The sequence below is a fragment of the Camellia sinensis genome, chromosome 4 (genome assembly GCF_055761805.1).
Source record: "Camellia sinensis isolate YWXY chromosome 4, ASM5576180v1, whole genome shotgun sequence".
Taxonomy (NCBI): domain Eukaryota; kingdom Viridiplantae; phylum Streptophyta; class Magnoliopsida; order Ericales; family Theaceae; genus Camellia; species Camellia sinensis.
Genome location: NC_138964.1, coordinates 12891869 through 12963957, shown reverse-complemented (window position 1 = coordinate 12963957; position 72089 = coordinate 12891869). Strand labels below are relative to the sequence as shown.

Sequence of the window (72089 nt, the reverse complement as noted above, 5' to 3'; positions counted from 1 at the left end):
TCCATGTTTGGCACTTCTTTACAAAAATCTATTTTCAAAAACGATTTGCCGGATTTGGACTCTTTGGTTCAAATTAAGAACAGTGACAATTTGAGTCCGAACTGTAGCACTGAGGCCCTCACACGGGGCGCGTCTACAGTTTCTGGCGACTCTGCTGGGGATTTTAGAGAGCTTGACTTGAACTCATGATATCTTGTTTTGACTACACTTATGTGTTTCTTTGCATTGCATGTGCATTGGTGCGCCTAGGACACCATGTTGGCCATCTGCTATTCTTGAGCGGTTTGCCGGAGGCTTGACTTTGTCAAAGCATGCCATAAGGCTGACCGGTTGCGGGCTCTGCCAGTATGGGAACACAAACCCCGATTTTTACCGGGGCACTCTTTTGACCATTCGACCTAGTGCATATTCGGAATCCGTAGTGACCATTCCAAACTAGGACAGGTTGCTTACCCGATTATAGGTTGTTTGAAACCGCTGCATGCGTAGTGAAAGCCTAGCTCCTAACTAAATAGGACAGGGAAACCCTATCCCAGCATAGGGGTGTTTTGGTTCTTATTTACTTGCTATGTACTTTTAGAGTGTATCTCTACAGGAACGCACATGTCAGTTTGCAAGTTTAGTACCAGGCCTGAGGGCATCAGTATCAGTATTTTAGGAAATTAGTTATATCTGCAGGTATCAGACTCAGTTTTGGGGTAGTGATTTTGGGGAACAGTGATCAGTAGTAGAGTACAGTTTTTCAGCTATGCCTATGTCTGTTCCGTCTGGGCTGAAGTGCTGCTTGTTTTCCCTTTCAGTTCAGAGATTTGGGTTCAGGAATTTGGTGTTCTCCTTCGCTGAGGCAAGGCAGACGTCTGATTCGTCAATCGCTGGTTGCATCATCACCATTCAATTCAACAGACTTATGATGACGCAGAGCTTGGAAGAAATCGTGGTTATGACAGCCGCATTAGACTAAGAAATCACCCTGCAAAGTGAGACCTATGTCGAAATACCACATCCGCCCAGGTCGCCCGCCGCGCGCCCAATCTGGGAGCCCCAGTTGTTTCAAGTCCATGAACCCACCACGTTTGAGTTAATGGGAATGATCGGCGACCTCCAGAGATCCGTGGCCGATCTGGCCTATGGAATGTCGGCTTCGCCACCAGCCACATCATATGCCGGGAATTTTGTACCACAGGAGCCCCCTCAACTGGGGCGGATTGTGATCGAGCTCAGCTAACCAGAGGTTGCCTCCAGCTACAGCAACGACGTGTCAACAACAACCGGGTTCCACTCTGATATAGCAACCCAAACCCTCGATCAGGCTGAGGCTAGAGGTAAGAATGAAGTGGGAACAGATGCTGATCCCGTTAGACAACTGCTATGGGCAGTCGAGGCTTTGAAAGCCAGGGGGATGAATAAGCAACAAGTACTCGCAGTCATGACTAAAACTGTGGATGATGCTTTCCCCACTCCAACCAAAGGCAGTTTAAGCCAGGCAGAAAATCGGGATAGGCCCTGTCATGCTAAGACAGTTCCTTTCACTCCCAACCCTGCACCTGGGAAAGATCAGAAAGTCAAGGCAGTACCTGCCGACCCTTTCGCTAGTGCGTCTAGCAAGAATTCTCAGACTTCAAAGTACCTACCCCGAGGGCGCAGGGTCTTTCATACTCTCTACATGCCGTTGTCTAAGGCACTCCAGATCCTGGCCGAAAGAGGGCATCTTAAACCCCTCGAGCCTCGGCCTCTCCCGAAGAATCTCCCTCTTACACATGATGTTGCCTTGTACTGCGCGTACCACCAGCAAACCGGTCACAGCACCGACGGTTGTTTCCGCCTTCGCCACGAAGTGCAAGATTTGATCGACAATGAGGTCATCCTCCCACCCACCTCAGCAAAGTCTGTCACCACTGAATTGTTGGATTTCGAGGATACTGCAAGCATATGATCGGGGGTTGGACCACCTGTGGGCGGCGCTCGGTGTATTTCAAATGTGGCGTTTGGCACGCACTATGTTGAGCATTTACGAATGCAGTTTTTGTAATTTCTGGCTTGGGTGTCGAGTCAGTTCTTCGATTTTGTTTTGAGTCTATCACTTTGTCCCGAGTCAGTCTTTTTTGCTTAAGGGTCTGTCTTGTTGTAGCGAGTCAGTCCCCTTGTATAGAATGTCGAGTGATTCCGGGGTTGTTGCCTCGAACACCGTTTTTGCTTTCTTTTGAGTCTGTCTCTGCTGTGGAGCCAGTTGCAACCAGAAAATCTGAATGAAACAGCTGCGGCTATCATGTTCTCGTGCTTATAGCTACTTTGAGCTAGTTGTGCCAGAGTATTTGAATGAAACGGCAGAGCATCTCACTCACTCTTCTGCACCCCAAACACATTGCATTGACCTAAGTTTTTTTCAAAACTTTTTGAACACTGTGGTGATGAAAATGAAGAGGAAAGAATTCCTCGAGTTTTACAAAACTTTGATCAATATTGAGAGAAAGTGAGGCATGCTAAGCCTTTAATGAATGAAATCATGCTTGTTAGCGTGAGTACTGAGAAGGACCCTGGCTTGATCCAAATTGTTTCCACACTATCTTCAGTGCGAGCGATTTGTTGCTTTCGTAAAAACTTTCAAAAACAAAATGTTTTGCGCGGTCCTGTGAAGACCTGTGTGGAATCGCTCTTGAGATTGTGCAGCCTAGGATTGCTCTCAGCCTCAAGATTCAATCCATTTGTTTTCAAATCTTGAACCCATTCAGAACGTTCAACGATCAATCATCAAGAGAGGCCTGTGTGGCCAGATTTGAAGCAGCCTTCGAATAAGAGGCATCAAAGTCAAATCAAGAAGATCGGGTCTTGCCGGAAGAAGCTTGTGAAGCTAGAACAGAAGCACCCCTTAAACTAGGGGCAAAATATCCGATGTACTCGAAGAGCCGAAGCTGAATCCTTTTGCAAATCAATAACAACAGCCACTCTCCTGGATACGGATGGCTTCAAAACCCTAAAATCATTTGGCATGGACTTGTTACACTTTTACCCTTTGAGAGGCTCGCTGGGCCGAAAACCCGGAAGGGCGACCCAGGCAAAAGTTGGAGCAAAAATATATATATATATATATATATACAAAAAGAAAAAAAGAGAAAAAAGAAAAGAAAAGAAAAGAATTGAAAAAGGAAAGAAGAACAAAGCTCGCAAGGTCGAAAACTCGCAACGGGCACCTTGGCAAAAGTTAGAGCCTAAAAAGTGAAGGTTAATACCCGAGTGTACCTTAACCGGAACTACGTAAGGCTTGATTCCCATGTTTGGGATACGTAGGCAACTTCATCCTGAAGCCTAGCCCCCAACGCTTTCATAGCGACTAAGTCCATGTAATGGTTTTAATCATCCTTGATTCCCATGTTTGGGATACGTAGGCAGCTTCATCCTGAAGTCCAGCCCCCAACGCTTTCAAAGCGACTATGTCCATCTATTGGTTTTGACCATCTTCGTCTTCTCTGTATCGAGAGTTCAGTTGTGATCATCACTAAGGAGGACTGTTTACAATATGCTGCGGCGTCATCCAGACAAGGGGCAACTTTCCATTGCCATGAGTCGCCATTCAAACCAGGGGCAACTTTCCGTTGCCATTCAAAGCGCTACGGTGCCATTCAAACAATGGGCAACTTTCCGTTGCCATGCAGTGTCCTTCAGAAAAGGGGCAGTTTTCCTCCCGATCTGAGGTTGTAAATCTCGAGAGTAAGTTCCGTGCTCGTTGGGCATTGACCGTTTGCAAAAATAGTTTTTGAGAATTTTTACTAAGGTTGACTATTTTCTCGAAAATTATTTCATCTTTTCCAAAACTGGACCATTTTCTTGGACCTAAAAAAGGAAAATTTTCAGTGCTCATAGCCTGACTTGCATGATTTTAAATTAGAAAATCGAACAAGTACGTTAATCTAACTCTCATATTGGTCAAAACTATTTTAGTAGAAAACCAAAACAAAAAATGGTCAAAGTGATGAACTAGGGGCACAATTAAGTCGGGCTTCCTGCTTTTTCTCCATCGCCAGCATACCTGCCAGAAGAGGGCACAACTGAAGTTAAAAACCTCCAAGCAACGAGGTATCGAGCCAAGTGCGAAGCACAAATTGGAATGGATCAAGATACTCCATCCGGAACATCGACTAGATGTCCCGGGAGGAAATAGCCGCGAGCTAATAGTGTTGGGCGTGAACCAACAACCTCTTGTTTATCCACCGACCGTATCTGGAGAGGGATGAAAAATGAGAGAGTAAAGAATAGAGAGATGTGCGCTGAGAGAAAAGCGAGCAAAAGGGTTTTGAGAGAAAAACTGAGCCTGAGTGCCGAGTGAGGTGAGAATCACACAAATGAGAAAGGGTGGGAAACAATACCCAGAGAAACTGGCTCCTTGTGGGCTTAGAAGTCTCTCGTTTTTGTAACACGTCTGTGTGTTGTGTCTTTTATGTTGTCTGTCTCAACTCTTGTTTTGAGTCTGTTCCGAGCATGTCTCGATTTGTTTAGGTTGAGTGCCCTTTTGCGTTCTCTGTTGAGTCCTTTTCACTGTGTTCAGTTGTAGGCTCAGTTCCCGGTTGAAAACTTTCTCCTCAAATCGCTTTGTACTCAAAGTGCTGTGCCACTTTCCACATTCGTGCAAGGCAAGTTTGGTTCTGCCAACAACTGCAGGGCCCACCCCCGATAAGTGTGAACAAAAAAACCTGGACCTATCTGAAGCTATGGGTTCCTGATTGCGAAGCAAGGAATTTTGGAGCACCTGAGTGAGTTTCAACTTCTGCAAGTTCAGAATGGGCAGAGTTCAGAATGAACCGTGTATTCAGAATGAGCAATATGCTGTTATGGGCAGAGTTCAGAATGAACGGTGTTCAGAATCAGTTGTGAGCTGAATGGGCTGTGTGCCGAGTAAACCAAGCGCTGTGTTATGGGCCGTGTGTTCAGAGTGAGCAGTGGGTTGTGCGAGTTGTTTTGTGTTAACTAGTTCATTACCGGGTTATTACAATACGAGTGTTTGATTTTCAGACAAAAGACCAATCCCATTTATATTGAGGTGTAATATGATGCAATGCGAAGTATGAAATGTACAAATGTAACACTTTTTCAGATAAAAAGTTTGTGTTATTTCATCATCTTTTCAAGTACAAAGTTTTGGAGAAAACAAAAACCTACCCGCGACAGTACAAGGTACTCTAGCTACTAGCAAAAAGAAAAGCAAAACAAGAAGAAGAAAAACAGCAAAAGTCTGGATCAATGTCAAATGGTCTCAGGCCTAAAGGTCCGTCCTCGTCCTCTTCCTAGACGAAGGTCCAGGAGCATCATCATCAGCGCCGTCATCTGAGCCCGAGTCAGCGCCATCTCCGGTCTCCTCCTCAGATAACTCCGACTCTGCCTCCGCCTCCGCCTCCACCTCGGATTCATTATCGTCAGGAACTGGTGCCCGTGAGGTACTCCCAACATGAGTGTACCACGCCTTGGTGCGGGGGTATACTCTGCCCTCTCCATCTCCTCCTCGAATAGGAACGGATGGTCCAGCTGGAGCACCTCCTACAGTAGGAATCTGGAAGGGATGCTGAAAAGTACAAATGGCAAACGTATCAGTATGCCGCGCGGTGTAAAACAAGGTACGAATGCAGAATGCAGTATATGAATACAGTGTGTGAATACCGTGAGCAGTGTATCAATGCAGAATGCAGTGACTGAGTGCAGTGTATGAATGCCGTAAGTAGTGCTGTGAACAGTCTGTAGGCTACAGTGTGTCAGACGCCGTGAGGGCCATGTATCAAGTGTCGAGTTGTGCATCAGATTATGTGAAACAGTTTATGTATGGTTTGAGACCGTGGTCAGAAGAACATACCAGAATATTGTAAATCGCCAGAAGGTCGAGGCTCTACTGGAGCATCCCCATCACAGAGGCGGTCAACTCCAGGAACTGGCGAGTGTACTCGGAGAAAGCCTGCAAAAGTGTTAGAAGTCTCAGTAGTCTGCGGAATATCAAATGAATTGAAATGAAATGACTGTGCAGAATGCAAAATGCAGTAGTACATACCGGAGGCAAGCCATAGAACCCGACTAACTCATGATCAGCCGGAGAGGGAGCAATGGGGATCTGGTAAGTAGCCCCACCCCGCCCTCTGCACGTCATCGTCGTGGGCAGTGCTGGCCAACTAGCCCCCCACCCTCTCCAAGCTCCACTCCTGCCGCAGACCCGAGCCATCCTCGGTGCTCCTGCTCCCACCCCTGCTCCTGCTCTAGCTGCCGACGCTGCAGGCCTCTCTCTCTCAGCTCGACGGCCACTACTCAAAGGCCGCATGATATACGTTTGAACGTACTCTGAGTAGTCGCCTACGCCTCTAAAGCATATCGCATCCCAGCCGATCGTGTAGTCGGCCATCTGCTCAGGGGTGAACCTCTCGATATTCTTCATATGTTCAGGAGGGTGAACCGGGACTATCTGCTCTGGCAAACCCAGGGTCTGGCGTAGGAAATGCTCACCCAGGTACCAAGTCCGACAGACCAGCCCCTCCAGCAAGATCCTGAAGCGTGCAGTCTCCTCGGCACCAGCAAATCGCTCCCGCATCACGGCTGGCAATGGAGCCCAAGGCTGCCAGGTGATCTGTAAATGGCATGCAGTTTGTTATCTACTGTTATTGAAAATACAGTGTAAAGTGAAGTTTAAATAAACTCTAAAGTTGAACATACCTCCGCGGGGGTGATGGTGTCAAAGTAGCGGCGGAAGAATATGAACGTCTCCCGTGGTCTCCGCACACACCTCACATCAAAGCGTCGGGAGAATGGAACGACAAGAGGGGTCTCCTCGTCAGGCACTAGGGTGAGTCTCGGAAAGTAGGCGTAGACCTACAACTGCAGAGCAAATATCAGTATGCTTATCAGATAAAGCCGAATGCAGAATAAAGCTGAGATTGCAGAATCGTGTATTGTGCAGTGTATTGTGCAGAGTGTACAGTGTGTGCAGTGTACAGTCAGTGTAAAATAGAGTATATGTGTGCCGTGTGTGCAGTATACAGTCAGCGTGAAGCAGACCGCAGTGTGTACAGTGTACAGAGTACAGAAAATAGAAAGCAGAAATGTAAAGCAGAAAAGAAGATGTACCTCCCAAGCCCGCCAGTAGCCTCCGAGCAACTGCTCGCTGCAACGGGAGGCTGAGCTCATGTATCCGTACAGGGTGGCCAGGGCAGCGCCACCCTAGTCGTAGCGCAGAATCTACGTGACGTCCACTAGCGCACTCAACAAACAGAGAGGCACGGTGTGCGCCCGATAGGTGAAAATGGTCGTCCCCAGTAGAAACATGAGAAAGCCGCGGGCGTGCTGCTCCACCTCCTCCTGGGTCATCGGTGCCTTCTCAGCCAAGGCTGGCTGAACCTTGAACTGGACCTCAAACCATGAGTATCTGACGAAGCCGGGGCGTGCTAGAGGCGGCATCTCGCCCAGTAAGTAAATCTGAGCGGCCTCCCACTCGTCTATGTCGGTGTCGAAGAGGATCGGATCACCCCCTACCCCGATGCCGGTGAGCATCGAGAAGTCATAGGGAGTCATCGTCATGTCTCCCGCGGCGGAGGTGGAAGGAGTCAGTGGTATCCCACCACCTCCCCACCAGAGCGGCAAGAAGAGGCCTGCTCGCAGTAAGCCGGGAGAGTCCTCTGCAGAAGGCGCCGAAGCTGGCCTGGTCTACGATGTGGCGAACCGCATCGGGCAACTCCATGTACCAATCACAGGCAGCGACATTCCCATACCCCCGGAAGGCATGGGAATCTCCCTGTATTCAAAAACAAATAGTTGCAAAGCAATATGAAATACACAGTTTTGAAGAACAATCAAAATTGATGCAAATATAGCGTGTGTGCACGTTTTCAGATTCAAACAGATATCGGGTGCCAGTGTGCTCGAAGTGAACTACAATATCTGATGTATCAGTGTGTTTGTGTGGTTCAGTGAAGATACAGCGTATGTGTACGTTTTCGGATTCAAACGGGTATCAAGTACAAGTGTGTTCACAATGAAATACAGTGTGTAATGTATCGATGTATCCGGGCTAAGCAGTTAGAGAACAAAATCAACTATGGCAGTTATGTTCTACATTGCGGAAAATAAAGAGGGAAGACTGTACCTCAGAAGCGCCGAAAGACAGATAAGACTCTGGCTCGCGCAGAAACAGCTCTAGTGGCATGCCCCTATCGAAAGTCCTGAACTGGCGAAGTTCGTCAGGAGGAAGTATGTGAATCGCCGGCCGGTAGGACGCCGGGTCGAACGGGCGGACGCTCAAGGGCAAGAGCTCGACCTCGGGATCCATCTCCTAATTTGGGGGAGTCCCGCCCTGCGGAAGATCGTCTGCCATGTCAAAAGTGGTGTGAAAATGGCCGGAAGAGGGAAAATCGGGTGAGAATACGAAAGGTCAACTGAAAAGTCAACCCCGGGAGGGCGAAAAATGGCCAGAAAAGTCGAAGCGCGGAAAAGGCACGAAGATCAAGAGGAACTCGGGGGAAACAAACCCCAAGAGGTGAAAATCAAGAAAGGGACACCGAAACGAAGTTTCCTTCGGTTCAAAACATTCGAAACGCGAAGGTATTAGCGAATCAAACATTGAAATAAGGGCTAAAACCGAGGAAAACGGTGAATGGAAGAGAGAAAAATGCTCTAGAGAGAGAAAGAGAGGATTTTTGCACAAGAGGCAAGTGCCAAAATAGGGTTTGAAGCCCTATTTTAAAGGACCTGAGGCCAAAAGACCAAACTGCCCCGATTTAGGCATGTTTGGCCGGTTGGCTAAATATTTGGCCGGTAGACTTTTCTGATGGCCGGCGGACAGCCGGTGACCTCCCCTGATGGCCGGTGAGCCTCCTAAAACCTTGTTTGGGTCAGAGGTGTGGTTTGGGGCCTTCATTGCTCAAGACAGTGCAAGACAGTGCATTTCTGAAGCTCAACCGGTCTCCGTTTTGACCTCAGACTATGTTTTCTGTGCGCGGCACTTGAATATGTGCAAGGTGTATCCTTTTTGTATCCTTTTGTCCCTTTCAAAATTTGAAAGTTGCCCCACACGCGTCGCTTTACAACGCTTTGATGTGAACGCGCATTGAGTTGTACGTCATTATGCTTGCATTGTCATACACCTCCGCACGGTCTGGTGAGACCTTAAACACGCACGGTCTGGCGAGACCTTAAACACGCACGGTTTGGCGAGACCTTAAATACGCTCGGTCTAGGAGACCTTAAATCCGTCGGTCTGCATTGTCATGCATGATCCTTGTCACGCGTTGCCATACGCACCTTACATGTGTTGTTATGTATCTTCCTCATTTGCATTGTCATGCATTTCAAGCCGCGCGTTGTCGCGCATTTCAAATTCACATGCATTGCCATGCATTTCAAGCAACTTGCGTTGTCGCGCATTCAAAACAACATGCATTTCAGCCAAAAACAATATGCATCATTTGCATTTCAAAAAATAAAAAAAATATATGCATATGTCATGCACTGTAAATAGCATGCATTATCATGCATTTTCATGCATTTGTCATGCATCCACTATATATAGTGCATATGTCATGCATCATTGTAAATAATGCATATGTCATGCATTTTTATTGTAAATAATGCATATGTCATGCGTTCACTGTATATACATACATTCCATTGCATATTGTATATATTGCATTTTAGCTTGCATACATTCATTGCATCACCTCCATTTATGGCTTACGCCTTTCCATGATTGAGCTTGGTCTGGTATGTGCCCATATCTTTCACGTCAAAGCACAGTTACGATATTATGTGTACGCACCTATTCCACGTTGGTATGTTGGTTTGAGGGTGACGGCACCGTTTCTATGTTAGACATGGCTTGTATGTGTCCATGCCTTTCCTAGGCAAAATACGGTTTGGCCGCAGGCCTTATCCACTGCATCCATTGCATTCTCCTCGGCAAATCGCATTGTACATAGCATTCATTGTATATAATTCATTGTACATACATACATTCCATTGCATATTGTAAATATTGCATTGTAGTCTGCATGCATTCACTGCATCACCCCCTCCATCTATGGTTTGCGCCTTTCCATGTTGAGCTTGGTCTGGTATGTGCCCATATCTTTCACGTCGAAGCACAGTTATGATATTATGTGTACGCACCTATTCCACGCTGGTATGTTGGTTTGAGGGTAACAACACCGTATCTGTGTTAGACGCGGCTTGTATGTGTCCATGCCTTTCCTAGGCAAGATTTGGTTTGGCTGCATGCCATATCCATTGTATATGTTACATTGTAGTGTAATTTTTGCATCCAGCATTAGGATCATTGGTCTTTTCTCAGCGGGTCATTTCCCCACTTATGTCATTCCACCCAATTACTTGTTCTTGTGTCCGTCTACATCACTCATAGTTCTGCATGTGTACGCACCTATTCCCATTGGTATGTTGGTTTGAGGGTTGCGACACCTTTTCTATGGTAGACGGACTTTGCACCTCCATCATCCTTTTGACATTTGTGTGGTTTTGAACCGCTCATGATTCGATCATGATTCAATTGCATTGCATTTTCATTTGTATTATTATACATAGTTTTGTATATATCGCATATCATTTTGCATTCATTTTGCATGTTATGTATGTTTCTAACAATATCGTACCTGTTAAGTTGCTTTCTTTTGCAGGCACGATATTGTATGTACGGTTCATTTGATGCTGGTGCAACCACACGAACCGCACAGATATTGTATTCTCCGAGTCAGACATATTGAGAATTGCATAATTCTCTTACATCCTTTCTGCATTGTAGTGTAGTTGGATTTGTGTTTGCTAGCTTAAAACTGTCGCATGTTATGCTTCGTTACAGCTTTCTTTGCATGATCATAAGTTATGTTCGGCTTCTTGCATTGTCAGTTGCATTTTGCCCCTGCCTTCGGGCGCATATCTTTATTGTCTTGCATGCTTTGTCTAAGTCTTCGGCCTTGTCAAAAATGGGTCGTCTCTGGGCTTTGACACTCACTCCCGTCATTCTTATGACTTTCGAGTTCTGTCAAAGAGGGGCAACTGTAGACACCCCATTTTTGACCGTCCTCAAGACTTGGACGTCACCGCTTGAACAATCGGTGATCATCCTTGTTTGTGTTTGTCTTGAGTTCCCGGAGGTCTCGCCTACGCGCCTTGCCTCAGGATCTCTCGACTCGACTGCTTTGTGTTTGGGTTTGCACCAAAAACTTGTGTTTTTGCTTTGGAGGGCACGGAATGGCTTGTTGGCCATCCCCACACTCCACCGGCCATGGCTTGAGGCCACCGGCTGTGTTTTGTTGCCATCGGCCAAATGTTTGGCCGACCGGCACTCTGGGTGGTCGACCGGCCATCTATTTTGGTCAAATTGCATTTTTGGCTGGCCGACCACTGTTCATCTGCTTTTGCAGATATTTTTATGCCAGCTGTGCTAGCTGGCATACACTCTGCTCTCCTCCATACACGTGTATGGAGGGATTTCCCTCTTGACTAGCTTGTTTGGAAAGCTTTACAAGAGGGATTGTCTATAAGAAGGAGGCTCCTCTCCCTCTATTAGGGTTACAAAAATTTTCAGAAGAGCTCTGAGATTAGGGTTTGAGTTTGTATCTATTCCATCTCTATATCTCTCTCTCTTTTTACCTTGTGTGTGTGTTTAGTCTTACTATTGCACACAAACACCTAGTCATGCACCTTCTCTTGGTTGCTGAGGGACCAGAAGGCTGTTCTTGGTGTTTTCGGGTGGTTTTGAGCTTGAAGAAGCTGCTGGAGCATCATTCTTGAAGAGGGTCAACAAGGGTAAGAACTTACTCTTTTTTCTCCATTTTTGCATAGCTTTTTCACCTATCTTGCAACTATTTTTAGACTTTGTGTATAACATATAAAATTCTTGTTTTTGCCTGCTTTAAATAGTTGTTTAAGAGTGTTTTGAGCTTTGGGGTTGCTTGACCCCTCTTAGGCCTTGTTTGGCCCCCATTTTGTGCTATTTTGGTGAGCTCCGGGACCACCTTGTTTGGACCTCCTCACCACTGAAATCTTGAGGGATTTCAGTGGTGAGGATGGTGGTTTAAGGTCCTAAGAAAGAGAGGGCCACCCCCTCTCCTTGTTGTCTTCAATAATGGCCATTTAAGCCTCATTAGTGAGCACCTTGTTTAAGTGTATGTTGGCCATGCCTTAACTATTTTTTATGCTTATCTTGCCATGATATAGCATTGTTGTGAGTTGGTTTAGGTACACCATGCTTGCTTAGCATACATGTCCTGTAATGCCATGAATTGCCTTAACATGCCTTGTGCTTTGAGCCTTGTTTCTAGCATACTTTTGGCTTAGCTTTGTGAAGCTTTTATGCTTGTTTTAGCATGCTAAAGGTCTGTCTTTGGTCATTTGAGTTGTCCATGCTTTGCTTTGTATAGCTACCATGTAACCTCTCTTGTATGCCTTAAGCATTGACCCCTCTAGCATGCCATCCTTGCATCATTTCAGTGGTTTGAAACCACTTGTCATGTCATTTCAGTCCTCATGATATGCTCGTATGCTTGCATTTGATGCCCCTTTCATGCTTTAAAAGGTTGGTGTTTCTTGCTCCATGTTTGTGCCATTGTGTATGCCTCTAGGATTAGATCATTTAGATGCCATCTAAGTGGTTTTTGGGGCTTACTTTTGCATGATTTAGGACTGTTTTAGTTCGTTTTGGTCATTTGCTTCATATGTCATATGGCCATGGTTTAAGTCCTTGGGCTTGGTGGCATGCCTAGCTTGCATTGTAGATTGGTTTGGCACCTTCTCTAACATGATTTTCAAAGCTTATAATGCATGCCATTTGTCCATGTTTGCATCCTCTTAAGTGTGCTTGAGAGTTGTTTCTATATGCCTAAGTGTTGGTCCTTGTGTGCATGCATGTTTGCATGTCATTTTGTCTTCATTCTTGAGCATGTTGGCTACTGTTTTGGGCTTAGTATAGAGCTGCCCAAATTAGTTTAAGTCCATAGTTCGCATGTTGCTGCATGCTCACCTTGTGTGTTGTTGCATACTTGTGTGTTGTCACATGTTTAGGTTGTTTAACATGTTTACTCCATGTGTTGTGGCATGATTGAATGAAGTCACATGCTTGATTGCATGCTTGAACATCCCCATTGTATTAGCATGATTGTCATGTGCCTTGTATGCTTGTTCGCATTGCTCATGTTGCATACTAGCTCATATGTCTAGGTTGCATTGCATTGACATGCATGCTTAGCCTCTTGAACTGAATATGATAGAGGTTGAGCTCCTTGCTTGTTTATGTGCATTTCATTTGAAATCAAAGTGCATAACTTGATTTCTTGGGCCATCACGCATCGAAATGCGCGATTGGTGGTCTGAGAACCGAGAACCATGTCCCTTTGAGTCATAAACATGATAAGGGATGTGCTGGTGCACACATTTGCTTGGAATGCATTGCCATGCCTTGTTTTGCCCTCTACTGCTGTCAAAACAGGATTCTGCAGGAAGATTTGGTCGGCCGGCCATCTTTAGTGCCGACCGACCAACAATTGGTGGCCGATAGCTTAACCAGTGGCCGATGGTCATTTCCTTTGGCCGGTGACCATTTTCCTTGGCCGGTGGTATCCCACAGGGTTCATAGAGTGCACCTTGGGAATTTTGCAATGATCAGAGAAGGAAAACAGTGTGGACAGAGGTAACTTGTGCATGGCAGTGGACTTCCGAGCGGAGCCAAGCACGCATTGCATTGGGCCCTCTTCCCGAGGCTGTTTACTGTTTTATTAGATTAGTTAATTTGCCTAACTAGTTTAATTGGTCTGTAATATTTAATTAGCTTGTAGGTTAGTTAAATCTGTATTATTCTTTCGGTCCCTCCGAGCAAGGGCAAATTTGTAATAAGTGTGGGTGCGTGTGTGCATGTCTTCCAACCTCCACTTCTTTCTCCCTTTTACTTACCTGCTTTTGATGGTTAGTATTAGGACATGTTTAATTTAGCATCCTTATGCTATGCATGCGTGCATCATTCATCAGTATTGCATGCACCGGGCTCGGCGCATCATGCTAACAGCATAGTATTCCAAATCTAACTTGAATACGTGCTACTTGTTGCATCCCACATGCCATCCTAGGATTGGCCGAGCCTATTCTAATGACATTCTATATGCGTTGCATTAGCCACTTAACATGAACTCGGATCATGCATGATTGCTAACATGTTCTTTGTTTTGGCTCGGAGTACGATGTAAGTATTCATGCTTTAGCATCTCGCACGAGTGTGAATGTTAACATGACAGCATGCTTACCATATGGCTAGATACTTATGTGATATGAACTGCCTGAATGTCTGTGGGTGAAGGTTGGATTGCTTGAGTTGGAACAACTCATCAAAATCCGTGTTTTAGCCTACTCGCGAGTAGCAAATTTCAAAACATTTTCCAAACAAACGGATATGCGATGTTTTGTTCCAAATTAGGCGATCTAGTATATACTTGTTTTGTTGTGCGCATCACATAGTAATTCTAGCTAATTAAACTGGAATAAGAACACATAACGTTTTCAAAATTGGATATCATGGTTAGTAGAGGCCGATCTTCGGATCGGGCGAGAGGGGGTGCTCATAGCTGACCTTCCCCAATCGTACCCAAGTTTCCGAGCCGAGGCAACTTTGGTGATGACAGACACGTGGCCTTAGGAAAACGAGGCAGGGTTTCCTAAATTTTTCCGAAATAAAATATTTAGGTGGCGACTCTGTATCTGGAAAAGCAGTCCATGTTTGGCACTTCTTTACAAAAATCTGTTTTCAAAAACAATTTGCCGGATTTGGACTCTTTGGTTTAGATTAAGAACCGTGACAATTTGAGTCCGAACTGCAGCACTGAGGCCCTCACACGGGGCGCGTCTACACCAATGCCCAAAACATCACTGTAAGAGTTGTTGCTTACATAGACCTTGCATTCACCACTCTTCTTTTTGGTGAAGTCTACAGACATTGCTTTGCATGTTCTTAAAACATGTGCTTTTGAGTTAGAGATGTAACAACATGATCTCAAGACAATATAAGACTATTTAAGTATGGTAGTTACTTGCATCCTGTCCAACAAAATATGATCAACATTGAAAAAATGCTTTAGCAATTAATTTCATTTGATCATGGTTACTAACACTGCCATTTTACTCATACAAGTGTAATAATATTTGTCCAAAAGTAATTGTATTTGAGTGATTAACTTAACTCCGTACTCATTTTTTAGTGCTTCCATTATTTCGCTAAATAGCGAAATAACATTATCTTTCATGTTATTTAACATAGTAGCGTTGACCATTGCATCACCCTCTTTCTTCTTGTTTTGAATCCAATATTATTTGGTCTATGAGTGGATATAGTTTTTGCATGTGCAAGAATATCCAAAAAATTATGCCTTTAAATTCCATTAAGTATCTTAATTCTCGAAACATCAATAGCACTTTTAATTGCAATTAAAAAAATGTTTCACTAAAAATAGAAGTACAAATGTGGGAACAATTACATAATTGTAAAATAAAATACAACAACAATTTTAATAGGCTTGAGCCTTGTAATTGTTAAGTCGACCCCGATGATAAGTAAAACGCCGATTCAGTGGAGCAACATGTTCTCCTTGCCTTGGGTAAAAATAGTGATGAAAACCCAATGACCAATTAATTCTCAGACTCAATTCCATGACCTTTTCCATTCTGAGTGGATTTGGTCCCCTAACACGATGACTATTAAATATCTTAGAGTGAAAACGGTCAGGAATTGTGAACCCAATCCTCTTTTTATGAGTCTTCTGAAACCAAGTATGAGCCCAAGGAACACGATTGCACCTATTAACATTTCTTCTTCTGGCGTTTCTTTAGGCAACACCCTTGGATAACCTCCTTGTTTGATTATATCTTTAGGAAATTCAATACAATGATCTATAAAAAAGTCCGCAATTGATTTTGGAAAATTTTGTGGGTCAGGTGTAGTGTTACGACCCAAACCTGCCCTACAGGCTTAGCGTCATAACTGACCAGTAATCTTGGGACTACTGAAGGCCTCTGAAACAGATTCATAAATTAAAAGGCTAGTGGAAGCAATTTACAAAATACAATATCCAATAGAGCTATGCAGACTTATATGAGATAGTGAATTGAAAACTTTATATATTTAAGTCAGTCATATACAGATAAAACATAAAGGAACTTAGCCCTAATACAGAGTAACCAAAGGTCGTTCAAACAAAACAGAAGAAATTAAACTTAAAACTTGATCACGAAACATTCACCACGAGTCTTGATCACAAAAGGTTTCTGGAACCTCCTCGGGAGGTGCATAAGTTGGCTGACAGATTAGATCCAGACTGGAAGTCTTAAGCCTAGTCACGTTCTTGATCACCTATATATATAATATAAATAATGAACTGGAGCCCAGTGAATAACATCAGAGTAAAGATTTTGATGAATGATGTTCATAACAGATTCATAAATCAGAATTCAGATCATAAATAGATTTTTATACATATTCAGATTTGGAAACTGTTATACGCGGTACATCTATTAGCTAATAGGCCAGATTGGTCATAAAGACCCACGTGCATAGTAACAAATCAGATTGGTCATAAAGACTCACGTACAGAGTAATTGGTCATAAAGACCCACGTGTAGATCAAATAATTAATTATGCATAATTAGTTCCATGAAAGGGACTCACATGAAACCTTGGTACCAGGTAACAGATAACAGATAACAGATATTAGATACAGATGCTAAGGATGTCACGAATATATTTCAGAAATTGGACAATCATTCTTTCTAATCCGAAAATAACACTTCAGAAAATAGAGTTTAACGTATCATCAAAAAGTACATATAAGCAAACATATCTTTACAAAGTTGTTACTCATAGATAGCTCTAAAGACAGATCAGACGGACGGTTGTGCATAACTTACATAGACACATAACAGATATACATTGAAACACACATTCTGTAGATACTTAACTTATTACATTTATTTCCTTAGTGTGTTTCTAATTTATAGCCTCATTATTATGGCCTAAACCATGGCTTAAGAATGCCTAAGATAGGATGATGATGTAATTATGCACTTTGAAACGCTTGCACAATTTTCAAAAAATATAGTAGCTCGCTTGAGCGATGATTTGGTTGCTCGAGCGGACCCATTGGTCTACAAAAGTACTGGATGCTCTCATTTTACACTCGAGCCAACTTCTTGGTCGCTCGAGCCAAGACTGAAAATAAAGGGTGGTCGCTCGAGCGGTCTTTTGGTCGCTCGAACCAACCATCAAACTCTGCAAAACTTCTGAGAGCTTGCAATGTGCGCTCGGTTGCTCGAGCGACGGTTTGGTTGCTCAAGTGATGCGACCAAATTCTAGAATTTCCAAAATTTGACTTCAAATTCAAAACACATGTTTAAAGCTTCAATCCTATTATTTTGGGCCACAATTTGTAGAAAACATTTAGACACTTGTATAAAACCATGAAATGAAGATCAATTCACAAAATCAAGGCCTAAAAGCATGCCAATTCTTCATAATCAAGTTGAAACTTTATGTATATAACATGCATGTGTTAATTTGGAGTTCTTTCTTCTCAAAACATGAATATATGAAGTGATATGCATGAAATCTTGTTGTGCTCTCATACTTTAACAAAAATAAACACTTGCATGTAAGAATTAAGTGAAAATTAAACTCAAAATCCATGAATTATGCATGCATGCATGGATTAATTTTCCATTCTACATTCTAAGCTCAATTATCATGCTTAATCTCATATTTCACTTGATTTCTCATAATTTGTGACTTAAACACAAAAGTTGGGAGTTGATTACCCACCTAAAGTCTTGATTTAGCAAGAATTCCAAGTTGTTCTTCCCAAATTTCCAAATCTTTAGCTAGATCCCAAGTCAATTCTTCAATCTCCAACAAAATTGTTGCTCTCACTCCAATTCTCTCTCTCTCTCTCTCTCTCTCTCTCTCTCTCTCATTTTTTTATGGTCAAGAATAATGAAGAAGTGAATTTTAGAAGGTATAAGAGCCTTATATAGATTCATTTAGCTTAGACCAATTAAGTGTAATTAGTTATAATCAATATTGTTTAATTTAATTTAGTTTATTCTAATTATTTGAATCCAAATCAGAAGTTAATTAAACTTGCTAGACATTTCTAAAAATCTCAAATAACACGTTGACCTAGTCAATTTCGTGGTCAGATGCCGATAAGGCTCTCAATTTCCATATTAAAATAGAATTCTAAACAGATAAGCCTACGAAAGACAGATATAAATTCAAATAGCGTGCAAAAACACAATAAACACATAATTTCACTTAACCCCTTAATTAATAATCTTAATTATAGTTTAACAACTAATTATGGATCACGGTTGTTACATGTCGAACGCGGGGCAGCACATGGGGCAGGGCTGCTTGGGCTTGAGTCTACGAGAGTGGACCGCATGCTTGTGGGCAGTGCACTGGTAGATTGTATGCTGAGTTGGGCTAAGGTCTAACTTGGCCCAACCTAATCTTTTTCTATTTTAATGCCTAATGCAATAGATTTTCTTGCTGTGTGTTTAACCCTTGGGTCTTTTCTATTGGGCTTTGGATCTGGGCCTAAAGTAAGAGAATATATGGATTCCTTAACTTTTGGACTAAATGGCTCAGTTACTTTATGTTTCAAATTGTCAAAACCAGCAGCAATGTTTTTACCATTGGAGTTGTCTACTTCGGCAACGAGCGTCGAAGACCAGAGACGAAAATTCAAATCATTTAGATTGATTCTTCATCGTTTTTCACAATGAAGCTGACCGTTGTGATCGAAATTCTGAGTAAAGCAAGATAGTGCTAATATAGAGACGTTAATGGAATCGAAAATTATTCTATAAAATTTCTTCCAACAATATAGTTCGGCTTCACTTTCAGCAAGGTTCGATATAATATCACCACCAACTGTTATTTTCTTTGGATATTTTTCTGGAAAGATAATACGCTAGTGATGATTGAATAAACGAATGGAATTAACCAATGCCTAAGCTTGTAGGTCAATTACTTTATGAATTTTCGATAAAAAGGTTTTGAAAAATTTTTGCTTTTCTAAATTATATTTCGACATCTGCGATTGTTACAAAAACTCGCTCTGATACCACTATAAGATGAACAAACAATAACGAGTGATCGATATTCCTGTGAGGGTGTTTATCATGCAAGATGGAAACAATAAGTTGGAAGCAATACTTGTGCTGTTAGTTTATTGGTTTTGAATAATCTTCAAGAACACATTCTGCCAAGCATTTATAAGCATAATGGCAACCATTGCCAAAGGTCACAACCTTTGGAATATCAAATACAAAACTAACAGCCACAATGTTATGAAACATTGTGTTTATTGTGTTCAAATTCAAACACTTGAATTTCCAGATTGTTCCATTTCCTTGCGGAAAGGTATGCACAATCCATTGGGTCATGGTCAAATATGGAGAGGTACGACACATTAGGGTGTGGTCACAATTATTCTAACATGAATAATTTATTACTTGGCTCAATAAGCATATATGCATTATAAAAAACCAAACTACTAAAGCTTTATTTGTGTTTAACTCATTAAAAACTAGTTTAAGATTGACTATTGTATAAATAAGTCAAATTTAAACACGTTTTGATACCATATTATTAATGGTTGCTTTGCTAATTTCGCTGGATAAATTTCTTGTTGGGGAATGGTTGGTTACCATAGACTGTAGTGTCATACAATGGTGACTTAGGATCATAAGCAATCAAATTTAATTATTCTAATTGAGGATTAAATTTAAATTAATGAGAAAACCAAAAAAGAAAAAAGAAAGAGAGAGAGAAAGATAAGGTAACTAAGAGGTAATAAAACGGGCATTTGATCTATAAATCCAAATTTAGATTTTCTTTGTCCAAAGGTTCACACTTTGAAATATTATGTCAATAAGCACAAACTCCCACAAAATGACCAAAATACCCCTTCACTACCTCCGCCTTCTCTCACCGTTTCATTTCTCTCTCTCTCTCTCTCTCTCTCTCTCTCTCTCTCTCATATTCCTCAAATTTCAAATCTCACTCTCTCCTTAGATCTCTTCATTCAAAACCCTAACCTTTCTCTCTCTCCTCAGATCTTCTTCATCTCTCTCTCTCTCTCTCTCTCTCTCACACACTTAGGCATCGAACACCATGCCCCTCCATCTATACCTCACCAATGACGTTAATCAACGTTTGGGCCTCCGATGACAACTTCGAAGACGACTGTAGACGTCCCTGAACGTCCCGGGAGAAATCTCGTTTTGTTCATTTGTGGGTTGACTACAGTTTGGACTCAAATTGTAACGGTTCTCAATCTGAACCAAAGAGTCCAAATCCGGCAAATCGTTTTTGAGAAAAATATATTTTTAGAAAAGAAGTGCCAAACATGGACTGCTTTTCCAGATACAGAGTCGCCACCTAAATATTTATTTTGGGAAAATTTAGGAAACCTTGACTCGTTGCCAAAGGCCACGTGTCCGTCATCACCAAAGTTGCCTCAGCTCGGGAACTTGGGTACGATTGGGGAAGGTCAGCTATGAGCACCCCCGCTCGCCCGATCAAAGATTGGCCTCTACTAACCATGATATCTTGTTTTTGAAAACACATGCGTTCTTATTCCGGTTAATTAGCCTAGAATTACTACGTGATGCGCACAGCAAAACAAGTATAGACTAGATCGCCTAATTTGGAACAAAGCATTGCATATCCATTTGTTTGAAAATGGTTAGAGATTTGCTACTCGCAAGTAGGCTAAAATACGGATTTCAATGAATTATTCCAATTCAAACAATCCAACCTTCACCCACAGGCATTCAGACAGTTATATCACATAAGCAATTAGCCTCATGGAAAGCATGCTGTCATGGCAAACACTCACACGCATGCAAGGATGCTAAAGCATAAAAGCTTACCTAGTACTCCGAGCCAAAACAGAAACTAGTTAGTAATCATATGCATGATCCTAGTTCATGTTAAGATGGCTAATGCAACACAGGCAAAATGCAGCTAGAATAGGCTCGGCTAATCTAAACATGGCATATGATGATGCTACAACTAACACGTATTCAACTTGGAATTGAAATACAATGCAGTTAGTATGATGCGCCGAGCCCGGTGCATGCAAGACAAATGTATGGATACACGCATGCATAGCATAAGGTATGCTAAATTAAATATGACCAAATACTAACCATCAAAAGCAGATAAGTAAAAGGAAGAAAGAAGTGGGGGTTGGAAGACATGCACACCCGCACCCACACTTATTACAAATTCGCCCTCGCTCGGAGGGACCAAAAAAATAATACCAATTAATTAACCTACAAGCTAATTAATTATTACAGACCACCTAATTAATTAAGCAAATTAACTAAGCTAAGAAAGCAGTAAAGGCCTCGGGAAGAGGATCCAATGTGCGCGTGCTCGGGTTTGCTCGGAAATCCAACGCCATGCACAAGTTTGCCTCTGTTTTCCTTGCTCTGCTCCTCTGAAAATTGCACAAGTCCCAGGGAGCACTCTATGGACACTGTGGAACACCACCGGCTAAGACAGAACACCACCGGCCATATCCGGATGGTCATCGACCATCTGTAAAGCCATCGGCCAATAATGGATGGCCGGTCGGCAGTATAGATGGCCGGCCGGCCAAAGCTTCCTGCAGAACCTGTTTTGACAGCAGTAGAGGGCAAAACATAGCCTGGCAATGCATTCCAAGGAAATGTGTACACCACCACATCCCTTATCATGTTTGTGACTCAAAGGGGTATGGTGCTCGATTCTCGGACCACCAATCGCGCATTTCAATGCGTGATGGCCCAAAAGCCAAGTGTGCAACTTCAATATCAAATGAAATGCACACACAAAACACATCAAAGGCCCCAACCTCTATCATGCTTAATCAAGAGGCAAGGGATGCATGCACAATGCAATGCAACCTAAGCATGCAAGCAAGGCTAATGCAACATGATTATGCAATGCATTTAATATGCAATAGGCACACAACCTAAACATGTAAACAAATATGGCATGCAACAACATGCGATGATGGACTTAAACTAACATAGATAGCTCGCAAGCATGCCAAAATCAGTGGCCATAATGATGCAAGTGAGGCAACAAAATACATGGAATGCATGCACAATGCATTAACCAAGCTTAAGGCACAAAAATGCAACTCTACCAAAGCATGGCAAGGAGGGAATATGACATACAATGGTGCATGTTCCAGATCTGAAATGGCATGCCAAATGACTCCAAAATGACTCAAAAGCATGCAAACACTCATGTAATGCATTGTTAAGGACTCAAGCACTAAAGCTAGTGAAATGCAACACACTATAAACATGCAAAGCGATGCTCGAATGATGAAACCAGCCCCAAACAGTCCCTATGCAGCCCAAAATAATGCTAAAACATGTATGAAATGTAGCCAAAATAAGCTAGCATGCTTGGCCAAAACAACATGCAACATAGGCTAGTAAGCATGGTTTACACTACACCTATATGAAGCATGTGAGAGCTCATCAAACCAGCTAAAAACAGTAACATGGTATGTCAAATAAGCCCCAAAAACCCATGGAAACAAGGTCCATGCATGCAAGAAAGATGTGTTCCTTTGAAAGGCCAATAAGAGGGTTACTCTACACATGCAACAAGGACACTTAACATGGCAAAACCAAATCTGGAAATGACTTATGGAGGTCCTAAAACCCACTAAAAAATGCTGGAAATAAAGCTTGGAAGCTTGCAAATAAGAGCTCCTTTGTAAGGCCAAAAATGCAAGTAATCAAGACAATAAGAAGAGGGGATGGCCTTCTCCTTCTTAGGACCTCAAACCACCATCCTCACCACTGAAATCCCTCAAGATTTCAGTGGTGAGGAGGCCCAAACAAGGTGGTCCCGAAGCTCACCAAAAACATACAAAAATGAGGCCAAACAAGGCTTAAGAGGGGGTAAACGACCCCAAACACAAAAATGACCTTAATGAAGTATCTTAAACACACAAAAAAAAAGAACTTTTTTATGTTATACACAAAGCTCAAAACAGCAAGCAAGATAGGCTAAAAGTGTGTGCAAAAATGGGGAATAAAGAGGGAAAAGGAGTTGCCTTTGTAGCCAAAAGGGGACAGCAACCTCTTGGTCCAAAAAAACAGTCCCGTAGCCTCTGAAAATGGCCTCCAAGCTCCTTAGGTTGATGATGGAGGTGTTAGGCCAAGAGTTGTAGTGTAAATGTGCAAGAACTAGATCCTTTTGAACCCTCTAACCCACACAAATGTAGAGAGAGAGGGAGATATAGAGAGGAAGTGATATATATATCCTATATATCAGATTTTTCTAACCCTTCAAATGGGAGGAGAGGCCCTCTTTTGATAGAGCAAGACAAGGTGCCAAGCTTCTAAGAGAAGCTAACTCAAAAGGGTCAAGGGGGTCAAGCTTCCAAGGGAAGCTAAGCGAAGGGGTGAAGCTTCTTGGAGAAGCTAGACAAAGGGGTCAAACTTCTTGGAGAAGCTAAAAAAAGGTTCAAGCTTCTTGGAGAAGCTAAAACCAAGGTTCAAAAGGTTCAAGCTTCTTGGATAAGCTAAAACCAAGGGTTCAAAAGGTTTCAGCTTCCTCAAGAAGCTAAAACTGAGGGTTTAAAAGGTTCAAGCTTCCTCAAGAAGCTAAAACCAAGGGTTTAAAAGGGTCAAGCCGCCCCAAGAAGAGGTCTTGGCTAGAAAAAGAGTCAATCGGCCAACAAAGATGGCTGACCGACCACAAAAGATGTCGACCGGCCACCAAAGATGCCGACCGACCACAAAAGGTGCCGACCGGCCATCACCAATGGCCGGTGGCAAGGAAACCAGGCTGGTGGCCTCGAGCCATGGCCGGTGAGGTGTGAGGATGGCCAACAAGCCATTCCCTGCCCTCCAAAGCAAAAAACACGAGTGTTTGGTCCATGACCAAGCACTAAACAATCGAGTTGAGAGATCCTGAGGCAAGGCGCGCAGCTGAGACCTCTGAGAACTCAAAACGAACACGAGTATGGATGATCACCGAGTGTTCAAACGGTGACGTCCAAGTCTTGAGGACGGTCAAAAATGGGGTGTCTACAACGACGTTGACCAGATCCTCCTCAAAATTTGAACATATAGCAGCTTAATGTATTTCAATAACAAAGGTTTGAACAAATAAACAAATAGAATTCATCAAAAAAAATTGAACAGATAATAAAATTTGAACAGATAGATTTAAATAGATAAGCGAAAAAATTAAACAGATAATAAAATTTAGATAGATATTTGAACAAATAAGAGGAACAAATAAGAGGAACAAATTGAATAGATAGTCAAAAAAATTAAATAAATAGATTAAGGGGTAAAATTAGAAATAAAATGTCCTTTAAAACAACAAAATGACTTATCACTCAACTAGTTTACAAAAAGTGGATATCTCACCAACAAAAAATATTTACTGGACCAAACGCTGTATACCCTCTTTAAATATACTAGGGTAAATTATAAATATACGCTTGAGGTTTGCTTAAATATAAATTACCTCTTTTGGTTTGAAAAATTAAAAATACCCCATTTTTAGAATTTTTTATTTAATAGAATTAGCAAAAAAATAAAATTTCTAACTGTTCTCCTATACAATAATAAAATTATCATAAATTATTAATTGAAATATATTTGTAATATCATTAAAAATTATTGATTAACTTGATAATTTATTAATAAAAATGAAAATTTGTTACGCGATAAAAACGTTTCTAATAGTTCATGAATGGGATTATCATAAAGGGTGATATGTAATTTTTTAAATCACAATAGATAATTCCTGTTTTAAACAAATCTTAAGAGATATATTTATAATTTATCCTAAATATTATTAGTAGCATTAATATTGTATTTTAATATAAAATAACATAGGTTTTTTTTTTGTTTTTTTTTTTTTTTCAACACAAATAAAGTTCTACCCAACCATACTATGGGTAAAGTAGATTTTGTCCAATTGTTTTTGGCAATGCACCATGTAGGAGGTCTTAATTGTTGATAAAAGAAAATAAATGATTGTGTACATTCATTACTATATTTAGATGAGTAAGGAAATAATTACTCATCAACTTGAGTGAGATTCCAATGAAATTGAGATTTATTTTGGCAATACAGTTAAAAGTTAGTATTTTAATTTCTTTTTATTTTTTTATCATATACTCCCTCTATTTTTATTTTTATTTTTATTTTTTTACATTTTTTTTTAAAATTGAAAAAACAAAAAATCTAACTTTTAATTTGAGTAATGAGATTACTGTTGTGATAGTATTAATTAGACAAGTGATATAATTTTTGTTATTTTGTATACCTGTATGATAATATTAGTCTATTAGAATTAAATTTTTTAATTCATGCAAAAAAAATCTTGACAAAATTATAAAAAAATCTCAAGATTTGATTAATATAAAAAAAATGAATTTTTAATTTTAACAATTTAAATTTTAATCTTTGATGTATTTTAAATTTAAACCATTTGTCCATTTTTCTTAAATAAAAATGATGAAATAAAAAGTATTTTAATCATCAGAGCTGCATAGACCTCAAATCACATTGGTGCGAATGGAATGAGGTCGTTTGTCCATTCTTCACGCGCAGCAAAACATGTGTGGATTTCACGCTCCTGCAAAACAATATTATGACCTAGAAAGACCACTTCTCGGGAGATAGAAAGACCACGAACTCGATGACGACGACCTAGGTGGCGACGACGATGACGACCTAGGTGGCCATCAACGACGAAGAAGACCACCGGTGACCATTGACCACCGTCTCCCACTCCCCAATTCCTCCGGTTTCTCTGAAAATTTTGGCTCCACCCACCAACAACGAACTGATTCGTGAGTCACTACTGGTATTGCTTCAAACATATTCTTTGCTTTATATTGGTTGAAATCTGCTTGGTCTATGATTTTGCTCCTATTTCTTTACATTGGTTGAAATCTTCTTGATCCATAATTTGTTTTAAACATGAGTTTGGTGTTTTTGTATTAATGCATTCTATGTGTTTGTTGAAAGTCCACATAGAAAGATTTTGTTAAGACAATTGTTATGTGTATGGTACCTTTATTTCATTGTTGAGAAATGTTGAAGTTCATTACAAAAACCAAATTGTAATGAAGAAATTAATGTAGAGCTGGATTCAATTTGGAGATGGAAACAAAACAGAAACAGATTGAACATTCATTGAACAAAATCTCTTATCCATTGAACAAAAATTAAACTGTTTGAACATTAAACAAAAACCAATGATTGTCCACCAATGATTTTGGAGTCATTTTACAACTCTTTCATGGCAGCGCTGCCCACAGCTGGGGCTTAATTGGTTGCGTGAGCTTAATTATAATTATAAAAAATAAAAATAAAAATAAAGGAAAAAAGAAAAAAAAGGGAGAGAGATTGGGGTAAGTTTGTAAATAAATAGTCAGGAATTTGTTTCATTTTAATTGGCTCTGTTCTATCTTACAAGTAAAATTACTTTTTACATCATGTAGTGTTTAGAGGTTTGATAAAGTATATTGATTTCAATTTCTTGATGTTGTTCTATATCACTTGATTTTGTATGTGATAATTTTTTATGGAATTTGATATGCCTATAACCTGAATTGTCTTTGTAGCTTTGCTTGTGATCCCTCATTGATGATTCTTATGTAGTAAATGGTTTTTGATTGGTTGTATTCTATTCTCCAAGTTGCTCCCAGCTTGCTTTTTCTCGATACTGTCCTTTCTCTTGAATGATTTCTCGATACTGTCCTTTCTTGATATGCCTATAACCTGAAGCCCGCCACCGCCGTCGATGGGTTGGCTGATTTTGCTCTTGTTTGCTAGACCGAAATAGTGTTTGGGTTTCAATAGAGTAGAGACACAGAGAGGGAGAGAGAGAGAGTCCCAGATTCGGGTTTGAATAGAGTAGAGAGTGAGATTGTTTTTGGGTTGAATAAGAGAGAGATGAAAGGAGAAAGAGGGCCACACGTGTCACAGAGTTCATTCGCGCCGAACGCTCTCGAGGCCTGAAGCATTTTTCTTTAATCATTAACTCAGTATTAGTGTACTGTTTAAAATATTATTTTTGATTGTGTTTGATGATTAAAATATTATTTTTTTATTTATTTAGTTAATAAAAATAAATAAATAATTTAAATTGAAAGTAAATTATAAAATTTAAATTTAAATTAACAAAATGAAAATTCACGATTTATTTTATTATAAAAATCAAATTTAAATTTTTTTTTTATTTAAAATCTCTGATGTATAAAAATAATTTTAATTTTATTTTATATTTATAAAATTGGAGTAAATTGATATTATTTTCGCTTCATCTCTCTAACAGTGTGTCTTCTCTCGCTTCCTCCCTTTTAGTCTTACTCTGTGTCGATCAAACATCTCCAGCTGTATGGCATTAGTAATTTAAAAAGACTTATTTACCCTCCGATGATCCGTGATTTTGGAGAAACAGATTTATCTCTCAGATCTCTCATATCTGCCATCTCTCTCATCTTCGGCTGTACCTGGACGCTTGTACAGCAGAGTGCACACCTCTCTCCGGCGCCTCACTCCGGCGGACCTGTTACGGGAAGACGAAGTTACCGATCGTCTAGGAGATACGAAGGTACGGTTGCGAAACACCATTTCTCTGCTTTTTCTTCATCGATCTGCTAAGATGATGATGTATTCCCCTTCAAATTTTTTTTCTTGGTTCTACTTCGGTGGTTCCGGCACCGATCTTCGTAGTTCGCTGCACCATCTTGTGTCCAACAAAAACTCGAGATTTAATAACTTCTTCCTGGTTTGCTCAGCAACGGAGTTGTGAAAATAATTGGGTCGTCCTTCATTTTGGGTTTTCTGCAGATTTGAGGACCAATTTTTCCTTTTTCCTTTCTTCCATCTAAATAAGAAACGACCCTTTAAGAAATTTTAATTATTTTAATATGAAAAACTAACAGCAAGTTACCAAATTAATTGATTTTTTAAATTTATTGCAAACAATTGTTTGCACCAAAAGTCGGACTGCATTGAATAGCGTGTATCAAAATTCGGCATGTGTGTAACCGGTCACAGCCGTCGTGGCCACGTGGACATTCGTTATATATTTGCAATTAAATATTATTAGGGACAATTTGGTCAATTTACATTTCACTATCATTTCAAACACATTTTCTAATACAATAATTTTTAAAAAATCAAATTCATCTTCCCAAACACCCTTAGGGATAATTTGGGAAGTGAGTTGATTTTTTAGTTTTTTGACTTTTTTTTTTTTTTTTTGATTATTTTAAACTTGGATTAAAAAGGTTAATTTGGGAAGGATTTTTTGACTTTTTTTATTTTTTTTTTGTGAGAGAAGAGTGTAATGATTATGAGTTAAATGTGATGTTTTGTTTGTTGTGGCTAAAATAACTTATTTTTATCTTTTGTAGCAATTTTAAGCACAAATCATCTTGCCAAACGGATCCTAAAATAGTCAAACCACATAAAATCTCAAAAAAAAACTCATTTCCTGAACATTCACAAGGTTTAATTAATAAATTTAATGAGAAAATGCCTGCTGATTTTAGGGAAAAAAAATGAGAACAAAATTCAACTGCTATTCTCTAGATTTGTAGCATAGGGCTCAAGTTTAGCAGCTCGTTTTGATTGGGTGAATTTGGGAAGAAAAGAATTTTTTTTGTTCATATTAATTGTTTGGATAAGTGAAAAGTAGAAAAATGAGTAGAAACGAAGAGAAACCTATTTCTATCATAACCCACATTTTGAATTTGGAGAGATTGGGAGTGAAAAAATAAATAAATAAATAAATAAAATAAAATAAAATCTCCAACAAATCACTAAATTTTATAATACCAAAAACTGCCCATTTAGATATAGATAAAATTAAAAAACTGACATCTTATATAAAAAGTTATTTTGATAATATAACATGAAATATCTTCTTTTTTTTTTCTTTTCTTTTATGTAGTTCAACCAAAAAAGAGTGGAGAAAAATCATTTTTCTATTCTTTTCTTTCATAACTTATGTAATGATTTCTTTTCTTTTCCTAAGCTACCAAACATATATATAGTATAAAAAATTTATTATAAAGAAAATGTTATTTTCTTGAAACACAATCAAAATCCGCCCCACTAAATTCTAATATTTTAGTAACGAAAACACATTCAAGTTATTTTCTTGAAACACTTTCAAAATCCACCGCACGTTAGCAATTTGAATATATTGGAGGGCATTGTATCATTGTCATTAATAATCCTTTGCTGGTTGGAAAACAGGATTTTTTTTAAACTAATTTTTAATTTTTGTCACAGGACCTTTGAGAAGCAGGGTTTGGCGCCATTTCTGTGATTGCGTCAAATGGCAGAGTCACCGGTTTTTGATCGAATGATGAGTCATCTTCGTGCAACATGCAAGTATGTATGTGTACATAATTTTTGATGCCTTTATATGCATATTGTGTTGCTCATATCCATAATCATGTTTCACTCCTGTTTTCTTTTTTTTTGTTTTTTTTATCATATATTTTGGGCAAGTGTTTTTTTTTTTTTACACACTGAATTCAAATATGATTGATTCTTTAAACGCTAGGATAAGCATATTCTAAAGTGGTTATCACATTTTGTGATGCATTCTTCTGGAATTGGTATCTTAAAGTTAGAAACACTTTCTTTTCTATTTTTTCTACTTTTATGTTGTGTAGCTGATATGGACCTCTCTTATTTGGTTTTTTTAGAGTTTGATGTGTTAGGGAAATAAACACCTCCGCAACCTTTTTTTACTGTTGAAAACGTGATATTTTTCTATCTTCTATTTCTAGAGCTGGCAGGCTTGAAAAATTTATTGAGTTTCTATTTTCTTTTTTTCTGATGCAATTATATGCTAACCATGTCCTGATATGGCTCCTTTGAAGAAAAGTAATCATTTTGAGGTGTTGGATGCTTTTAGGTTTGATTCTTTCCAGTGAGGAACTAGATGCGTGGTACTAGTGTTGGTGTGCAACAAACATGGACCATGGACATGATCCTCATTCCTCCCCATGAGTGTTTTTGTTTGTGATGAAGATGAATATTTATTTCTCATAACCACTAAATTCTAATAGAGTACGAATGTGATAGGGAAGGAGCTTCTTAATAGAAGTGTCACATGGATACGTACCCGCTTTTTAGACGTAGTCTTGGTGTGCACTATTTGATCACATTCTTGTTTTATTGAAAGACCTCTTCTCTCACCTGCTTTACTCATGTTGTAATGAACATTCAAAGGTATTACACCGGTTATCCAAAGGATCTTGGGCCATCGCGAGTTATTCATTTTACTTCCGAGCGTGAGTTTGTTCAGCTTCTACATAAAGGATACCCTGTGGTTGTTGCGTTTACAATCAGGTGATTTGGGACCAGTACTTTCCTCATTTTTGTTGTCCTATGTTCATTGAACTGACTCTCTGGTAAATCAACTTATTTGGGATGGTGCAGGGGTAATTACACTAAACATCTTGACAAAGTACTGGAGGAAGCAGCTGCTGAATTTTATCCACATGTTAAATTTATGCGTGTAAGAAGCAAGTCATCTTATCTCAACTTGCCTTAGTTAGCTACATGAATCCATCTTTTCCGATTAATTTTTTGCAATCCATATTCCCTTGCTAAACCAAGGTAGTTATCTCCTTTCTTCCATCCTTAACCAACATTCGTTTTGAGCTTCTTCTTGTCCTTGTGGCACCTTCCCTTAGATCAAATTACTCTTCCATTGGGGAACAGTGTATTCACTATTACTCTTCCATTGGGGTACTGTGCATTCACTGGTCTGACTTTCAAGTGGAGAAATCATCTTAGATGAATTTCTTGCATCTTATCTTTCAGATGCGCAGTTTCTAACTTTCCGTAGATGAGTTTGTCTCTTATTTTGTCATGTAATGCTACTATTTATCCCAACATGCTCATATCCAGTTTGATTTTGTGCTTTTGTAACCCCCCCCCCTCTCTCACAAAACAAAAACAAAAACAAAAAAATTGTGCTTTGCTACTAGTCTAACAAGCACAAACACTTCGAAGAAAATGTGTGTCCATGTCATGTCCAACAATGACACTCATTGGACACTTCCCAACATGTGTTGGACACACATCATAATGAATAATACTATTTTCCTTTTAAAAAAAAAAAAAATTTAGACCCAGATATGCTTCGAATAGGGAACGCGCATGGTAGACATGCTTGAAACACATCACAAGTTTGAACATGATACACTCACCAGACACTTCCCGACATGTGTTGGACACACATCATAATGATTAATACTATTTTTTTTATTTATTTTTTAAAAATTAGACCCATACATGCTTCGAACACTTAGGGAACACACATGTCCATTTGTTAGACACCTGAAACACATTATAAGTTTGGTCGGCTAGAGGGCCAAAAAGTAGCGGTGGTGTCTTTACTTCAATCTTTGGATGAGCTAGAGGTTCAAGATGGGCTGTCTATTGATGACGGTATCCGTAAGGAGGCGGCTAAACAAGATTTTGTTCATATATCCTGTATGGAGAGGAATGCTTTTGTCAAAAGTCTAGATATTTGTGATTGAAGGATGGAGATCGGAATACAAAATTCTTCCATCGAATGGCAAATGCTCATCGGAGGGTTAATCAGATTAGTAGGATGCGGGTGGATGGCCGAGAGCTGCACATAAATGAGGATATTAGGGAAGGGGGAGTGGGAGTGGGCTTCTATCAATATGTATTCCGTCCACAAGAAGGGGCATGGAGGCTGGGCTTGGAAGGTGTTCAGTTTGATATGATCTCGGGAGAGGATCGGGAGAGGTTGGAGCGAGCTTTTACAGAGGAGGAGGTGTTTGGGGCTTTGCGGGCTATGAGTGGAGATAAAGCCCCAGGCTTGGATGGTTTCACTATGGCTTTTTTCCAGCACTGTTGGAGCATGGTTAAGGGTGATGTGATGGCAACATTTGAGGCTTTCTTGGTGTCTGGGCAATTTGAGAAAAGTTTCAATGCAACTTTTTTGGCTTTGATTCCTAAAAAAGGGGAGACTGAAGATGTTCATGATTTTAGGCCTATTAGTTTGCTGGGAAGTGTGTATAAGTTATTGGCTTAAGTGTTGGCAAATAGACTGCAAGGAGTTTTATCGGCTGTGGTGTCCGAGTCTCAGAATGCGTTTGTTGGGGGAGGCAGATCCTAGATGCAGTTTTGGTTGCTAATGAGTGTGTGGATTCTCAGATTCGTTAAGGGCGCCCTAGTTTGATTTGCAAATTGAATATTGAGAAGGCGTACGACAATGTTAACTGGGAGTTCCTATTGTATGTATTGGATCGTATGGGCTTTGAAGAGACTTGGTGTTAGTGGATCAAGTTCTGTATCTCAACTGTGCGGATGTCGGTGTTGATTAATGGGACTCCAGCGGGTTTCTTTCAAACACATTGAGGTCTTCGGCAAGGGGACCCTTGTCACCACTGCTATTTCTCTTCGTGATGGAGGCGTTGAGTAGATTGTTGGATAGAGCCGTGCACAAAGGTCTATTGGAAGGTTTTGCTGTGGGCTCATTGGCTGGGACTCCTATTGGGGTTTTGCATTTGTTATATGCAGATAACGCTTTGATTTTCTGTGGTGCAGAAGCAGAGCAGGTTGGATATCTAAGATGTGCTTTGTTTTGTTTTGAGACAGTATCGGGCCTTCGGGTTAACTTGCGGAAGTCGGAGCTCATTCTAGATGAGGAGGTTGATAGGCTACCTTTCATAGCAGCAGTGTTAGGGTGTAAGGTCTCGGTTCTGCCAGTGTCCTATTTGGGTTTGCTATTAAGGGCTTCTTTTAAGGCGAAAGAGGTGTGGAAAGGAGTAGTGGAACAGGTCTAACGTCGATTGGTAGGTTGGAAGTGCCAATATCTTTCGAAAGGCGGGCGGTTGACATTGATTAAGAGTGTGTTGAGTAGTATCCTCACTTATTTCATGTTGGCCCATGTTATTCCAGTGTTGGTGGCGCAACGGTTAGAGAAGCTTCAGAGGGACTTTTTGTGGGGTAGTGGCGGTGATGATTTTAAGTATCATTTGGTTGATTGGGGACAGATCTGTCAACCCAAGCAAGCTGGAGGGTTGGGGGTGAGGAGGTTGGTGACTTTTAATTGAGCCCTGTTAGGGAACTGATTGTGGCGCTTTGATTTGGAGCCTCACAGATTGTGGCGGTAGGTGATGGCTTCTAAATATGGGGTGGGCAGTGGGGGTTGGGTTTCGGGGCTGTGTCCTATACTTACGGGTGTGGGTTATGGAAAGGGATTTGGCTGGGGAGGGTGGAGTTTTGAAAGTGTGTAGGATTTAAGGTATGGGATTAGGGTGAGGTTATGGAAAGACAGGTGGTGTGGAGAGTTTGTGTTGGAGACTCGTTTCCTCTGATTTTTAATATTGCGACGAATCAGAAGGCTTTGGTGGCTGCTTATTTGGGTGGTGGGGGTGTGGTGGTTTGGGATATTCAATTACGGCAGGAGGTCCAAGATTGGGAGGTTGATCAGTTGGTGGAATTGTGGGGTTTTTTATTTGGATTGGGGTCTGTTGGGGTGGGACAAGATGTCATGGTGTGGAATGCGGTGGGGGCAAAGGGACGGTTCACAGTAGCATCATTTTATTGGGGGTTGATGGGGGATGGTGGTAGGGTCTTTCCATGGACAAGTGTTTGTGTTCCGAGGGTTTCGACTAAGGTTGCCTTTTTCATGTAGACGGCAGGCTTAGGTCGGAATCTGATGTTGGATAATTTGATGCGACAGGGGCACATCCTAGTGAATCGGTGTTGTGTGTGCGGTGGAGATGCGGAAACAGTGGATTATTTGTTTCTTCATTGCTCGGTGGCATCGTATTTGTGGGGCTTCGTGTGCTCACTCTTTGGGGTTGCTTAGGTTCAACTGCAAGGGGTGTTGGGTTTCCTTTGGGCTTGGCGAGGCATTCGTCTCAAGCGGCGGCAGGCATGGTTATTGGCACTGTTCTGTTTGATATGGCTACTTTGCTTGGAGCGGAATAGACGTACCTTTTTAGAGGTTTCTCATGGTGTTTCTTGGTTACAGAATCGTCTTCTTGTAATTATGTATAGTTGGTTGGAGGGTAGGGTAGATCCAGATTTATTTGTGTTTCTAGATTTTTTAGATGAGGTGATTGGTTAGACCTTATTTTATTGGTTTCCCCAATCTAGGGTGGTCTTCTTATATTGGTTGCATCATCTTGATGCTTTCTTAATAATATTTGCTTATTTATCAAAAAAAAGAAACACATTATAAGTTTGAACAAGATAACTTAGAGGATAACAATGATAAAAGAAAAACTACATAGATTTATACCCAGTAATCCTCTTCCTTCAAACTTCAGAAATTAGTATTATGTTGCATGTTTTATGGTATTTGAATGAAATATTTATATAAATGACATATAATAAACACATAAAATCATATATTTTGTGCGTGTCTCCCACGTGTCATGTTCTGCATTTTTTTAAAAATTGATGTGGTAGCATGTCCTAGTCGTGTCGTGAGTCCATGTCATGCTTCTTGGCTCCTAGTATATGCAATATGAACCATACCATACATTTTGGAAGATTTTACTTCTAAGATGACACATGTTGTGAAAGCATTATTGCCTGAGCACTTTTCATTAAAAGGTTTGTGTTATATTATACCATCATAGTCCTTTTTGTTTTGTTTTATTTGTAAAAATGCATGCCTGCGTTCAATGAAGGTATACAATTCCAGATTTTTTAGTATGTATTTCTTCCTTCCTACCACTCTCCCTCCATGCAGACAACCCTGTGTGCGCACATCACATGTGTTTAAGTTAAGCAATTTACATCCATGACCACATTAAATTTTTAACTTATTGAACTTCCACTTTTTTTTTTCTTTTTTTTCTTTTTTTTTTTTGTATGGTGCTTTTTCAGGTTGAGTGTCCAAAGTATCCTGGATTTTGCATAACACGACAGAGGAAGGAGTATCCATTTGTTGAAATATTTCATAGCCCAGAGCAAGTAGGTTTGACTATATATTATTTTTATATTGTTTTTTCAGGTCTTGTTGCTGCTATACATGGTGAAATCTCCATGTCTGACTTCGCTTCAAATTATTGGAATTGGTGAAAGTGTTTCTTCTATATTGTATAGACTGCTAGAATTTGGTTGTCTTCCTGTCCCTGGCTTAACTGTAAATGGTTTTCTTTGTTATTGTGTTTTCTTGACAAAAAAATATTTACAATTCCTTACATTTGTAATTTTTCCCTCTTTTTATGCTGAAAGGATAAGGGGGACTGTGATCAATTGAGGAAGACAAACCTAGGATCTCTTATTCAGATGCAAACTATGCCACTGCTCCTTGTATTTATTTTAAAAGAATGAGAACCATTGAAATGAAGTCTCAGTACTTGTTTTACACGTCTTTAAAATGAATCATTTTTGTTATATATTTTTTCAAATTCTTTTAAATGAATGGTTTCTGTATTGCTTTATTAATTTCTCTCTTCTGAATGCAACAACACCCCTCTTTCCCCAGCAATGCAGTTGCAGGAGGTGTGGTTTGGTAGTATTATGAATGTATATGTATCATTGCAAGCATATAATAGTCCTATGTTCTTTTTATGTTTTTCTACCTCCGGCAGAGCTCCAATTTATGTAATAATTTCAGTTTAGATGATTGATTTGTGCCTTGTGGAAAACAAACTATAAAGGCTTCATTTCTCTTGAGGCCTACTAGACTTAATCTGAATATTGTGTTCTCTTCTTCTTTCAGACTTTTACTGCCAAAGTATTTATGCAACTGTGAATTATTTTTGTTCAGATCCATGTCAATTCTGTTTTCTTGCAGCTTTTAACCACCAATCATTGAATTTGCATTTTTTTTCTGGTGCAGGCACCTAGTCAAGGAAGGGTTGCTGATCCAAATATTACAAAATACGCTGTTAAAGTTTTACCTGTGAGTGTTTTTGAAGCTTAATTATAATTTGATTTTATCAACTTAATTAATGTGCTTGTACGTTTGCATCACAATTTTTTTTTTTTAAAAAAAAAAAAAAGAACTGACAAGGAAGTGAACATGGATATCCAATCAACAACCTACATGAAGAGAACCTACAATATGACAAAAGTATACACTGCAATACTAAATCTAGGGCTGAGGCAAAAATAATGTATAATATAATGGCTCTCAATAGTAAGCCCTAATAGGAATTTAATTTTTTGCACTTGCTGCTTTCATTGTAAGCCTGTATTCCTGACCCAGCTTTAATGTTCCACTTGAATCAGAGCCCTTTTATTTCTACAACGAACTAAAATGTGCAGTTCATAATTGTTGTCAGATAATATCATCAAAGCTTAAATCATCACCTAAATCTAACTCTCGAAATTTGCTCTATTTTACTGATGATTGGTAGCTGATGTGAAAGCCCTAAGTGCACTTGTTAACAAGTTTGAAATGGTTGTACATTCTTCATAAAAATGTGTGCAGTAAAGACTCTCAAACTATTTAACCTATGTTAACCAATGCCCTAAGGGCACTTGTTAGCAAGACTCTTTTTGTTTTAGAGAGAACAGAAAATTGACAGATACTTGTTAACACGTGATATTTTTATATGATCGCTTCCTTCAATTCTTATCACAAACTTTTCTTGCAGAGTATTGAATAGAAGGAAAAAGTTTTTTCAATTAAACATTATAGGAAATTTAAAGTTTTTATTAATTTTCTTGTTTCTTCCTATCTAGCTCTTCTTTTTAATCTCCTTGACATTGTTGGTCTGTATTTTACAATAATTGTGCTGTTGCTTATGAAAGAAAAGCATCGCCGTACTTTTTGTCCTTTTTTTCTCCTTCTCTCTCCACTTTGAAAGGAAAGGCCAGTAGGAAATTGTGATAATATCATAGAGATTCTGTCAAGATTATTTTTTCCCGTTTTGTTTCTTTTTGTTTTCATTGAGTGGAAGTGGTCTGACTTGTACTTTTTTTTTTTTTCACCCCCGGAAATTACCAGTTCAACTATGATCAGAGTGCATATGGATTTAGAGAATTTTTCAAGCGGCACGGTATTAGGTCATCTGATGATGCAAAGTGAAACTTTGTGAGGATGGTAGCTCAGTGGAAGGAAGATTTCTTTTCAAGAGTATTGTTGATTCTTTGGCCTGTTTTGCATTGTAATAGGTATGGAGGATGTGAGAAATAGCTGTAGAATTCTAAATTGTCTATTTACGTAAACTTATACAATGTTGGTGGCAAAATTTTTTGATCTTGATTTGTTTCACATCATATCTTCTTCCAATTATTAAAGCCTTGTTTATTTTCTTATTTTTATTTTTTTATGTGCCTTAAATAATTTGGCCCAGAAATCTAATCTAAGATTTCAAGAACAGTGTAAATGTTTATGTGATGATGATGTTCAACTGAAAAAAGAATTACTTTGTAAATCAAAACCAGCAGGAACCTACTTTACATGTGTTTGGGGTTTGGTTTTTTATTTTCTGATCAGTGAGTGGTTTAATTTATTTATTAAACACAACTTTTGATTCCCAATCAGGAGTGCTTTAATTTATATTTTCATATAGTGGTAAGTCGCGGACTCGTGTCATAGTGGTTACCCTTTATCATATAGTGGTAAGTCGCGGACTCAAGTCACCTAAGAGAGGCAAGGCCCCAAAAGTTACCTTTAATCATATAGTGGTAAGTCGCGGACTCACGCATAGGTGAAAATTTAAATTTACAATTCTGACATTGGGTATGGTTCATCCAAGTCTATAAGGCCCCTCCTACCAACCTTATGTGATGATTGGCCTCAAAAAGAATTGAACATAAGACTTTGGATATAATACCCATGATTATTACACTCAATCAAACCCCTTTGGGGTAACCACTAGAACTTCCACTTGATCAATCTCATTTTTTGTCTATGCATCAGTACATTGGTTCGTCTCCCTATAGATGTACTGGATGGAACTTGATTCAAAAACATTAGCCCAGTCATACCAAACTCTGGCAAAAGTATGATTTATCACACAAGGGGATAAAAAAATATCATTATAAGAAGGAAGAAAAGTCAAGAATACAATAGCAAGTAAAATGAAATGACAATCTCATTTTTTGTAGTCCTAATTGAAGCCTAATCTCCAGACTGAAAACATAATTTTCCTCCCAATTTTTACCCTGGTCTCTCAACAAATCGTATGGTTTTGAGCGGATGAGAGAATGACTTTTAGATTCCTTATATATACAAAGGCAAATTAATCTTTACACTCTTAACCGTTGACAGATTAAAGTGAGCATTCAAATGTGGGGAGTGAAGCGTACATGAGCAACACTAAAGGAGGGTAAAGTGAAATTTGTCCTAAAAATTTAGCTAAGCCACACACCAAATTGAGGCATAAGTATGATTTATCTTATAAGAAGGGGAAAAAATAATATCATTATATCACGAGGAAGAAGAGTCAAGAATACAATAGCAAAGTTAAATGAGATGAAACCCCATCTAGCCCTTTTTTCGCTACCCAAATGCCAAAACAATCCAACAACCAAAAGGCTATTTCATGCACTGTAAAGGGGAATGAATACAAAGGCATTCCACCACATTACAGACACCAACAAAACTCACCAAAAGTTACATGAGTGGAAGAAACTAGAAAGTCTCCCCTCCCTTTATACTTGCTAAGACGAGATATCTTCACAACAACTCCTCTATTCTATATATATATATATGAATTTTCATATCAATACCCTCTAGCTTTTTTCTTATATATCTTTCTTATTCCCACAGATTACAAAAGAATATCATCATCACCATGATCACAATAATATTCAATCATCTAGATTGCAACCAAAGTTACCAGTCATAACCCATAGCAACTACAGGGATTCTGACTTTGTGTCCTCTGCTTCCTTTCATCAAAACCTCCCCAAAACTGTATGCTCCGGTTACTGATCTTACCGTGAGAGTCACTGTGAATTTCCTTGATCCACCAGGTCTCAGAGTCATTGCTGGAGGGTTGGTTTCAATGGCAACTGCCGGTGCCATTCTTGCAGTGATGACGTAGGTTTCTTCTTCCAAAGCAACATTTGTTACAGTGCGTGTCACTGTTCGAGTTTTTGCAAGGTGGGAAATTGTGACTGAAGGGGTGTTGAAGTTTGATGGGTTGCCAAGGGTGTAGTTACATGGTGAATTTGTATAATTCTTTATCTCATGGGCATCGATTCCGGGCACGGTGCACAAGAACCCCAGATAATCCTCATAACCTACAAAACAGATTTAACAAAAACGGAAACTAAGTGATTTAGAATTACTCTCTTTTGATGATTACAGACATAACTATGGCATGGAACCATCTGATGCACCAGTACAATCAACATTCTCAATGTCCACACAAAAAATAAATGATAAAAAAAAAACTCAATTTAAATCTCAGTTAAAAAAGAACACTTTAAATCCCCAAAATAGACTTGGTTTCCTACATGTTTTCATTCAAAGATAATAAAAAAAGAAACATAATATTAATCCCTAAATTTTGAAGGAAGATGAATTAAAAGGTATAAATCTAAATTAATTTTCTTTTATCATTGTATCATCTAAGATATTTTATTCATACTTATAATGTGTTTTATACGTGTGCAAGTGATGTGACCCCAAGTGTCTTAAAGTGCATCTGGACTTTCAACTTTTTTAAAAATAATGACACATTTTGATACATGCCCGAGTGATGTGTCCCCCAGTCTATTCAATCCAACACGTTAAGCTCACTGGTCCTTATCTGTGGTCTTATCAACGCCACACACACACACACACAAAGAGAGAGAGAGAGAGAGAGAGAGAGAGAGAGAGAGAGAAAACCTGCATCAAAGATGAGTCCAGGATCAAGAGCGGCTCTGGGATTAACATGGCCACTCCCATAATCAAAAGGAGTTGCTGCGACCAGTGTAATGGTTTCAGATCCGGAATACTGTTGAGCTTGAAGGGGTCTCTCTGCTCTGTCCACTGTTGTTGATGTTGTCATCAAGGCTGATTTGATGGCAGCTGGGCTCCAATGAGGATGCTTCTGCTTGATAAGGGCAGCTATTCCTGCTATATGAGGTGCAGACATGCTGGTTCCAGATATCACAGCAAATCCTTCTCCTGTTTCAAGCAAAAAACAATTACGAAAAAAAAAAAAATCTCAATCTTGCACCTATTCCAATTACAAATGTCTAGTCTATTCATTTTGTATTCCATGTAGATGCTGTCTTCTTATCAACCGAAGCAGCATTCAAAAATAAATAAATTTGCTTTCCTCTAGAGTTCCTTAATTAAAGCTGAGGCAAGAGTTTAATACCATCATTATATATATCCGATATTATGAAATAAATTAGTTCAATTGAAAGATCTAAAACATTGATTCTATTTCAGGACTAATTGAAGCTTACTAGAGAATTTTAAAGCTTAAAATATCCGACAAAAGATCTAAAAAATGAGAGTTTAATTGTAGCGGTCAATTCTTTACCAATGTAATTAACCTCATCTGTTCCATTTGGAGCCCAGGCAGACCAAATTAGAGAACCAGGAGCTAGAATATCTGGCTTGAGAAGATCAGCATCTTGAAAACCATAATCTTTTATGTTGGGCCCACGAGAAGAGAACAGTGCTACTTGCGGTGCTGATTTGTGTAGTATGGGCACCAGACCATCCCCAATGCCGCCTGTTGCTTTGAAGCTCTTCACGCGTCCAGTCCAATCCCTTGATGTGGAGATGTTGTAATAATCTATCAACTCCTAAAACCAATGATACCCATAAAAACAAGAGTAGGAGGAGCAAGACAGAAAGAGAAATATACGAAAAACAAAAAACTTTGAAAACCAAAAAATGGCTTGCATGCACCAAATTTTAAGCACCAATCTAAAAACCAGTAAGACATGGTAATTATTACAGCGGTTCAAGCTAACATATAGTTCAGCCATGACAAAAGTGAATTTTGGGGATACTTGGAAAGCAATTTTCTTGTATCTTTTAAGTGTCCTGCTTAATCCAATTACACTTTCAACATGTTCAAGTGCCTAAACAGGAATTGGCCCTTCATAATTACCATTGGGAGTATTTATTTATTTATTTTTTAATCGCACAACCAAGATATACAACACAAAATGTAGACTCATTAGCAAATGTATCAGCCAGTAGGATCCAATTTCAGCAGATATGTGTCACGCACTAGAGCGTAGATGGGTTCAAAACTTCTAGAGATCATATACGAAAGGGGAATATCATGATATTTACCATTGAATGGCTAACATCTGTGATGACAATACCGGGAACTCCAACAGGAACAGGATCAAATTTTGTTCCCGGAGAAACATTTTCTACGGCAAGAACAAAGCCAATTGCACCGAGGCTCTTGGCTGTTTCTGAGACTTGCTTGATTGATGCAGTACCAACAACAAAATTAAAAGAATAGCCACAAACAAGAATGTTTCCTTTCACCAAGTTTTTGTTTAAAACTTCTGGCCTCTGGCAGTCTGCAGGGCTGTATTTCATAACTGAAGAATCCAGCAGAACATCATTAGCTGCAACCATGGTGAATGCTTGATTTGCATGTGTAGCAGCTGCATTAAACGATGAGACATGCTTCAGATTCATGAAGGCAGAGTAAAGTGACAGCAAACTAAAAGACAATTGCATTAACCAAGCTGGTAGATACTAAAGAACCAAGTGTGATCATGTAAAATAGTAAAAACTAAAATGGAACAGATAAAAAGAGTACAAGAATTTCATTATTGGCACTAGAAGTAATATTATGAGTGTGTGTGTGTGTGTGTGTGTGTGTGTGTGTGTATGTACTTACAGATAGATAAAAAATACAAAAGCCACAGACACTTCTTTCATGCAATGAGAAATTTTTCTCCCCTACAATTCTCACATCACAGCAACTGGACAACCAAAATGGACCCCAAACACTTAATTTGTAAAAACCCTAATCTACAGATTCAAACCCATGAATTTTCCTAATTTAAGATGCCAAATTTGTTCCTGCCCATTTTTTCAAAAATAAAAACTTTAATGCAGAGCATGGAAGGAAAAATGGGATCAAATTGGGAAATTCACTTCTTCTGGATCAGTTGTAATTTATTTTTTTACTTAATTTGATTCTTATTTTATGTTACTATAAGTTAGTTGGCAGCCAGTATACTCTCATTTATGTTTTATTCCAATTCGTCAAATGTAAAGTCTGGGCAGCAATATGATTGGATCCTCCATTCCTTGAGGACTCTACCTTCAAAGAGAGTTTTATTCAATTTCTATGCTTCAACCAATTTTCTAACTTGGCTGCTTGTTTCATTTTGTTGTTTCTTGCTCTTCTTATAGACTCTATCAATAGGTATCTCAAGACACTTTGGACTTTGATTTCAATAAAGTAGCCTGCTCTTTGATGACATGGGCTGGGAAAACTCATGCACACACGTGCACAAAAAACTTCCATTATCACCCGAACAATAAAGACTGAAACAGATGAAAGCTGAAGCAAACTCTACTAATGTCCTCTACATTCTTCAGAATTTAACAAAAATCATTGGGATTAAGAAGAAAAACTAGAAATGATTGGTTGAGAGTCCACCTTTGTACCTTGAAAAAAGAAAAAGAAAAAGAAGGAAAACAAACAAGAAAGAAAATAAAATAAAAAAAAGGTTTTGTCTGTTCCTGCAAACTTTAGACATACTCCAGAGAAAAACTTTCACAACCATGTCAGGCGGCATAGTAGCATCATAGACATTGCACGCGTTTACATCTCAAAACTTCTGACGGGTTTAAACTTTCAAGGTACAGTAATCATTTACTTCACATCTACTGCAATAAGAGATCAACAGACAGATAAAAAAGAATGAAGATATCCTGAATTAGTGATGATAATAGTGTTGCTTTAACCAAGTAAGAACTGACCGTGATCGCAATTGTTCTTTCGTAAGTAATGTACATTTACTTGTGAACATATTACCAAGATGTGTGATCTACAGATATGGTTTTCTGGATCAAATTCAGATAATAATGCAACAGTTTTCTGGAGATCCAGCAATGTTTCTTCCCAAAGATTACAAAGTTAAAGTGATTATAAGATAAACAAGTCACACAAAACTTACGTGACAACCCAACTCCTGGCAAAATTTTCCCATTTCCCAGGGTCAGATGGTTTTTGTATCTGCGATCGTCAATTGCAGCAGCTACAGATGTTATCCATGGACTATATGACAACAATGTTTTGGGAAAAGGACCCCCATTTCCAGCTGCCTGTGCAACAAACACTCCGGCTTTCACAGCTGAAAGAAGCGTAGCATCAAAAGGATTTAAAAATGTGGTCTTTGTGGCTGCAGGAGGAGTGTTTTGGCCCACCGAGAGATTGATAATGTCCACACCATCATGAACGGCCTGTCAACAGAAGTTTTCTTGAATTAAAAATATTTGAAATTGGAAAAAATACAAACAGATACCCCTAAGAGAATTTCAGACAGAAAGAAAAAGAATCTGAAGTAATAATTCAGATCACTTGCAGAAAATGCAGCCCCCCAACAAACACTTCAAATGATAGTTTTTCATTTGGCAGCATGACTAGAAGTCATGGTTGTGGCATTTTGAGTTCACATAAAAGAGCTGAACCATCAAGATGCATAGAGTCAACATAAAAACATTAACAAACATGCCTCACTAGATGACCAAGATTTCATAACAAATTTAGAACCGATCATAAAAACAAGCTGTTACTCAAATGTCAATACACCAACCATACAAGCCAAGTGGTAAGAATCAGTCCATCCTCAAAAGAGTTATGAACCAACTCCAAGGTTCTCCAAACAGGTAGCATGTAAACTTGCAATGAAACAAAACTTAGTGGTACTACTACCTTATCTGAAATTATTACGCATAACTTACTTGCTACTTAATTTAGAACATTAATTACATCTGGTCGCTCTAAAGATCAAGACAGATAATAGTTATAACTCCTAAATAAATCTACTATATTATATATTACTATACATGGTTATGTCTTAAAGCTTCAAAATCTCAATCCAAATTTCTTGTTTTTTGAATTTTCAAAATCTAAAAATACATGTTGCAAAACCCTACTTGGGGATCATTCCTAAAAGGATGGTCTCAAACTAGTAGATGAGATTCACACCACCAACCCTTCAAAAAAGGTATAAAGTAAGACCACGACAACCCATTTCAATAAAGTGCAATAGAAAAAACCATAACCCAAATGTGGTCCGAAAAATTAGAACTGAGAGGACCCAAAAAAAGAGGAAACAAAAAACCATTTTTTTTTTTTTTATAGGATTTGACTTAACAAAAATATCATTGATAGGACTTGAAAGTTTTGAAATATATAAAATCAATTATCAGATTGCATGAAAGGCCATGGGACAAAAGATGTTTGAGAGTGAAATGGTAAGTTTCCATTTCAACTACCCATTAAAGTTACAGATAAAATTTTACGACTATGTCAGTTGCATAATTGGTTGAAACAAGAAACAAATATAAATGAACCATGATATTTCAAAGCACAACAAAAACAAAAGCAGTACTAGCTGTCCTACATCTTAACACAGTATTGGCATCTGTTTACCTGTTCAATAGCAGCAACCACATCTGAAACAAACCCTCCAAAAAGCCTGTATAGTGCCTTGTACACAGCAATTCTGAGCACAGACAAACACAAGGATTGTTATTCGAATGACTAATATCGACAAAATGGATAAAGAAATAATATTACATCATATCTTTACTGGTGAAGGTTACCAATCCTCACCTAGCACGAGGAGCCATTCCACTTGCTTTCCCAAATTCATATCCATGGATTCTCACAGGAACACCATTATTACCAGCAGCAATAGCTGCTGTATGACTGTTAAGCAATGTTATCAAAGAAAAAAACAGATCAGAATACAGTAAAATAAAGAGGATGATAGTTGAAAAGAAAACTGAATAGTGGCTGTGTAATGTGCAGCACCAGAGATCATAACAATTTCATTCATATCATGCAGTACAGTTGTAACTTGTAAATAAAGCCATCAGGCAACAAAACAAAACTTAGAAAAAGAAGAAATAGAAGCATCACATTCCCATTAGACTCAAATGTCAAAAAATCATATGGGTTCTAACCTTCCATGTCCATCTCCATCCAGGGGAGAAGCAAAATCAATAGCAGGATTAAATACCCCAGCTGCAATTGCAGCTGCTGCAAAATGTTGGGCTCCAATAATCTTCCCATTACAGAAGCTCCTTTTGGTGTCAGGATCAACTTCACATTTTCCACTGTATTTTGGAAGAGGCCCATATGGTTCCGTATTGTAGGTTGAGAAGCTTGGATGGTGAGGATAAATCCCCGAGTCCACAAATCCTATTACAATGTTCTCTCCAGCCTTGTCAAATCCACCTCCTGTCGGCCATACTCCAGTTGGAAGGCCCAAAAATTGTGGGGTATGTGTTGTAAGTTTCTTCACCTTCCAATCCCTTTCCACAGATTTCACACCAGGGGCTCGTCTAAGAATTTCTGCCTACTAATATATTTAGATTGTGTAAGAAAATGAGAATGCAAGAGGACTGAAATCCAATCATCTCATGAATTGGTGCGAATAAAATTAATCCTTAAAAAATGAAATGTACGAATGCTCCAACTCGTCACCTGTTCAGGAGATATGTGAACTGAAAAGCCATTAATAAGATGCCGATAGCTATAGAGTTTCTCGTAGGTCCCACGGTCAAACAGCATCCCCAGAAGCATGTCATGTTTCTTTTCTAGGTGACGAGAGTAAGATGTCACCATTTCACTGAAAAAGAGCCAAAAGTGCAGGGGAAAAAAGAGAGTTAGCAAGCATAGTTCTCAAAAAGCATACATGTCGCATTTCTTGGTGGCAGAAATAGGATTTCACCAGTTCTCAGCAAGAGTTGAAAAAGAGTAAGCAAATAAGTATGTGAATGTCACAACTTATCCCAAAATGACCCTGCAGGGTTCACCAGCTGCAGCGAGGAAGGGGAACTACGAATCATGGATACAAATACAAGATAAAAATACGATACGATACAATACTAATACGGCAATGCGACCAATTCAAAAATATTGGATACAGTACGACCATGAGAAACCATCCTTTATGAATTAGGTATTAGTTCAAGAGCCAATAGCCAACTCACTTGACTTTTTTTTAGTAGGCCCTGTGAAAATTTAATTTCAATATCAAGTCTAAACTTTTTTTATTGCCATAGTACTTTTCATTTCATATTTTAATGCGTTATATGCAAAAGTGTTGTACACAAGTTTACTTGCTTGTTTAACAGTTGAAATATGATTTTATAGTATCAACATATTTTCTTTCTAAAAGTAGGTACTACTTTAATCTCACTATTTTATTTTTGCCTAAGAAATAAACAAGTATTGAAAAGTTATTCATGTAGTTATCCTAACAATTATACTCTAATGCTATGCAAGAATGATTACAATCTCCAGTTTATAATAGTTCGGTAAGTGACCTACAGAATTTGGAAAATATTAGATACTTCTTAAAATTAAAGAAAATTAATGTCAAGTATTGGATACATATCCATAAGTATCTAAGGAGTATCAATATCCGATACCAACAAAACTCCCTTCTAGAAGTATTTGTGCTTCATAGATAGGGAGTAAGGTAATAACATATCAATATTTTATGCAAACAACCAAGTAGTGAATAACCTTTTTCCCTCAAGACAAGGAGTGAACAATCAAAGTGCATCTCATAGAATGTGAGACTGACTGGTGGTAAAACACCCACTTCTCCAAAATCATACTAGAAGTACTAAGGGCTTGTTTGGGAATTGGCTCTTTTAGTGATGGAAACTCATTTATGACTTTGGTTCAACCCAACTCAATTAGGCCTTACCCCAGCGACTTGTCATCAACTACATGCACCCATAGGCCACATGCACATGCATAGTATGTATTACAAGCATTCAATGTTACATGCATATTTGAATGCTTGAGTAGACTAATTACATGTAATGCTATTTTTGGAACTTATGGAAACTAGAGTTTTTGGAGTTCTGTCTTCTCCGATGTCCTAGAAAATGAAACTTCAGGAATAAGCAATTTAGGAACCTAAGTTCTGAAAATTTAAGACTAATTGGTAGTTGAATTATTCACTTCCAACTCAAAGTTGACCCAGAAAAGTAATCTTTCTTACATCAGGCAGAGTTTAGTAGTTAAAAATATTGAACTCATCTTTCTCATAGAACCTAAATAAATGTGATATGCGAAATTTCGGCTTGTTGTGGGCAGATGGGATTTCTTAGTAACACATGTTTAATTTATTTCACAAGAAAATTACATGACTAAAATTTTGTGTTGACTTACTAGCCTAGAACAAAAATGAACTCTGTGAAGCCACTTCAAAGAAGAGCTTAAATGTGTGAAACGCTAACAGAGTGTATAACATATCATAGCCTGAAAACCCACTTGCAGGTCCAATATACACGCTTAGGCACAAGTCAATTAAAGGATCCAAACTATCAAATTGCAAACATAATTTAATACAAATATTTTTAAAATAGCCAATGGTTTAAAAAGACATTTTAGCAGTCATCATGACCTGAATCCAAAATGGTGACAAAATATCACATGTTAGCACTTCCTCAAATAAAAAAAATGCCCGGGAAAAATTGAGAGTACCTGTTTACATCAATCTTCTCATCAGACTCCACAGCAGTGGCTTCAAAACCATCGACACCACCTTTGTAACTTATCACTGGCTCTCCTTCAACCATTACTATGTAAATCTCTGCCTTCCCAATAGTCAAAAGGCTAAATAGCATTAGAATTTTACACCCAAAATGAAACGCCAAAGACCTCATTTTTGCTGATCCAATGCCAACTATATTCACCAAGAAAGCCTGTTTCAGTTTAGCCACAAACTGTAAATATACACACCATAACACAGAGATAGAGAGAATGAGCTAAAAAATGAATCAAAGCTTATTGTGCAATATTATATTACTACTAAACCAAAAAATAAAACTTTGAAAAAAAAAAAAAAAGAGAAAAGAAATGGGTACTCAACTTTCTTTGCTAAAAGAACATCAAATTGAGAGAAAAAGAAACTTCAATCAAAAGGAAAGGCAGTACAGAAGAATATTAAGATACTTACTTAAGCAATGTTGATTGACTCTCTTATTCACATTAGACACATTAGACCTAACCCAAATAAATAAAACTTTCCCAAAAAAAATAATAAATAAAAAAGAAATCGATAACTTTTTTTGCTAAAAGAAAATCAAATTGAGAGAAAGAGAAACTTCAATCAAAAGGAAAGACAGTGCAGAAGAATATATCAAGATACTTGAGCAATGTTGATAGACTCTCTTGTTCACATTAGACACATTATTAGACCTATAAGATTAACTGCATAACATAGATGATAAACCCATCAAAAGAAATGAATATATGCAAGAAAGGAATAACAAAATGTAGACTAAGCTCTCACATTTAAGGCATGTGAAAAAGAAAACCCAGATCAAATCAAATCAAATCAGAACAAAAGCTGAGATCTTTACCCAGATTGATCCACGAAAGGAATCAACAGAAAAGCATTTTGTCCCAAAATGCAAAAGAAATTGTGAATCAAAATCAGCTACATTACTCTCTGATTAGAGCCAGTAAAGGTGAAAATGAAGATTAAACTGAGTCGAAGAGCAGAGAGATCATCCACAGTAGTTGAATCCACAAGGCAGAAGATAGAGAAAGTGGGAAGCAAAACCAGTGAGTGATAGTGGGTAGTGAGAGAAAGAGGAGAGAGAGAGAGAGGGTAGTTAGGGTTAGCGCTTTATGGACGCGCCAGCCAGACAATAGACCGAAGATGGAGGAGTCACGTTGAAGTCATTATTAAAAGCATAATATTAATATATAGAGAAAAAATAGACCATTATACATTTAAAAAGAAAACAATTCAACGTTTCGACACTTGAAATAAAAATAAAATTTTAATTTTATTAATTGAAAATTTAATTTTTTAATTTATATTTAATATAAATTATTCATCTCTTTTATTAAGTAAAATCGACCAAAAAAAATATTCTAATCATTAAATTCAATATAAGTATATATAAAATATTTAAAATATTATTTTTTTATTTAATTTAATGATTAAAATATTATCTTTTTCGTCGATTTTACTTAATAAAAATAGATAAATAGTGTATATTAAAAATAAATAGATAGAATTTAAGATTTAATTTGACAAAATAAAAAATTCAGAATTTAATTTGTTATAAGGGTCAAACCCTAATTATTTTTTTTATAATTTTTCCAAGGAAAATTACTTTTTACCCCTTCAATGAATGTCTCATATCACTTTACACCCTTGAATTGAAAATTGTAACATTTAACCCCCTCATCTATTTTGTTTTGTTTTTTTTTTATTTTTAAATTTAAACTTTAATGACGAAAACACCCTTTCAACTATAGAGATAAATCATACTTTACCTCCGTAAGCTATCACTCAATATTATTCTACCCCTTAACTAAAAATATTTTTTGGTTTTAAGCTAAATTATTTTTCTTGCGGGTTTTTTTGCATTTTATTTTATTTTATTTTTTGTTTTTTGGTAGTTTTTTGGGGAAATTACAAAAAAAAAATTGACTCTAAAGACAAAATAAATCCTGAATTTTTAATTTTATCAATTTAAATCCTAAATTTTTAACTTTTCAATCTAAGGCCCCGTTTGGGGACTTACTTTTTTAGCCAATTAGCCAAAAAGCCAACAAGTCATACCAAAAAGTCAAAGATTTTCTTTTTTCTCTACTTTTTGCACATCTTTTCATAATTAGCCAAAAAGTCATCCCAAACATACAAATTTTTTTTATCTACTTTTTTAGCCAAATAGTTAAAAAGTTACTAAATTAGCCTATTCCCAAACGAGGCCTAAATCATTTGCATATCTTTGTTAAGTAAAATCAATAAAACAATAAGTATTTTAATCATTAAACTCAATGAAATGGTATTTTAGACATTTTACATATATTTATATTGAGTTTAATAACTGAAATATTTTTTTTCTATCAATTTTACTTGACAAAAATAAGTTAATAGTTTAGATTGAAAACAAATCAAAAGATTATATTTAAATTGACACAATTAAAAATTCAGGATTTATTTTTTAGAATGTTAAAACTCGAAGGTTCATATTGTAATTGTCCTTAGTTTTTTTTTTTTTAATATTTTAGTCAAAGTTTTAAAATTTTAGATGAAAAAATTTTTAACTAAAAAATGAAAGAAATTCACTAAAGACAAAAAATTATAAAAAATAAAAAACTCAAAATTAAAAAATAAATCAAATAGATTTATAATGTCATTTAAGCATTCCATTTGAGATTCATGTGTAAGTCACATGCAAATTTTTCATCTATTTAAGAGATAGATTCTTATCAAAATATTTACATTGATATAAATTTATAATTCAAAATGACAAACGTATTATGTTTTAGTTGAAAGGGTAAAGTAATACAATTCCGATTGTTAGCTCGAAAACAAGACGACTCAAATAGCCCGAGTCCAAAACGACATCATTTTGGATTTTTTTTTTTTTTTCTTCTCTTTTGTCTTTGAAGATGAAGAGCACAGAGAGAGAAGAGGAAACTGGGGAGCACATCATCTTCATCAACACATCATCATCATCATCAACAACATCTTTATCAACATCAACACATCATCATCATCAACAACAACATCTTCATCAACATCATCATCATCATCAAACACATCATCATAATCAACAACAGCATCTTCATCAACATCATCATCAACAACATCATCATCATCAACATCAATTGATTTTGTGAAATCCATATCCATCTATTTCGATGAAATCAATCGATTTCAAACCTGGAAAAAAGAAGAAGAAGAAGAAGAAGAAACTTAGTGGAGTCTCTGGTGGAGCTCTCTCTCTCTTTCTTCTCTCTTCTCTCTCTTTCTCTTTCTCTTCCTCTCTCTTCGTCTCTCTATTTGTCCCTCTGTCCTTTAGAGATCTAACAGGGGGGAAAAAAAACACTGCCCAAAACGACATCGCTTTGGGCAATCGGGCCATTCGAGTCAAAGGATTTTCGAGCTACGAATCATTTTTCAAAGTAATATTGGATGATAGTTCAAGGGGGTAAAGTATAGTTTATTCTATTGATGAAATGGTATCTTCCTTATAAAGGTTCAAATTTGGGGGAAAAAAAATAGTAGATAAGGGATTTAAGTGTTACAATTGTTAATGAGTGGGATAAAATGATATGGGATAATAGTTGAGGAATTAAAATGTAATTTATCCATAGATAAATGTAATTTTGACTAAAAGTAGTGTTGATAATTGAATTTTAATATTTAAAATTAAATGTATCAAGTGAAATTAATTAAATTTGTATGATAATTACATTTTATACTACTTAAAATTTTAAATAATTTTGAAAATGTAAGTTAAAAATTAGGATAAAATCTATTTTAACTCCTTATGGTTTGACCATAATGCACTTTACCTCTATCATTTAAAAATAGTCAAAAACCTCCCTTGTGTTTTGATAGTATTGCACTTTACCTCCCGTCATTAAAAACTTCATCCAAATTAATAGAAAATAAACTACCCACCCCTATTTAAGGGAAATTCTATTAACACACCATCGTTTGTCTCAGTACATACAATTTACTTAGTTCACACCACACACAAATTGAATATGGTGATTTTGTCTCAATACATAGGGAGCTTCTATTTGCACACACTCATTCCCCTCTTTACACATCTTTTTTAATAAATAATTGGATCGGAAGTAGAATTTCGAAAATAAACAATTGGTTCAGAAGTAGCATTCCAAAAATAAATAACTTGTTCGGAAGTAGAGTTCTGAATTTTTTTCATGTTTTCGACATTCAACTTCCGAATGTGTTTATTTAATGCCCATAATAGTAATTTTACTTGAAAATAAAATTATAATAAAAATAATTTTTATTAAGTGTGTGTAAAGAGGGGAATGAGGATGTGCAAATAGAAGCTCCCCAATACACACCACCAATTTTCATATAATACCATATTACCCTTATCTTCTCCAACAAACCCAAACGCTAATTCTAACCTTAACCACTGCCAACGCCGGCCACCACCCCCTCCAGTCGCCGCCCTAGCCTCTATTTGCTCCCATCTTAGCTCCCTCTTGTCATCGCCCCAACTATCTCCAGTCTTCTGCATCTTTCTTCTTCTAAACAAATTATGTTAAACCCTAGATCAAGGGTTTGAGGTGGTGATGATCGCGATTTGCCACGGCAGAGAAACGACTTGCGTGAGTTGCAATGGCAACGACAATGGGAGACAACTCGAGTTGCAACGGTAGCTAAGGGAGCGGCGCGAGTTGCAAACGAAAAAGAAGAGAAAGAGAAGAAAAAAAGAGAGAAAGAGAGATGCAACACAAAGAAGGAGAAGAAAAGATGCAGCGATCACCAAAGTCGCGGGTTGAGAAGTAACGGTTACTGAAGTCGAGGTCTGGGGAGGCTGCTATTGCCGAAGTCGAGGACTGGGAGGCTGCGTCACCGAAGTCGAAAAGGACAATAGGTGGTGTAGTGGCTAGTGCTGGTATGCTAAACAAATTAGGGTTAAGATTGTGTCTAAAAGGGTAATTTAATTAAGGAACAAAATTGTAATAAATTTTTTTTGAAAGATGGTGCGTATTAAGTAAATGAGTGGTGTGTAAATAAAATTATCCCCTATTTAGAGAGTTAACATAAAAGCACAAATCCAAATCCAAGGTAAATAGTCAAATATACCCTCAGCCTCATCTTCTTCTTTCAAACTAGTAGAAACCCTAAACCACCCTAATCCAACTTCATCCTCCCTTATAATTGAAGCCACCCTATTATATATGACTTTTGGGCTGCCAAGGAGCAATGTTAAAGATGCAAATTGATACCATTAATAATCAAATCGGAAGGCATAAAAAGTGTAATCACGACGTTCTTTCTCATTATAATCAAATAGCAATATCAAATCTGAAGTGTAAGACTCTCGAATCAAACCAGATATAAAGGAATGATAGAGTTTAAATGCCTAGGAATAACAAAGTTTAATGGTTGTCAACCTATAATCTCATTAAAATGACTTTTCTTTTACCAAAACTCATTAATTGACTTTTCTTTTATCAAAATTTTTTCCCTTCAAAAAGAATATATATATATATATATATGGTCCAAATCACAAGAGGAAAAGTATTATATTTCATTATAATATGTATACACAAGAGGAAAAGTATTATATTTCATTATAATATGTATATATATACATATTATAATGAAATATAATACTTTTCCTCTTGTGATTTGGACCATATGCAGTTTACCTCCCTAACGTTTGGAAATTACTACATAACCCCTTTTGTAGTTTGTGAATGAAGTGCATCGTTAAAACCGCTAACAATTTAATTAAAAAGACTAAAATACCCCTATATTTTCGTCATTTGTTTAAAAGGCAAAATGCACTTTAACCCCCTGTGTTTTATTTCACGTGCGATTTACCCCTTTAAAATTTGAAAATGAGTATATAATCCCTTTATGTTTTCTATGTGTTTCACGCTTGCTGTTAAGTTGGATGGAATACTTAATAGCGTTTAACGATACACTTTAATCCACAAACCATGTGGCGGTTATGTGATCATTTCTAGACGTTAGAAAGTAAACCGCACATGACCCAAATCATATGGGGGTAAAGCGAAGTTTGCCCTAATATCAAATTAGTAACGAAGTTAAAAAGTTAGAAATTAAGTTAGAAAAATAGAGAAATATATTTGATGTAATTAATATATGATTAAGTTAAAATTAATTGTATAACAATAGAGAAAGAGGCCAAAGGTAAAACAAGGAAAAGACTAAGACAGAGGGTTAATAAGGTCATTTTATATTTGTCATTAATGAGTTAGTATTTCACTTTGGTCATGTTTGTTTAGCTTTTTAGGAAAGGGATTAGACCAATAATTCATGGGACCCACTTAAATGTTTAAGTATAACACTTTAGTGCTTTAATCTTATTATATTAAAAAATAAATAAATTATTTATATGTTATATATATTTAATAAATATAATTAGGGCAAGAGCGAGATAAGAAAAATCCATCCTTACACCACTTCATCAGAAAAATCCACACAAGGCGGGACAAGGAATGTAGAGATGGAGTGAGGCAGGGTAAATTTTCCATCCCCAATCATCATCATTGCTACCACCATTATATAATCACCATTATCCATTATCACTATAACTGTCATCACCTTCACATCATTGCCAAACCACCACAGTCACTATCTTCACTACCATTGTCATTACCACAATCTCTAAACGACTACTATCACAACCATTCACGTCTACCTTCATAACCATCACCACTGCTGTCATAGCTATTACCACTATCATTACACCACTACCTTCCCGCCACAATATAAAATCTCAAAAAAATAATAAATTATTTTAATTATATTTTGTATCACTTACAATTAAAATTTTAAACACCTCCTAAAAGTAGCCTAAAATTTTAGGTCTCACTCTTCTGACTTCATTCAAAAAGTGTAATTTAAAAAGCGAAAATTTTAATCTATTTGGATTGCACCATCGTTGAAGTGTATTATCATAACTCTAAAAATGTCACCATTATTACTACTACTACTACACTATCACCCTCGCTCCACAACTTACCCTTCCACCTTTATTACGACTGCCACTAGAACTACCCCACCATATCACTACCAACATAATCACTACTATTGTTACACCACCATGTTAGGAATTGACCATTCCTAACCAAGATCGGTGTGACACGAAGGAAGAAAAAACGAATCAAACAAATCACAAACACAAGGATTTACGTAGTTTACCCCAGAATAGGGCTATGTCCATAGTTATTACAATTTTCACTATGATCAGAAAAATACAACTCTCTTTTAACCTAAAGATGTGCCCCCTCATCTATTTATAAGTATAGAATTAGGGTTACATAAAAGCAACATGGGAATTACGAAAGTACCTAAAAAATTTCGGCTAGGGGCGTTAAATCGCTTGGACCCCCCTCCTGCTTGAGTGAACAGTACTTATCAAGGTCCACCGATCTAACACACCACTAGTATACAACCATCATAGTTGTTGCCACAAGCATTATCACCATACCACTAATACTACTACCAGTCATCTACCTCCACCATCACGTTATCACTTTTATCAACACCATACTACAACATATAAGAGTTTTAGACGCCAGACATTTTAGTCCCTAAAAGTGAAAAATTTGTTACAAAAGGCATTTAGGGACCAATTTATATCGTTATGAGGATAGTCGCTAAAAAGTCGTCTCGAAAAGTCAAAAATAAGACTTTTAGCGACAAAATTTTGATAATGTCACTAATAAATAGACTTTTAGAGACAAAAAATTTGATCCTAAAAGAATAATAATTCATCACTTATATCTAATTTTTGTTACTAAAAATATAATGACGACACTTTTCGTAACAAAACCATTTGGTCCCTAAAAAATAATTATCCCTAATTTTGGTCTCTAAAATCTTAATTTTTTTGTAGTGCCATACCATTGCAATTTCATTACTACCGCTAATACCACTGTCATCATTTGGCTACCACTATATTCATTAACTTTATCCTACCTCACACAACCACGAAACCACTGCTACCTTACTACCATAAATTTCGTGTCATCACTACCACTATCATTATCACCATTATTTTATCACCACACAGTGACTGCCATTACCACCATTATTCACACTCCTCACCGCCACCATGACCACATAGTTGTTAGACCACCAACATAATATAAAGAATATAAGAGAAGAATTAAAAATCTCTCCTTTTCTTTTTTTATATCATACAACTTAATTTAAATTCAACAGTTAAATTTCAGTAGATACTAAATAGCTTTTTACATTAAAATTTTAGTATATAATGGTGGTTGGAGATTAATTAATACAACAAATGACTCGCATGTCCAATTAATCTAAGGTATCTAATATATCAAAAGGTAGGTGGCATTAATCTAAGGTATCTAATATATCAAAAGGTAGGTGGCACAGATCTGAAGGGTACTATCACCCATTTGTACCTGTCATGTGAGGGGTGAGCAATAGACTAACCCATCATAAATCTGTAGCTAAATGTATATATCGTTTTGAGGATATGCAAATGAGTCAAAGTGAGCAAAATACATCAATATACATATCAATGTTCATCATAGAATACACTATTTGGAGTTTCAAAATCATTTTCGTGAAAAGATGAGATCTGAAATCGAAAAGATGAGATTTGATTCAAAACCCTAGCTCATGCATATATACCAGTTTTCTTAGAGAAACGAGGAGAAATTGTGAGATCAAACATGAATCTTTCAAAAATAAACTCATAACATGGCATCTATACATTTAGGGTCCATTTGTTTTGGGAGATGGAGGAAGGGATAGGATTGCGATTGAGGTGAGACCTACCAATATTATGCTTGTTTGGAAATTTGGGAAGGCGATTCATAATATCTTTTGATTAGGATGGGCCTTCAGCGTTGGGGTTCATAGTCTGCCTAGAGACATGGTATTAGAAAATAGTCCATTCAGCTTAGAATGTTATCGATCGTCGGGGGAGACATATGGCCGGTCAATTGGGCAAGTGCAATTTTTTTTTTATGTTGGGTAGCACATTTTGAACATTAATATTTAATAAATTTTGTTTTTGTTTAAGTAAAAACCATGGTTTTTATTTGTTTTACAATTATCTTATACAAAAATAATTTAACAATCTCCACTTTAATAACTATCATAAAAACAAACACAATTTCACTTAATCCCTTCGTTAACAATTCTCTCACTATTAATCTCCACCATTCTACTTCTGAAAACAAATGAACCCGTAAAGTTGAGAAACCCCAGCTTCTTGAGGGTTTAATTAACAAAACAGAAAGATGAGATGAAGAAAGGAGAGATGAAGAAATGAGAGACCAAGCCAACCCAAGCTTCCTAGATCCAATATCTTTGAAGAGCACAGGATGTTTCTCACTAAACCCACTCTAATATCTCACTAATCACTCCCTAAAGACCCTCAATCAACAAGTAAAACCTTAGATCTTATCAAACAAGATTAAAACAAGCTTAAGGAAGCTAAAAAATAGAGAAATGAAGAAGAAAGGTAAAGGAGGGAGAGGAAGTGGGGTACACGACCAAGAGGGAGGGAAATGTGCACAAAAAAAAAAAAGAAAACTTAAAGTGCGCCCAACTCTAGTTTTAAAGACGTATAACCTTTAAACTTTTACTTAACCACTAATCGTAAGGACCTAAAATCAATCTCACAAAGGACAAAATGATCCTTAACGTCCATTATTTTTAGCCACAATTACATCTAGGTTATACACTCTTAAACACACTTAGCAGAAGCTTAACTTCCCTCTTTCATGTTTGTCTAAAAGTTAAGAGAAAAGATGTAAGAAAAATAAGACCTAAAGGGGAAATGTCAAGCCTAGAAAAAGAGGGGGGTGAATCTGATCAGAGCAATGAGGAAATAGGTTATTATCTTTTGAGGAAAGATCATCAAAGTTTCACATTTTAATAATACCATAGGTATTGTAGTATTAGAAGGATTAGGTCTCTATTGATTTCTTTTCCCCCATCATTTAACAGTCAAAAACAATTATATATTTTCATTTTGTCCTAATCAAATATAATACTCAACTTTTATCCAATCATTTGTCGCATGTATTTATCCATAATATATAACTTCTCTCCATAATCATATCATAAATTCAATACTTCATCGTATTATACGAAGAAAACTTATCCTCACAATAATTCGGCAATCAAATAAGTCCTTAGAGACTCTATTAGGACAAAACATTTAATTTAACTTTTCTCATTACAAAACATATAAGGTTTTGTTCATCACAAAAAGAAACAAAAATACTATAATTGTTAACATAACCATAAAGAGTTGCAATTAAGAATTTTCTTACGGTGCACCATTCCTAATTACACTAAAATATTTGTAACTAATAATATAAAAATTCATAACTTTCTTATGATAGCGAGGTATGCATAGTAACTTTCCCATTTTTATTCTTTATTTTTTAATATTTGAAATAAAACAATTAGTGCATGAGTTTTTGTTTTTATTTATTTTATATTAAAATGTTGTTAGAAATCATGTTTTTGTTAGAAAGCATTATTGCTAATTATGTTTTTTATTTGAATGTAAACACCTAACAAAATAATAATAATTCAAATAATATTTTGGATTGAGTAAAAAACTTGGTTAACCATTAAAAGAGAGTGATTTCTGACCATACTTTAACATAGGATGAAAAATAAATTTATTTGTATATTAATTCTTTAATTTTAAATTAAAAAAAAATTAAAAAAACACACACACACGCGCAATAAGTCAAAGACCCACATCTTGCCTAGATACAAGTGTCGTGTTTCAGAACAAAAGAGGCATTTTTTCGTGTAAATCTTTCGTACATTTTGGTTTTGATATTTTTGAGATTAGTCACTTTTTAATTTATAAATTGATAAAATAAAATGTAATATTTAAATCATAATTATTATTTTTTTTTTTTTACAAAAGTAAAAAAAAATCAAAAAAACAACCAAAATGAACTTTTTAACTTGGAGTAAAATAACCAAAAAGCTAACCCAACTTCCCACAGAGAGCCTTAGATGCACATGACTATAATCTGTATTAATCAATGTCGGATCATAACGACACATTATTTTAGATCAATGACAAATTATATTTTATACACCAATTTATCAACAAAAAATAAAAATAAAAATAAAAACTATTTCGTCACATATTCCTGATTGTTTGTTTGTGGTAGTGGGTTTTTGGATCAGACTAGAATTGAGTGTTGTTGAAACGGCTACTTCTGTGAGCACATGTGAGCGTTGTCCCCACAATACTTGTCCTTGTGCTTATACACTACATGTGACTTTGGTTATAATATCAACCATTTCTTTGGCAACAACTGGGAAAATTTGAGATCCCAAAACATTACAAAATAATACAAAAAATGAAATGTTTCTTTATTTTAAATTATAAAAAAAAAAATTAAAATTTGAGTCTTACAATAAAATAAAATTTTAATTTTTTAATTTTGTTGATTTACATTCTAATATTTTAATTTGTTTTTAATCTAAATCAACTGTCTATTTTTATAAAGTAAAACTAACACACAAAAAAAACTATTTCAGTCATTAAATTCAATAAAAAATAATATTCTATATTTTTTACTTAAAGAAAACAGACAAATAATTTAGGTTAAAAACAAATTAAAGAATTTAAATTGACAAAATCAAAATTTTTAAATTAATTTTGTTACAAGAATTGAATTCTAAATTAGGCAGTGATTGAGAGCTCTAGGTATAGAGCTCTACATGTGGCATTGAAAAAAACAAAAAAATGGCCAAAACATCACATTATAGGTGGGTCCCACCCCATTAGAGCTCTCTTAAGACTCGTTTGTTTTCAGAGATAGAATTAAGAGGATTGATAGTGAGGAAATTAAGTAAAATTGTATTTATTTTGATGATAGTTGTTAGTGTGTGAATTGTTAAATTATTACCCTATAAAAGAAATATAAAATATTTAAACAAATAAAATTATGTTTTTTAGTTAACAAAAAATGCAAAAATATTAAACATTAATGTTCAAAAAAAAAGCCCAAAACGTAAAAAAAAAAAAAAAAAAAAAAAAAACCTAAGCTGGAGGACTAACTTCTAATACCAACTTTTCTACCTCCATCTCAATCCCCTCTCGATGGCCCATCCTAATCCGGAAGCCTATCTAAATCCTCTTTTCATCTCTCAAAATAAACACCAACATTAGTGAGTCTCACCTCGGGGCCTTAGAGCTCTCTTTTTAGAGCTTCAAAACATTTCTCTTCTAAATTATTCAAAAATGATTTAGACCTCTAAAAGAAGAGCTCTAATGGAGCACTAATTTGTCTTCTTCTTCCTTTTTTTGTCTTTTACTTCACTATTTTTTTATTTTTTTTTATTGGCTGACAGCTCATTAGAGCTGCCCTTTTGCAGCTCTAATTAGAGCTCCAGAGCATGACCCCTAAATTATTATAAGAAAAATGTTTAAGAGCTCTCTAGGAATGAGCTCCATTCATTGATGTGATACTTTGACTTTTTTTTGTGTGACATCATTAAAGTTCAATTAGAATTTTAAAATTAAGAGATATATCATTGCTCTTATTATTATTATTATTATTGTAAAAAAAAAAATTCACTTCATTATTATGTGGGTGTTTGGGAAGTAAATTTTTTTTGTAAGTTTTTTTAGTTGTAGAATATTATTAGAGAAATTTTTTTTGTGTTTGGAAAGATAATTAAATTTTTTTGTGATTAGATATGATAGTTGTAAAAAAAAAAAAATTATAAAATTTGATATAATATTTTATTTAAATTTATTTATTTTGATTTTATAAAACATTTGTCTCACATTGAAAAAAAAAAAACTCAAAAACCAAGTTGGCAACACCATCTCTCTCAGTCCATGACCTCACTCATATGCACAATCCATGTGCACTGGTTATCATGTCAATTTAAGACCAGGCCCCTAGGTATTCTTTCTTGTCTTCTAATATAACCCAAAAAAAAAACACCGCAAATCACTCAAAAAATACATTTCATGAAGTGTTTTTGGAAAGTGATTTTCAAGTTTTATTTAAAAGAACTGTTCTATCAAGAACTACTAAAAAAAAAAAATTCCATTTGCAGAATTTTTGGTGCAATAGAGAATAGTATTGCCAACTTTTTTTTTTTTTTTTTTTTTATAGTGAGAATTGTTGTAAAAAATGTATAAAGTTTTGACATATCATTTTTAAAAAATTTACTTAAAAAAATAAAATAAAACAAGAAACCAAAAAACCAACCTCTAAGATTTGTCTGTTCTTTCCCATCGTTGTCTTGCTTTGCTACTTCTGACAATAGTTAATGGGATGAAATAGGCCTATTTGCGACAAAAGTGCTATCTGTTCTCAACGTTGTCCGGAGAGATTGAGTAACGAGAATTACCTTTTATACAAAAACAGTAGAAAGAAAATAGGGGTAATAGTTGAACTTAATTCTTATTAAATCTTATTAAAAATAAGTCTTGATAAAATTGTCATTAAAAATAATTTTTTTGTGACAATTTTTTTTGTATGTCACTAAAAATTGACAATTTGTGACTTTTTTTGTCATGATTTTTATAAATTGTCGCTAAAATTACAGAGTTAAGATTGGATTGGCAATCCGATAGGCGCCACAATGGTAGATTGTTTTAAATTATACCAGCTATCCCTCAAAATGCTTGGATTGACAATACTAAGGAGAAGATGGTATTATTAATCCAATCACATAGAATTTGATACACAATTATAATTGTGCCAAAGTAGAATTGATTCGCACGTTTCCAGCTCATCTAATAAAGGCATAATTATAAAAACATAAGTTTAATTGCAACCGATTAGTACAAACCAAATATGAGCATATTGATTTTAATGCCATAATCCTATGATAAATCAACTTAATCAAAACTATAATTTGTTGCTTGTGTGTGTGTATATATATATATGTATAATATATTTACTTTAAAATTTCCTCCTTACTAATTAGAGAAAAACACCAACAAATAAAACTATATCAAACAACTCCTATGATAATTGATAATGTTTTTCATCAAACACTATTAAAAAAAGTAATTAATTGTTATTTTCAACGACAATTTAAAAAAATCGTTACTAATTTTTAACTTTTAGCGACAGTTTGAAAATATGTCATAGACAGATGTCACTAATTGTAAGTTTTAGTAACAATTTATAAAAATCGTGACAAAAAAAGTCACAAATTGTTAATTTTTAGCAACATATGCAAAACATTGTCGCAAAAATTATTTTTAGCGACGATTTTACTATGACTTATTTTCAATAGGACTTATGAAAATTAAGTCCAATTATTAGAACCTATTGATAGTTTACCTTCTCTTAAAACTAAAAGTTAATAATCAGATAACATAAATTAAAAAATATCTCTTCCAATTTTTTGATAATTAATGTTTTTTTTTTTGATAATTATAAGTTGTAAAAAAAATTAAATAAAATAAAAAATTGTAAGAAGAAACTATATACTAAACATATTAACACAAATTCTTAAAAAAAAATCAAAAAGTTGCAAATTAATGGAAATAACTCAAACAATTGACTTTTATGCAGAGTAACATACGCCGAGTACAAGTGAGAATGGTGACATATTACATAATTTTCACTTACACCTCCATCAGAGTATAATTATTTTAGATTTATTTCTTTTTTTCTTCTTTTTTTATAATTTCATTATTTTATTTATTTATTTATTTATTTTTTTGGTAAATCCGACTTCTTAAAGAAACAAGGTGAGAGAGTAATTGAAGATCATAATCTGAAAAAATTCGGTGGAAAAGTCTCTAGTACAAATATATTATTATGGGGTGGGACAAAGGTGGTTGTGAATAGAATAGTGGTTAAAGTTTTTGGTTGTTAATAAAAGGCAAACATGTGAAAAAGTTTAAGACTTTTTGCACGGTTAATAAAAACCATATCAACCTCAATAATCCCATCTTTTTGTTTTTATTGTTACTTTTATTGTTTTTATGATCAACTTCGTTGAATTATCTAGATGGGTCTTTCTTTTACCTTGGAATTGATTGATCCATTAATTGCAACAACTCTCCTTTTTTGACTCTCCTCTCACTTTGTGCATTCACTTGACAGAGATTTGCAAAAACAAGAGAAATTAGTGAAACCTTGGCCACATCATGTCATGTCTTGGGATTAAAACTCTTTCAATTGAAGTAAAAAATAATGGGATAGACTTTTTTGTTAGTTGGTAATCGGATTAGACAATATTGTTAGGTTATAGTGGGTCTTACTTTTCATTTATTTTGATGATTTAAATAATTTAATGTATATGATTCGTTAAATATATTATTTTTATAAAAAATTAAGTTAATTGGATATTGATCACCACTTAATTAGATTATATTTGTGTCAACGTCAAATATGATTTTAAAAATAAACTATTGACATAAATATGATATTATCAAGTGACTATCGATATTTGTTCAATATGATTTTTTTACAAGAATGATATACTTGACGGACACTACACATTGAATAGTTTGAATTATCGAGATGGGCTCAAATCATGACCCACTATAGCCCAACAACACACTCTCATCTATAAACAGACTCGAGAGAAGCCACTCCAAAAATAAAATATAAATTTTGTTAGTATGTCATTAAAATATATGTTACATTTTTTTACAAGATTACATATTCTGTATAAAAGTACATAGAATAAGCAATGTGTAAATTTTTAAAGACTTCTTAACATGTGCTTTAAGAGCACAATTTAATAAGATTCATAAAATATTAATTGAAATGACAATGATACAAACATAATTTTTATAAAAAAAAAAACTTTATAATTGTAAAAATGTTACTGTTATATCATTTTGATCTTAAATTCTATATAAAAATTCTGTATAAATATAATTTTTTTCTAAAAGGATGATACGAATTTGGTGCTAATAACTTAAAAAGGATTACGAAACTTGCCAATAGATATCAATTTAATCAAAAACTACACTAGAATACGTGAAGGTCTTCCAATCTCAAATCAAATCTATGCATTTATATCAAGATCTTCTCTTTCTACTAGTTAGGTGACAATGATTTACTTACAAATTTTTTAACAAAAAAATCAATTATATTATAACATCAAATTACTTGGTATAAATTCATTAATAGTTGAGTTCTCATTCCTTCAATAGAGCAATATTACACACCCAAACAATATTTTAAAAATTACTTTGAAAAGAAATGCATGCATTAGATTTATTTTGAGTGTGTCTTTTCTTTTCTTTTTTATTTTTTGGGTAAATTGGAGCATCATATAAAAAAAAGAGTATTACAATATCTTGGGGTTACCAACCCTTACAGCATCATTTACTAAAGTAGCAGCAATACAATGAGGTTGGGAAGAAGACACAAAAACATGAAGACCATCATCCAAAAATGCTCCTTGATTAGCAAGAATGTCAGCACATCTATTGGCTTCTCTGAAGATATGACTAAGCGATACCAGTTCCAATTTCTCCAAAGGTACTTCCAGTCAGATATCAAGTTTGTAAGGTGGTGATTTATGTGGTTATTTCCCAAAATTTGTTGTTTCACTTTCCACTTCCAAATTTAAGAAATGATTATCCAGATCTAATTTGAGGCCATCCCTTATTGCCCACAGCTCGGCCATCCCTCATTTTAGAGTGTGTCAAGCGGTGTAATAATGGTCCGGCCCATGGTGGGCTTCGCAAGCTTTCGTCACAATTCAGGCCAAGCTGGGCCCGTCTCACGGGTCAGAAAATTAAATCCAGATCCAGAGGATATTCAAGCCTTAGGCAGGCCTGAACATTTTTATTTATTTATTTATTTCTATTTTTTTAACTAGAATTTTATTCTTTTTCACAAAAAATGATACTAGACCTCGAACGGACTAGATCTCAGACGAGTTGGGTCTCGGGCCGAGCTTTGAGTGGGTTTTGAACGGGCCGATAGGTCAGGCCAGGGGTCAAGCTCATGGACCAAGCCAGCCTTCAAATGACAGCCCAGGCCCAGGGTTCCGAACTGGGCTTCAGCCTGGGCCTAACCGAGCCGCGTGCTATTTTTACACTCCTATGTGTCTTATACCATACTAAATTTGAATTTACATTATATGTCTTATACCATACTAAATTTGAATTTACATTATATATTTTATTTGAAGATATTTTTCAAAATAAATTTTCGAAGTACACAACTTTTTCAGATTAAATTACGTTATTGGGCTTAGAGCTTGTTGGGTTTAGCCTTGGGCTAAGCTATTTGAAAGAAGACATGCAACGCTTTTAAGTTTAGAAGACAATTACTGTGTTTGGTTATTTAGTTTTCAAAATCAAAATTTTAATTTTTAATTCATATATATATATATTATTTTTAGTGAGTCTTCTTTTAATAGTTTGATCAATTTTTTTTTCTTAATTTTTAGATGTATCTAATCTAGATGTACCTAAACAATAAAATATTTGTGAAGAAATTTTTAAAAATTCAATAAATGCTACAAAATCTATATATATATATATATATATATATATTCAGTATATTTTCATATTTCTTTTGTATTTATTGAATTTTGTACACATTTCTTCACAAATATTTCACATTTGGAGTACATCTAGACTTGATGCATCTAAAACATAAAAAAATTAAACCAAAATATTAAAAAAAAATATCACTAAAAATAAAAAAATACGATTTTTTTTTTTTTTTGTTTATAAGAATGTTTTTCTACCCTTCAAAAGGGTTTTTATGTTTTCAGTTTAGATTGTGTAGGTATTTTTTTCTCTAATTAAGACTAGAATTATTTACGCTAAAACCCTCTAAACTATTAGCGAATATCACTTTATCCTCCTTATCTATAAAATCTCTTAATTATAAAAATGTATCAATTTCACCCCTATTGTCCCTCTCACTACCTTAAAAAGGGATGTATTTATACAATTTGATGGCTGAGGGGTCAATATGTAATTAATTCTTAAACAAAAGACATTTACACTATGTTGAATTGAAAGAAATGGGATGAATCTTCATTAAAGAAACGTGGGCCAAAGAAGAAATGGGTTGGCTCATTTTCATTGGGCCTAAAAAGTCTACATGTACTATTGGGCCCAGTTAGCGAGTTGGTTCGTTCATCCTTAAAATCTCCAAAAACAAAATAGAAAAACACAAGTCAAAGAGGTGACTATTTATAAGAGGTTCGGGAGAAGCTTTAAGGCTGAGTTTAGATTTTAAATTCTTAGACACAAATTTATGATTCCAACATAATTTAAAAATAGTGGTGGAGTAAGAAATTTAATATAGCGGGCACCTATTAATTATAATTTCAAAATTTTTCCTCCTCAATCAATAACAATAACATAATAATAATTTTTTGAGGTAATATTAAATAGAAAAAATTAATATTCATTACAAATTTTTTTTTTCATTTTAAACCTTTACAATTGACCATAACGGGTTTTCATCTTTTGATTCCAACTTTGATTTTCTCTTGAAATATTTCTTCATGACTGTTTAAAAATAAAAATAAAAATTCTTAATCAAAATCTCCAATTTAATAGAAATCAAAAAAATTAAATGTAGCACAAATCACAACAAATCAAAATTCCTAATTTAAATATTAATCACCACAAATTAATATTTTTAATTTTAGCACAAACAACAACAAATCAAAATCCCTAATTATCACCACCAATCAATATTCATAATTTTAGCATATCAAAATCTCTTGTTTTAACATAAACAATAACTTATCAAATTTTTTTACAAATCAAAACTTAACAAATAACTATAAATTAATACTTATAATTTTTATTTAAAAGTAAAAAATAATAAATGAAGTTAATTGTAAACAATGAAGAGAAGACACTAATGTTGTAATGTGGTTCCACATTTGTGTTATGTGATCCCAATAGAGTGAATCGCGAGTCGGTAAATTGCAAAGCAAAAAAGGGAGACAAAGAAAATACAAAAACACTTAACAAATATTGTGAATAAATTAAACAATAAAAAAATTTATACACTTTTAGAGTTTTAGAGGTCCTGCCGGTTGTTGCTGAAAGTCTTGCCCAGTAAGTTAAGAATTTATATATATATATATATATATATATATATATAAGTCGAGACTTTGGAAATTGTTTGGGGGGAAGGGGCGCTATGCATGTGGGTGGGGCTGTGTCAGTGTTTGGTTGGGGGCTGTGTGTGTTAGGGTTTTGCTAAGATTATAATAAAAAAAATTAAAAGTCAGGATGTGGTCGGGGGCTGTGTCAGTCTTTGGTTGGGGGCTGTGTGTGTCAGTGTTTAGCTAAGACCAACAAAAAAAAGTCAGGAGGGGCACCTGACCCCCTGATCCCTTAGTGCCTCTGCCTCTATTTAAAAGTTTCATTTTTTATATGGAATTTAGAAAAAAACAAGTTAGGATTTCAATTTGCACACAATGGAATGCAAAATGAGATAGTATTAGTCAATGTGTTGCCCTATGCAGGACTTTGTCCAGCAAGTGTTCATGTCTGTGTTATCTCAACTAGTCCACCCAACTAGGTTCTATTCGGGCTTTAGTCAGTAGTACAACACCTACTCATCAGTGATCATGCTAAAATGTAACATATGACATTGTGGAGTACTAAAATATAGTATTACCACGATTAAAGTAGAACGATTAGCCAGAGATTGTTTTACATGTTAGTTGCCATTTTCATGAAGTGAGCTAATGATCCAGGTGGGCTGTTTTTACAAATCAAACTTGTTCTACTTGTTACGGGCCTAAGTCCAAAAAATACAAGAGGAATAAGTTCATTTATTTCTCTCTCTCTCTCTCTGTGGCGATGGCGATCGCGATGGAGATTTTCAATCGTTCTCTCTCTCTATAGATGGGGATTTGCAATCCTTGTCATGAATCAAAAGTCAAGACCATACTACAAAGTAACATATAATACTTGCAATATAAACTAATTACATACAAAGCAATCCCCAAAAAAGTCCAGGTTTTAAGATGAAAAGGCCCATCATAAAACATCTAAAACTTTAAAGTCTTCAATGATACTGCAAGCTCAAGGAATTTGATCTTGTTTCATAGATGGAATGGAAATATTCAGTTCACTTCTTAAAGTTGTAATATATCATCAAAATTTAAAATCTACTATCTATGACTATGCATTATTACTATTATAATTAGGATGCATTTGCATCTACCATCTTTGACATATAAACAACTTCATTTTAAGGGCATAATCAAAACTATCATTTTAGAATATAATCCAAATCCAACATCACTTCGGATCATAATTAAGATTGAGCCCATTTTAATTTGATCATATACAGACCACATTGCAAGCTCAAGTCATGACTAATATCAACATAATTTACATATAGTACACACTTATAAACTTAGTCTTAATATGAACCATGAACAAAACAAACTTGATTTATGCAAATCGTACACACATATCTATATATGTTGTTGACAACACACCTAGTCATATTGGTGTGAGGTCATTTTTGTCACCCTAGAATGTCATAAAGTTTTGAAACTATAAGATTGTGATTTGCTGTTAAATTTGTATAGGTATTTAAAAGTGGAAAAATTCAACTTCTGCATCATTTACTTTTTTTATTGACTAATTTAAAAGTCAAACTAAACATAAATAGATATAATACAAAAATTAAATGAGTAGGCCAACAACCAAAATATTGTTATACCACATTGCATCAATGATTCTTAATTTTTAAGTTTCAGCGGTTAGAGATGATGCATGCATGACAATAATAGGGGCGATGTTAATAAAAAAAGTGCATACGGTATATTTTTCATAATAATTTTATAAATTTTTTTAATGTAAATTATGAAATTGCATTACTTTTTCACCTCAAAATTTATACAACTTTTTGCTCACTATAAAAAAATATAATTTTTACGTTAAGATACACACTATAAATTGTTGATTCTGTAATTTTTTAAGGCATAGCACATATTACAAATATTTGCAGCTTTCATCATAAAAAATATGCACATCACAAATTTTCACATTTTTTTTTGGAGGGTCATAAGAAAAGATTGTAATAGAATAAGGTGTTCTCTAATACAAATACAGGAAACTTGAGAAAGCAATTGCTTGTCAAACAATTGAAACGTGTAAAATAAGTTAAAATAATATAAATTTCTACATTTTTCCATATCATGCACATTTTTCATACTATGTGACTTCCAAGTTCCAATTTCTTGTTAAAATAAAAAATTAAGACCTTAACAAGAAAATAAAAAATTAAGACCTCATATATATAATATATATAATATATATATATATATATATATATATATGCATTATATAAGTTGTCCTTGGGTGTACATTGACTGTACACTTATCCCCCTCAATAAATTGGTGGTTAGCCTACTCCATTTATTTTTAAATAATTTGTCTTTTTATTTTCTTTTTGTTTTTTTTGAAAAAATTTCAATTCAATCTAGCCTTTTAAAAAATATACAGATAAATGATGGTAAACTTTATAAATATTAATAACTACGTCATAAATTTTTTCATGAATATGTAATAACTTTTTAATAGTACCACTGGTTGATAATTTCTCTTCTTTTTTTTTTTTTTTTTTTTTGGTTGTTGGAAACATTGAATAAATGACTAGAAACATTCAATTAATTTTCCAGGAAAGAGAGCAAGAAAGAGTAGGAAAAGTTTGGGGATCACCTTCATATCTTCATATATAGGAGGTACATGAATGGTTGCATAATCATATAACATGATTGCGTAAGTATCCCTGTTTTTGTCTCACCTTTTTTTATATAAGCATTATTCCATGAACCTATGCCTTGCACTATTAACAATATTATTAATAGTATTGGTTTATCCATCTGACTCATCATATGTACCCCCACATACATATATATATATATATATATATATACATCAACATCAAAAGCAATTACAAGATTGAAGCATCTTCTAACCTTGGCCTTTCGTGTTGGCCATTGTGGGCTCCACTTTTCTGTGATGACTGATGACATGAAATGCAAAGTTTTGGTCAGTGGAACCTCAACAATTTTGTTTTTGTTTTTGTTTTAATTTTTGGACACATACAATCACTCATAAATCACATCCATCAATTAGTTTGGAAGTTTTAAATAAGTTTATTTTTTAATTTTTTATAAAATATAAGTTAAATTTAAAATGATATGATAGAGAGGTGATATAATTTAAATAAAATGATAACTTAAATAGAATAATAACTTTTTAACTTTTTCGTATTATGTCAAACCTAACCTAAGTTTGAATATTCTTACACCTAAAAAAGGTTGGAACATGAAACATAAGTATTTATCGAGAAATTTATTATGAAAAAAAATAGATTGTGTAAATTTAATTTTTTTATTGTGTGAATCACCTTAGAATAAATATGATCCACATAATTTATTTTTAAAATATTTTTTCAATATTTGGCATTATTAAATAATTATCCCAATATTAAAGTTTTCATGTTCAAAAGTTACAGGAGTTGAAGCTCAACATGTTTTTGTACTTTTCTCTGTTTTGGTCAAGAAGACAGCCTGGAAATTGAGCATATATATATATATATATGTAACTTTTATTTGTCTTTTCTTTCTTTTATTTATTTATTTTTTCTAGGTGGGCAAGTCAAAAAAAAAAAAAAAAAAGAAACGAAAAAAAAAGAAAAAAAAGAAGAAGACAACATAATTTAGGAACTCATGACATGAAAGTGAAAGATTTCAGGGTTTTTTATCCTTAAAAATGATTAGTACTTATAATAAAAAAAATTTAATTATGAGTGAATATCACTTTATTTTATTATTTTATATATTTTAACATGTCAATTATAAAAATATACTTTACCCTTTAAACAATGCATTTATACATAATTTTTATACAACATATTGATGGCAATATTTTCGTGTGAGCAAATTTTGATGTTATTGAATTGTAATTTGTAATGAAATACTAGTCAATTATCAAACTGATTTGCATAATAGTATTGAGTATGTTTGGTTTGAGTTTTCTGGATTAAGTTCTTTAAAAATTGAGTTTTTTAGTTTTCGTGTTTTTTTGTTTTTAGTGAATATTTTTAAAATTTTAAACATTATTTTTTATTTTTTTAGATGCACCTTACTTAGATGTATTTAAAAAGTAAAAAATTGTGAAAAAATATTTTAAAAAATTAATAAATACATAAAAATACAAAACATGTACTGAATTCTTATATTTTTTTTTAAATATATTTTTGGTATTTAGTGAAGTTTTAAAATATTTTTTTTTATATTTTTTTTTTACTTTTTAGGTGTATTTATGTTAGGTATGTCTAAAAAGTAAAAAAATGCTTAAAATATTAAGAAAAATTTAGTAAAAATCAAAAAAATACGAAAAATAAGAAAATAAAATTTCCTGAAAAATATTTTTAGAAAAATAAAACCAAACAAGCTGATTGTTTTTTTGCTTGTTAAACAAATTAGGAAGCCATATAAACCCCAAATTGATAGCATTCAATTTTTAGAACCATATATATATATATATATATATATATATACACGGTTGGACTTGAGAGATCCTTAAAACCTACCATAAGTCCTATTTTAATAGTATCAATCATTCACTTTCTAAGACACGTCTAGTAGAATATTCATGTAAAAAAATAAAATGATCGAATATCAATAGCTATATATTTTAATCAAATTTATGTTATATAAAATGAATAGTTATTCTTAAAATTATATTTATCATCTATTTTTTAAAAACAAATATGATTCAAATATATAGTTATTGATGTCTAATCATATTGATTTTTTGTATGAATATTCTATCCAATGAATCTACAAAAACAAACAGTTTGGATTATCGAAATTGATTTCAAAATGGATTTATTAAATCTAAATGTTCTCTCAAATTAAGATTCCAAAATAGATTTACTCAAATTGATTTCAAAATAAATGTATTCAATAAGTCTACAAAAGTGAATAATTTAAATTATTAAAATTAATTTTAAAATGAATTTATTAAATCTAAATATTCTCTCTCAGATTCTAACTTATAGAGGAAGCAAAAATGAGTACTGTCAAAAAAAAAATGCATTCAATTTTTTGAATAAGAGAGAGAGAGAGAGAGAGAGAGAGAGAGAGAGAGAGTGGGGGAGCGAAGGCTCCGGTCCAAAGATAATGCTGTGTAAATCATTTCATGTTTGGACACCATCATTGATACTAACTAACCAAAGTTAGTTTTAATGGCCAAATTAGTTTTAGTGGTTGAATGAGTGGTTTTGATCTTTCATTTCTTTTTACGAACAACAATGATTCATCCCACTAAAAACATCACCACTAATAGCACTAATGCATTAAAAAAGTAAAAAAAAAAAAAAAATTTACAACTCTAAGAC

General features: G+C 35.6%; 2 protein-coding genes across 18 annotated transcripts; one reads left to right on the top strand and one right to left on the bottom strand.

The window, feature by feature from the left end:
- Positions 1 to 25634: 25634 nt before the first annotated feature.
- LOC114281486 (Thioredoxin superfamily protein) lies at positions 25635 to 37303 on the top strand. 15 transcript variants are annotated; one of them, XR_014366026.1, is made up of 8 exons: positions 25717 to 25909; positions 27386 to 27664; positions 29356 to 29457; positions 30307 to 30426; positions 30517 to 30595; positions 34963 to 35195; positions 35924 to 35986; positions 37037 to 37303. XR_014366026.1 is itself a non-coding variant. In XM_082924249.1 (8 exons), exons 3-8 carry the CDS (start codon positions 29402 to 29404, stop codon positions 37115 to 37117), a joined length of 486 nt encoding a protein of 161 aa, XP_082780375.1. In that variant the 5' UTR covers positions 25717 to 25895; positions 27386 to 27664; positions 29356 to 29401; the 3' UTR covers positions 37118 to 37303. The 15 variants fall into 15 exon arrangements, 8 of the variants coding, with proteins under 8 accessions (XP_082780376.1, XP_082780372.1, XP_082780375.1 ...); XM_082924249.1 differs by having other exon boundaries at positions 25717 to 25895; positions 34963 to 35049; XM_082924248.1 differs by having other exon boundaries at positions 27512 to 27664; positions 34963 to 35049.
- A 1123-nt stretch (positions 37304 to 38426) lies between these two features.
- Positions 38427 to 48907, bottom strand: LOC114281484 (PA-domain containing subtilase family protein). Of its 3 annotated transcripts, none has more exons than XM_028223938.2 (11): positions 48584 to 48907; positions 47703 to 47923; positions 45684 to 45828; positions 45161 to 45555; positions 44808 to 44903; positions 44625 to 44697; positions 43144 to 43429; positions 41288 to 41613; positions 40521 to 40788; positions 39875 to 40156; positions 38427 to 39282 (listed from the first exon to the last, which is right to left on the bottom strand). In XM_028223938.2, the coding sequence occupies exons 2-11, from the start codon at positions 47882 to 47884 to the stop codon at positions 38873 to 38875; spliced, it is 2463 nt and encodes an 820-aa protein (XP_028079739.2). In that variant the 5' UTR covers positions 47885 to 47923; positions 48584 to 48907; the 3' UTR covers positions 38427 to 38872. The 3 variants fall into 3 exon arrangements, with proteins under 3 accessions (XP_028079739.2, XP_028079740.2, XP_082780371.1); XM_028223939.2 differs by having other exon boundaries at positions 47703 to 47944; positions 48584 to 48901; XM_082924245.1 differs by having other exon boundaries at positions 47703 to 47904; positions 48584 to 48901.
- Positions 48908 to 72089: the final 23182 nt, after the last annotated feature.

Coding starts and splice junctions, on each gene's coding strand:
- LOC114281486 (XM_082924250.1), top strand. CDS start 29,402: ATGGCAGAGTCACCGGTTTTTGATCGAATGATGAGTCATCTTCGTGCA. Junction 29,458..30,306: donor CATCTTCGTGCAACATGCAA/GTATGTATGTGT, acceptor GAACATTCAAAG/GTATTACACCGGTTATCCAA. Junction 30,596..34,962: donor CACATGTTAAATTTATGCGT/GTAAGAAGCAAG, acceptor GTGCTTTTTCAG/GTTGAGTGTCCAAAGTATCC.
- LOC114281484 (XM_028223938.2), bottom strand. CDS start 47,884: ATGAGGTCTTTGGCGTTTCATTTTGGGTGTAAAATTCTAATGCTATTT. Junction 45,556..45,683: donor TTCACATATCTCCTGAACAG/GTGACGAGTTGG, acceptor ATATATTAGTAG/GCAGAAATTCTTAGACGAGC. Junction 40,789..41,287: donor CAGATGTTAGCCATTCAATG/GTAAATATCATG, acceptor CATTGGTTTTAG/GAGTTGATAGATTATTACAA.